The following is a 72089-nucleotide window of genomic DNA, read 5'->3' as shown; positions in this document are numbered from 1 at the left end:
ATTAATGTGGGAGGTCCAGATGGAGGAATACCTAATAACAAAGATGGCAAAGAAAAAGCAGGCTGTGCACAATCTGTCTGCAATAACCTCCCACCAGAGAGCAACAAACAGATTTTAATGAGAAAAACAGCTCCTCTGAGACTGAACCGCCATGACTTGTGTAGGTCAGGAAGGTTTGTGACGAGAAGAAAGAACTGTATTTATCTGCACACGCTAACGCTAACGTTAGCGTGTGCAGGGGAAGTGTTAACACGGATCAGTGACATTGATTTACAGCCAGGAAATACACAAAAACGCAGAAAGATGGACCTGTTTCATTACTTTTTCTTTAAATATTATTTATTATTAGTTATTACTAGTTATAAGTTGTGTTCAACGTCTGTTGAAAGTTTTGACACATCTTTAGGGACAGTTGTTAATCTGCTAATTAGCTTAAATAACATAGGAGCCACTCATCTGGCAGCGACTGAATGAATCATGCAGTAAAACCTGCATCCTGGAGTTTAAATCAAGAATCAAAATTGTGGAGAAAAAGGGATTTAAGTAACTTTTACTGATTTTATTGGAGGTGCAACATAACCTGCGATTCCGTTCACTACACATAATTGCACAAACTGGAACTATGAAAATAAATTAGCTTAATGGAAACACGGCAATTTAAAAAAAACTCACATTTTTTGCTAAGAGGTTTTTCCTCTAGATGGACATGAAGCGAGGTTTCAACGTTTCACATTTCCTGATATTGTTTAACCAGGAGAAAGTATGTGTAAAGATAAAAAGGGACTAAGAACAGAACCTTGAGGAACACCATATTCTGTCACATAATACAAATAACCCCTTAGATATTTTACCCATTATTGCTTTTACAAATAAATTTTGACTAACAAGATTTGGCCTTTTTGATTAAAAGATTAAACACAAGGGGGAAAAAGTGAATTAAATTCCCTGTGGAAGCATAGCCACACCCACAGATAATCATTGAAAATGTTCGTGAAAGTGGGTGGAGCCACGATGCACAGAGGGGTGTGGTCAGGCATGAGTGGGAAGAGTTAAGTGGGGTTCGATCAGGACAAGAGAAATCACTGTTGTCAACTTGTTCAGTTTGTTGCAATTTTTTTAAAAAGTCACTAGAAAAAAAGCTAGCAACTTTTTTTCTGTTACCGGAGACATTTTTATTATTTTTATTTATTTTTTGCTTAATGCTCGCAATTCCAACTCGGGCTGAGTGTCTAAATAAAATGGTTTCATACCCGAACGCAGGACCGTGTGACGTAGCCACCGTTCCACCCAAGGAGAGCAGCACTGAGACGATTTTAGGTCAAATATTACAGAATTTACAAAAATTTACCCAAAAATGTCACAACTTGCACTGAAATATAAAAAATGGCGATTTATACAGTTTAACTGCGTTATGCTTTAAAGTCAAAGTGGAAACTGACATTAAAATAACTTTATAATAATTTTTAGTGATTTCATGTGGATGTAAAACTTATTTATTTTCCCAGATATTCAGCTACATGTGGACTAGCCCTGACACCAGCATGCTAAAGCTAATGCTAACTTTGACAGCTTATTGTTGTTTCAAACAACCAAAAATGTGATAATAAAGAATTAAAAAAAAAATTTCTTACCCAAAATAATTTCTGCAACATTTTCTTCACATTCTGCAACAAAACGTCTCACTTAAAACTTTTGACTCTACTTCCTCTTTGTAGCTATTCTTTCCATTCTTCCTCTGTGTCTATGCTAAGTATCGGTAATTACATTATCATGCGCCCTGTGAAATATAGTTTCGATGACACAGTGTGTGTGTGTGTGTGTGTGTGTGGGGGGGTGGGTGTGTGTGTGTTTGCTGCTGATGATGGAGAGGCTGTCTGCATTTTTAATAAACACAACACCACAACGCCTCACACACTAACTGCCTTAGCATTGAACTCAAACACACACACACACACACACACACACACACACACACACACACACACACACACACACACACACACACGCACACACACACACACACACACACACACACACACACACGCACACACACGCATAACGAAACACACAAGCATCTGCCAAGTCTAGGCTCAAACTTGCAGGGAATTTATGTACAAATAATTACTTTTTAATAGCCAGTAATGTGATTTCCTGCCAAAGAAATATTCAAATGCATCTCAGGCAGTCCAGTATATTATCTGCCTGCAGCTATGGATGCGACTACGGGGAGACGGCGCAGGAAAGACGGATTATTGTTTGTGTGATAATAATTATTTTACCCTTGTCATCTGCTGAGGAAAATGGGAGGTAATGCCTTTGTCTCTCTGTCTTCTTTCTCCACATTCTTCGTCCTTTTCTGAAAATTCATCTAACTGGGTAACTTTTCTTCCCAGTTTAAGACTCACAACTTCTAGGACTTTTTTCAGAAGCTTTTCATAAATGCGTGTCGCTTTAATTTTCCTCCTTTGGACATTGATGTGCTGTGTGACACATTAACGGCCTTTGTCAGGAAACCTTGCACAGACTTTCAGCTGTGAATTCGTCAGTAGGTGGAATTCGCCCTTGTAGGTTTTCACATGTTTTCACTTTGTAAAACTTTATTCCTATAAACCTCTGAGCTCAACACGGCGAAGGTTTTTCTCTCATTTAGAGCTCAATCCAAGGATGTTTTTTCACTGCAGACAGAGCGAACTATGAAAAGGTCGAGTCCATCATTAAAAGACGTTTGAGCTCACGCTGACGTGTGTAAACGTGCTAGATATAAAACTGAATAAGTAAAGCTCTATGAGTACATGAAGACAAGAATCGTCGACATGAATTCAGCTTATAACAGCTCCAGTGAAGATGAAAATGAACATTATTCAGTTTTAGAAGGAGAAGTTGTGTTTTTGTTCCTCCAGAAGTTTCAGATCATTCAGTGTCAATTTTATTTATTTATATTGAACTTAACATCTGGTTTCAGCATCTGCATGTTCCTTACTCTTTGCATAAACTGAATAAAAATATATTTTTTTCTCACTGTCTGAAGTTAAATCAAAAACAAACTTTTTTTGTTTTAGTTCAGGCAGAATTAACAAACTTATTTCTATTTGCTAAATGCCACAAAACCTGGTAAGAACATTTTTAATACTTTTTTTTCGTAACTTTCTTTGAATTCAGAAGTTTGCACTGCAAAAGCATGTTGGTCGAGTTTCTAGTGCGAATATCTTAGCAGACCTGAAATAAGACAAAAGTAACTTAAAAATAACTTTTCAACAAGAAATATGAGCTTGTTTTAAGTCAGTGATTTACTAATATTGGTTTTAAACCAGTACTTATTGGAATGACAGATTATTTCACTTATAATAATAAATTTTAGTGAAATAATCTGCAAGTACAACTAGAACTTTTTCATTAATGTTAAGAAAGGACTGATTTAAAACTAGCTCCAATATCTTGTAAGTTAGTTTTCTCTTATTCCAACTGCACTAAGATATTTTCACTAGAAACTCGACCAAAATCACTTGGCTAGATTTTGTGTTTTTGCAGTGTACGTACATTTAGTCACTATCAGGGATAACTGAGTAAAATCAACTTTTTTGAGTTTTCCATCATGTTATAATGTTATTCTCTCATCAAAACCACACCTGGAGTGTCGCTTTGATTCCTTCATCCATGTTTGAGAAATCATCTAATCTCCATGGCAACCATTCAGCAGAGCAAAACACCTGGTTGGACCTAGCTTCGTCTTCTAGCTACAACAAAATCTCCAAAATGCTTTCTGGCATTTAGAAAACATGAATAATTTTGGTGATTTTAACAAACATAAAACAGGAGAAGTTGGTCGGATTTAACTTCTGATAGTGAGAAAAAAATCTGTTTCTTTTTTCGGTGAATGTAAGAATCTGGTTCCAGTAAAATGTAGTCAAGAAAGTTTTCAAATACTAGAAATTACATCACAAAACATAAATATCAAGAATGGAACGAGGTTATAAATTTTAATTGGAGTCGAAATTGGTCTTTTAAGAATTTATTGAAATGTTAAATTTTCACGGAGTACTTTGCTTTACGTACAAATTCTTCTGTGTTTACTTAGAATAAAAACCGAACAGAAGAAATGCATGAAACAATTTGCAGAAGTGTTGCAGTTTTGATTTTATTGCCTCACTTCCTCTTCTGCGGTTCATCCTGTTGGAGCCTGCAGCCGATGGTGAAGTGTCCTTTCTCCAGCCAAGTCTGATCTCGCCATGGCAACGGAAACATTTCTCAGCCCTGATATTGGGCTGCGACGTGACGCCACGTGAAAAATCAATTTACAACCAAACAGAAAATCTGGGTTTATTCAGGTTTTATAGAACTTCCAGTGTTATTGTTGAGAACAAAAAAACCAAATATGACCCTGGATGGCATCGTGTCTTTTCCTCCTTAGAAACAAAGAACAGTGCTTTAAATCTGCACCTGAATATAATATATTAGGATTTAAACTAAACATTTAAATAACTCTCTGATTAGCAAACCGATGAGTGTTTTGTCTGGAATTAATTTCTCGCGTTAGCAGTTGACACGTCCTTCGCCTGGTTCAAGAGCCTAATGGTGTGGAAGTTTGAGAGTGTTTGTGTGTTTTCAGGTTTTAATCTGTGCTGGAACTGTGTGTGTGTGTGTAAAGTGTGGTTAATGACCTTTGAAAGAATCAGCTAGCTCCAAATGAACCTCAGGGAGTCTAACCGATTGCAGCCGAAGGAGTGTGGGTGTGGCACTAAGCGCTAACTGATGAGCTGTTGTGTCTAATCCGCACCAACAAATCGGAGTGAGGTTTACCACACACACACACACACACACACCCCTACACACCCCTACACACACACATTGATAGGGAGGAAAAGTGAGCGAGTTCAACTCGTTTCGCTCACTTTTTGTTTGTCTGTTGGCTCCTAAATGTGTTGGTGGATCTGTTTGTCCTGTGGCAGATGTGAGCTGGTTTGACAAGGCGGTAATGGGGCCCAGGCCGGGCGACGCCACCAACCTGGAAACAGACCTGCCACTGATGAACACACACACACACACACACACACATACACACCCACACCCCCCCCCCACACACACACACACACACGCACACACACGCACACACACACAAGGTATTATTTCTTATCAAATTGCAGTCTAGCAAAAACAAGTCGGATAGCTTCCGGTCAACAAACATGATGATCTGTCCGCCTCAAACTTGAGTCTCAATGTTTCAATGCATTAAATTCAAGCCAAAAGGGTTCAGACATTTACTTCCTCATTTTGCATTCAATCATTTTCAGGCAATTAAGAGTATTTGTTCCAATGAAGCATGTTTGTCGAATTAAAAGCACCTTTTGTTAGTAAAGACCTTTAAAAGAGACTAATTATGGATGTTTGTATACCTTCATTTTGGTTTCTACTGCTTCTAAAAACAAAACAACAACTAAACACCAAGCTGTTTTTTTGGCAATGAAAGTGAGCCGTTTCAAAAACCTCCAGAATGTTACGTCACATTCCACATTCAGTTCGCCGTTACCTAGCAACCACAGCCAGCCCAGCCCCGTTGCCTAGCAACCCAGCAGTTGGTTTTACCCTTTATCTGCTGTTCAGTGATTTATTTATGATAGTACAACATCTTTCTTACAATATGAAAAAGATGTTTCAATCCACGGATTAATCAAAGACAACAGGGAGACGTCAATAAAAGAGATTTACACACAGATATCGACAGATTAGTAGTCCAGTAGATTTGGTCCGATTGGAGGCCAAAATTGCTAAATTTGTTACATTTTTTGGGTCACTTTCAAACTGCACTGTGTCAAAGCAACCAAACCGTTAGAAAAACCTGTTCCCCTCCTGGCCTGTGGGGGCGCTGCAGCAAGAACCACTGAAGAAAATGACATGGAAAAAGACCAGGAGCCATACCTCCCAGCATGTTTGTTTTGGTTGTATTTACCCAGAATGCTCTGTGCTTTAGTTCACTTCCTGCTTTTGGAGCGGTCTCCGGTCCACTTGGCATTCACATTTTCATTGGAAGAGCACCAGAGTTCACTTCAACCAAACTGTGATGGAGGTTTCTAGGCAGACCAATTTGATCTTTTAGTTCTGTTACTCACCAAACGAACCAGAGCTTCTAAGGAAACGGACTGGAGTTTGATTACAAGGTTTTGTTTGAGGTAAGAAGAACTTTGATCCATGATAATTATTGAATTTTGATTAATAATCGACAGTTTGTGCTTCGGTTTGATTTAAACTGCTCTTATTATTAGTAACTTCTTTGTAGCAATCTGTATTTTCATTTTTGCTTTACTCAGAAGACTTTGAAACTAAATTTCAGTTACTTTTACATCTAAAACTCTGTCCTCATTCTTCTCTTCTTTATCTCATAATTCTTCTTCTTTTTTTCTCTCTTCCTAATGAATCACGCTGAAGCGAGTTTTCATACGCCGCTGATGGAGGCCCTCTGGCATGCACACATATTGCATACATTTATCACTGCTGCAACACATCTTAGACTCTGAAAGACAAATACATAATGACACAGTTATTTGCACACTTGCTCATGCATTCATTTGTTTTTAAAAAATATGTATCTATGGGTAAGAATATATGATGCGCTCCATTTCTTTGTTTTACTGGAGAACAATAGATACTGAGTGGTGGACATATAGAAAAACTAATTATAAACAAATAATAATGGCATCTGGTATTTAAATGGTAATATTTTCTCACATTGTTATTTATTTTAAAGTATTTATTTTTGTCTTCCTCTTTTTTGCATCATATCAAGTGAATTTATGAAACAAGAAAATATTACGCTGAAATACGACCTGCAGGGGTCACTGTTTAGCTCAGCAGTGTCCAAAGGGCGGGCAGCGGGCCATTTGTGGCCCTCAAATGAATTTGGTCGGCCCTTGCTCACAATTCAAGAATAACCTGAACTTTTCACTGATGTTCAAAAAAGAAACAAGACACAAAGTATTCATCCAGGTCTTTAATTTGATTTATTAGTAATAAGGAACAAAAACTTCCAGTGGCTTTTGCTGATTTAATAAACTTAGCAAAATAAAGCTAAATTAATTCATATCTTGTTCTTTCTTCTGAAAAGACGCAGAAAGCTAATCATGAAATAAGTATAATATGGTTTGTTGTTGTTTTAAATTGATACCTTATTAATCATTACGTTATAAACAGCATAATGGATGTTAATCCATGATCATGTTTCATTTTTTGCTTTTCTTAGCATTTTTACTGTTAGCCCTCAAGATTTTTTACTTAAAAATACTGTCAATAATTTGTTTTGTGTTGTTAAATAATATGATTTTAAGTGTTAGGTTACCAATATTTACATTATCTAGTGTTATTGTCAACATATGGACAAAATTTACATGATGTATGCTATTTCAGCCTTAATTATCAGTTGGAAATGTTGCAGAAATTCACCTTTAAAACGTTTTTTAGACACTAATGGCAATAAAACAGCATTTTTACATACAAATTGTTATATTTAAATATCTTTTTACAAGAGGTAATTCAAAATAAACAACAAATAAAACAGCTGGAGTAAACAGTTGAAGAAACACCTGGAGTTACCTGATGATGTGGATTCAAACTAGAAAAAATAAACAAGCCTGGCAATGGAAACACATTGGTGGAAAAAAGCCACACTATTTAGTTTTCATTGAAACTATTCACTTTATACAGATAAATGTTGTGGTTTAAACATTTTCTTATCAAACTAAGAGTAAAAATGATTAAAAAAAGACAGGATGGTGGTAGAAAGTGTGTGTGTGTGTGTGTGTGTGTGTGTGTGTGTGTGTGTGTGTGTGTGTGTGTGTGTGTGTGTGTGTATTTCAGGATTTCGTTAACTAAAACCCAATTTCAACTTCAAATCATTGGCCTGCCAACAGCAGCCGCCTGTGACATCATCACTGAGAGACGGGTCAATACTAATGAAGTCACAGAGAGGAGGTGAAATCCAATTATGATCCTCAGTTCATAAACAATATATTTCTATTAAAATGCAGCTTGTACAGAAGTGTAGGGTGTCGCCACGAAAGGAATAGAGAACACAGGTAAAATAAATGAAAAGGGGGAAAAACAGGTACTAGAGAAAGTTTTGAAGTTTGGTTATTGTGTTTAATATTGAATGAACTGTGTTAAAAAATGACCAATCGGTCTCTTTTAATCAAAATTGTAATAAACCCAAAATGTTTTTCTGACAGATTTGAACATCAGCAAACCAACGGCTCATTTCAAACATGTAGAGGCAATAATCTGATTATAACAGGAATGTTTATGGCAGAAAGAAATCGCTCATGTTTGTGTTTGATGGTGGAAAAAATACCAACAAATATTCATGTTTGTTAGTCTGAGTGCTTTTTATTGCAATGTGAGATTCATTTAGGTAATGGGTCAACGCGGAAACATCAAAGGTTCAATAAAGGATTAAGATAAATGAAAATAAGGTCATCAAAGCTGACTGAGTGTTTGGCGTAAAAGACTATCGCCATGGAAACAGACAGCAAACCTGCAATAGGGAACGAAAACACAACGAACAGATTAAGGAGAAAAGTTTCTAATTATTTCAACACAGAAGACTACCATATGGGCCCAATAAAACGCTATAAACGGGAAAAAACACAGACATATTGGGACAAACCAGGTGTTAATTTTTAAAAACATTTCTTACAAAAATAATTGACCAAAGCTGAAACTATATTAGTGTCAGTGTTACATAAAAATATTGATTTTACCCATTGAAAACAGTGAAATGCTAAGTGCTATGTTGCTTTTTAGCATGGTAGCATGTGTCCACTCATTTGAAAAGCATTTTTTTTATATATTGCATTTTAGTCCACATTTAGCATCTTTACTGTTGTTATAACAGTTTGCAAACAAATTTTAATTCACATTTTTCAGGTTCAAATAAGGCAACAAATTGTCTGAAAACACCTGCAGCATTGGCGTTAGCATGCTAATGCTAGGTCAAAAACTCAGTTAACATCAGCAGCAAACTATACATATCAAACATTTTAGAGTAAACTTGCAGGATTTGGTAAATGTTTTTTTTTTACCAACCTAGTTTCAATTTGGTTAATTTGTAGAAAACTAGATCAAAACCAGAAGATGCTAACGTCTGTCGTAGCAAGCTAACATAAGCAGAATCTGATCAAGCATACTAGCACTAACAGAATAAATACATTTTTGCTAATAGTAGCATTAAACCACTTAAGACGTAAACGTATCTCATGATTTTTTTTGCTTCTGATCAAAGCACAAAAATCAACAAAAAATGTTTTTAGTGCATTATCAACAAATGAATACAAAAAAGACATTCACATAATTTTTTTTGTTTGGTTTGGTTTACTGTGATTCCTTAGTACATGATACAATTAGCATGCTAATGCTAACATTACCGTTATATATTAGTGACAATGAATAATGAGAAGAAAACTTTGTCCATGGAAGAATAATGAAATAATTTCCAATCTAAATTCAATAAATTATGCTTTACTGTACCTTCTAATTTGTAAGTTATATCTGCATGTCAGCAAAACACAAAATACAATTTAGAAAATTTCTTTGCCTGAAAATTAGGTAAGTTAACAAAATTGTGCTTAAAGAAAAGATTGTTCTCTCTGGCAAATATCAAAATGTTCTCTTTTATTTTTAATTAATAAAATGCTTGAAATGTGTCAGTTGTATTTGATTACAGTATTGTGACTTTTAAGATAATGCATATATTTAAATTTTATGTTAACCAACTGAACATCTAGCATTAATTTATTGAAGAAGTTTTAAGTCAAACTCAAATTTTAGCCTTTTTTTTCATTTGTTTATCATAAAAATGACATTCACGTCCGATTTCAACCTCATGTTTCCTCTGTGGACTCAAATAGAAACACCTTCAGGGGACACAAAACACAGACACAGATCTAAACTGACAAAAGAAAAATGAGACCCATAACGCTTTGAGTTGTGGGACACATAAATGTTGTTAGTGACACTAAAAACAGAACCTAGCAACACGTCTGAAAGTCCAGCGCCGTCCCTGGATCTTACGTTCAGCATATGGAGCTGAATTGTGAATCTTGAACACAATCCCAAGTTTGAGTCCAAAACATTGTTTCCCTCGTCTGTTCTTCTGCAGCAGTGCAGACAATCTGCTCCAGAGAAACAAATTAGATTAATCACAGCAGAAGCTGGAAACGAATAAAGACCACTACGCTGTATGCGCACACACACAGCTGAAGAAAAAGAGGAGCGGGAGAAACACACACACCCTTACAGTTAGTAATGCCATGCTCTGAAAGCAGGGCGTTGTGTTTGTGTGTCAGCGCAGCATCAACTGTGGCATCTGTTGCCCACTGAGCCAATCTGCTGGAGCTGGAGTCAATTACAAACACATTAGACTCTGTTTCACATAACACACACTGACAGAAATACCTGGCGCCGACCAGGCCTCTGCTCACAGCGTCATACTGAACCTTTCTGAGAGTTTAGGGTCCTTCGGGGCTCCATGCAGTAGACATGTGTGATTGTGACACTAATGAGACAGTTTACAAAAACAAAGGCAATCTATTATGCTTCCTTGAACTTCCTTGTTTTTTATTGTGCCTGTTTTGTTCAGACATTTATAGAAAATGAGATTTCCTGCCTATTTTGAGCTCCTTTTTGATTGAACTGTGTGAGGATGTAATGACCTGTAGATTCAGTTTGATTTGGGACCAAAACTGCAATATTTGTTACATTTTCAGCCATTTGAAAAATCTGTTACCCTCCTCGCCCGTGGGGGCGCTGTACCAAGAACCACTGAAGGAAATGACACAAAACCTTCTGAAGACACTGAGAGCAACTTCCCTCTTCACAAAATGTAAAGAAAACTGGAGTAGAAGTCAGATTTCAGAGTTTGTAAGATTTATTTTTTGTTGTTGATAAAAGACCATGAGCCATTAGCTAAGTAGCCAGTGCTTTTGTTTCAGTTGTATTTACCCAGAATGCATTGTGCTGTAGTCCCCTACCTGCTTTTGGAGCAGCCTCTGGTCCAGTTGGTGTTCACATATGCATTCAAACCACACCAGAGTTCACTTCAACCAAACCCAAGTTTTTAGGTGGACCAGAGTTTGATTTTTTGGTCCAAATCAAAGTTTGACGTATTCAAACCTCCAAAAACTAACCGGTCTTTCTGGACAAACGGACAGGAGTTCAAGTAAAGTGGACCAATTAGTACTGGTATGAATACATCCTTTAAATTCTTATAAGCTGCTGTTGACCCTGCCTCCCCCAACTCAATGTTTACACTTGCCTTGAAAATGGCTGTAAACACACGAGCAATTATTCAACTGTACATCTTCGAAAAGCAGATGTGGAACCTCCTGCAAAACCAACAAGAATGCAATAAGTGGTTTCTGGATGGTAAGTCAACAACAAAACACTTGTCTTTTCCAGCAGCCATTGTATAGAGCACACAGGGGTAAAACCAGTTGACCAAACATGTTGCAGCTCCGTTTGGTTACTGGGGGAACTCTGCTGGGGTTGCTAGGTAACAACTTAGTGCCCCGTCAGTTGTCACTAAACATTAGCACTAGGATGATACAGTTTTCGAGTCCTTCCCATATCGGCTCAGCAGGGCCAATAGGCCGGAGTCCACCCTGACGACTCTGATGGCTCAAATTAGCATCCCTTCTTCAATTGTAAATGTGGTCGTTGACCGTCAGGCCAGAAGGTAGGAATGTGAATAGTCCATGTTGGGGGTGGGTATCTATGATACCTGCAGGAGATCAGGTCTCCTGTAGGTAGTGCTCTTCAGTTTAGTTTTGAAGCATACATGAAGTGTTTTTGGAGAGATGTGACCTTTTGCAGCTGATCCATGATGTTGTGCTGCATTATCCAGGTCATTTTGCCAAATGTACATAGAGTTTGCAAAACATAGAATCTGTTTCAAAAAATATGCAAAGGTTTTTCTAAAAGAAATTAGTAATGTTTCTCTTTGAAATAAAGCTAAGAGGGTATAACATGACAGTTTAGAAATAAACTAACCAAATTAATTGTGTTGATCCACCTCAAAAAAATCATGCAAAAAGTGTAAGCAAAAGAAATCTGGGAGACTTTGCACATGCAAATTTGCATGCAGCCTTTTGTGCTGTGGAGGATAAATAGGTGACTGCTTCACCTATTTAGTTCACAAGAACTAATGGCATTTATTTCAGTCATAATCTTGCGGGGGGTGACCAAGGTTCCATCACTATGTGACAGCTGGTCAGCAAACCTGGCAAACATGATTGACATGGCAGCACTGAATGCACATGTGCTTTATCAGGCATGCATTGGGGTGCAGGAGAGACGGGTGGACTTCCTGGTTGAGCTTGCAAAAGAGTTCGGTAACTCTCATGTGAGTGAGAAGAAGGCACACAAGGAGAAACTGCTTCGGCAACAACCTTCCACACCCAGCTCAGGCAAAAGGGCGAAGTGTCAGGTCAACCATCGATGCAGGATGCGTGTCCTGAGGCCGAAACATCATCAGTGACCCCTCACACCCCCACCATGGACTGTTCTCCCTGCTGCCCTCTGGAAAGAGGTTCTGCAGCATCCGGTGCAGGCCCACCTGGTTCCGAAACAGCTTTTTCCTACTTGCCATCAGACTTTTATTTTACTCACAACATTGGAACTTCAAACATTATCCTGAGCCGTATGCAACAAAATTTCGTTCTTTATACACCCTGTGCATTGAAAATGACAACAAAGTCAGTCTAAGTCGAAGTCGAAGTCTAAGTCTATTGTGCAACTGTGAGATGCGTTGAGGCCATTACCAGGGTACTGATAACGTAATGGCCCTATTTACTGAACAAAAGCACCTGCTAGATAAAATCCTTCAGGCCAGTTGGACTATCGAAGCCGATATAGGTATACGTCAAAGTGGACTAACTCTAGCCATTCTAGTGTTAGGGAAGTTTTTTGGCCTAAAATATGTAAACAGAGACACATTTTTGTGAGTACATTTTGATTTAAAAGTTGTAGTTTTGTTCTAGTTTATTTAATTTATTCTTGAATTTTGGTCTGCACAGAATCAGTCCAGGTGCCCCGAATGGCCCCACTTTGAACACACTTACTACAAGGTGTAAAAAAAGCCTCGAAAGTTTCTGACTAAACAACAAGAAGCTGTTTAATGTCGGTTGGAGCAATTTTCTGAAATAATCTAATCTGCTGTGATTCTCAGGGGGACCAGCGTCACTTTTCACATCTGATCTCACAAAAGATTGACTTCAAAACCGAGAAAGCAATAAGAGAAACACGTTCAGCTGCGTCTTCTTCTAAAACTCAATTTGTTGAAGAGCCTCTTTGTTAAATGTGGAGCCTGCATCTGAATCCCAGCAGAGGATCGGCGACTCGATGCGTCTCTTATAAACGCGCCTGACAGACAGAATGGAGGAGAACAGCTCTGAGTTTCTTTCATTAGCGCGATCGACAGGCCGTCACCAGAACGGCTCCATCCTCCGACTGCAGGGCTTCATACACACGTTCTGGCTTTTAATGCATTTTGCAGAGTCTACTGCATTCTTCTGTGAATTTTATGTGACGGCTGACAAATAAGCATCAGTTCGGAGTGACTGACAAGGAGGCAGATTATGAAAAACAGAGTTTCTCTCTCTGTCATCTGCAGATTTACGAAGAGACAGTAGTTACATTTTCCGCTGGTTCTCTGTATAGCATACGGAGGACATTGTAGAGAAAGCAGTAAAGTCACAAATCCTGAGATTAGTTAATTATTTTTTTTTTTTTAAATGTGTAAATTTCAGAGTTTGAAAAGTCAAAAATCTGCTGGAAAAAAACTCTAAAATTTTGAGATCAGACTGAAAAGTAAAAAAAAATCCACCAAAACACTTCTTAAATTTTGAGATTGACTTTTTTTTTGTTTGAAATTTTTTTTGTTGAAAAAACTGTAGAACATTCAAAGTTCGAAAAGTCAAAAATCTTAGGAAACAAGAAAAAACACTGAAGAAAGTTTATAAATGCTGATATTTTATCAAACTTTCCAGACAGGAAAACCTTTCCAGATATAGAACTTTGTTTTTTTCCTGAATTATTCCAAATTCTCGTCTGGTTTTGGATTTCACCACCTTCCACTGGGAAGATCCCAGTATAAAGTGGCAGTAATGGAGCTGAACCCACTGGGACGACCGGCCTCGAAGCGCCAAGTGATCAAATATGAGGGTGTGTGTGTGTGTGTGTGTGTGTGTGAGAAGTCACAGAGGAAACCGGCGTAACCTTTATGCCGCTCTTTACTCTGTCAGTTCACGTAAAAACACGACTTCATCACTTAGCGAGGAAGAGGAGGAGGAGAAACAAGCGATGAAGAGCAGGAGAAAACGTGGTTAAACGGAGGGAAAGGAACGTTTGCAGCGAGGAGGGAATGAAGAAAACAATGTGAGGAAAAGATGAAGATGTTTCATATTTTCAAGGTTAAACGCTCCGGCTGTCAGGCAGCCTGCTGGCTGAACAAAGAAAAAGGCAGAAAACCGGAGAGAAAAGAAAACTGAGCTGTTAAAAGTTTACAGAGATGAAATAAAACGTTAAAGCAGCAGCATCACCGGTTTTCTAAGCATTTTCAAGCATAATCAAGTAAATATGTTAGCTTCAGTTGTTAAAAAGCTAGAAATATCAAATATGACTTAAAGGAATTTTGACTTTGTAATTTAAAATTTGGACTCTGTCTCTTTAAGAAGCTCCTGCTCTTTCTGAAGCTCCGCCTTCAGGAAGTCATCACAACATGGCTCCTCTATTAACCCTTTAGCAACTTTTTTACAAGTGTTGTTCTGAGAAGTAGCTCCTATAATCAGCCCCGCAGTTCCACCAGGTGTTTGCTAATTGCTGCTGGCTAGTCTGAAGGAGCTGAGTTGCAAACTGAAGCCCCTTGAAGGCAAAGCTACGTCCAACCAGGTGAATGGTTGCCATGGAGATTAAAGGAATGAATCAAGGCAATACTCCAGGTTTATGTAAAGTTTTTTTAAAGTTGATTTTACATGGCACTGCCCCTTTAAAAATACTTTCATTGCTCCAGGGTCTAGTTAAAACCTGGCTGAATATAGATTTTTAGATTTCCAACGGTGGATTTTACAAAAACACTTGGAAATACTTCATAATTTTCCTTTTTTCTGTAGGAACCAGGAGGTTAACTTAAAGCTAAAGTATGTAACTTTTATAAAGAATAATTTTTTTTCCATGTTTACTAAAACTGTCACCATGTTGTGACAGTTTGTTAGGAGACACATAATCTGTGAAAAGATTGATCTCCTCCACCTCCTCCCTGAAGAAATACATCACTACAGCAGAAAAACAGCCAATCAGAGCCAGGAGGAGGGTCTTAGTGCTGTCAATCAAGCTCATGAATGTGCTGTTTAATGTACTAATGGCGGAGAAACAACGTTTTGTTTGAAAACTGAACTGGTACTTTTTTTAAAATCAGTATTAAGGAAAGACTGACCTAAACCAAGCTCCTTCCTGAAATGTCAATTTTAAATTAGTTATGACTTCTTTCAAGTGCACTAAGATATTTGCAGTAGAAACTAGACAAAAATACTTGTGTTTTAGCAATGAACATTTGGATATACGCTAAATAACATCCTTTTTATTTACAAGAAATAACGAAATAACATAATGAGGTTTTTGAATTTTTCCAACAATAATGTCTTAAGTTCAGTTTTATCTGTGTTTCGTCTTCATTTAACTTTGAGCCCCAAACAACAAATGTTTGACTTAAACGTATCAAAATAAAATCTGTGAATGCGATTTTCCGGCTTGCTTCAGTAGAGAGACTTTATAGTGTATAGACTTTATAGAGTCTCAGCAGTGATTAAGATCCGCACAAATAAATATGACATAAACGTATCTGCTCCTTCGCTTCGCCTTTGGTCTCCAAAAACCAGATAAATTATTCACTTCATCTCAGCAGTAATTATCCGCTGCAGCCTCATAAATCACGACCACCTTAAAAAGGTCAGCCACGTTACCTGGATGTAGACAAACAATTAAAAATCAGATAATGCTGCATAATTTATACAATATATTAGATTTCCCTGAGGTTAGCACCACGCAGCAAACACAACAGACACTGAAGGATATCAGACGGAGATCATTCTTCTTATGATGACAGTTTTAACAAATATGGAACAAATATGAAAAATAGTTTTGTAAAAGTTACAAAACTTTAAAATTCCTGAACCTTCAGAGTCACATAAAGACAGTTACAAAGTCGGCCTTCCATCACCTGAAGAACATTTCCAGGATTGAAGGATTGAACAAGACCTAGAGAAACCCATCCATCCATTCATATTTAGCTGCATTGACTACAGCAACTTCATAAACTCATAAAGTGTCTTTATAAGTTTATTATTTCACAAATATTTACAAAGGTCATAATTTCCTCAAAATGGTGTTTGAACCACCAGAGTAATGGTGCTTAGTGTTGCTCCCAGTGAGGCTGAATCAGAGAAAAGTTGAGCTTTGTTTGGACAGGAGACAGATGCAGGAAGAGAGACTCGCGCTGGAGGGAATATCAGCCATGAAGCTCATTAAAAATGATTATTAAAGCAGCAACGCCACAGAGAAGCATCCAGGCGTGGCTGCAGCATCCCAGGTGTGTTCGCACGTTTAGCCAGATAGATGCTGCTGCAAGTCACCGCCAGAGTGCAACTGGTTAAAACACACGAAATGAGATATTCATCCTCTTTAACTCCACAAGCATTCCTGATTTATGTGAATCTGAAACAGCATCCAGGTGTTAACTAACTCCTCCTGATCCAGGGGTGTACAAACCTTTTCATTGCTGAATGAAATCAGGCCAAGAAAATAATAATAAAAATATAGTCAAGCAAATAAAGTGGTCAGATTTTTTATTTTTTTGATTAGGCAATGGATGTTATTCGTCGTAGATTCAAAATGTAAAAAATGGTATTTTGGCCGATTTTGAATTCTTTTGGGCTCGACTGAACAAATTTATTTTCAGTTATAAGATCTGGATTTGGGTCACTTTCTTTCAAAACGCTTCCTGAGATTTAGCCAAGTTTAATAAAGTAAATAAAAGCTCATTTGGGTGAAATGAAAAAATTCTGGTTCTACTGCCTACAAAACCTTGGTTATGAAAATCTGAATACTTTGAGTTGTAGTTAACATTTTCCATGATAAGAAAATTATGCACTGTAACAAAATCAGACCAAGGGCCACAAATGACTCTGGACACCCGGGTTTAAGGTGTTGTGATCCGTTTGTGATGCCAGAAGTTCTTCCTTCTTTTCAGAGTGTTTCAGATTGGTAGTGAATGTAAAACATGTATAATGGAGCCATTAATCTTTAATATATAATTACTTTAATGGAATATCTCTGTAAGCAGACAGAAGACATCACTCAGAAGCGGTGGCACATTGTCTTTCCTAATGGGCATTTATTGTGGTAAAAGGCTAATTAATCAGTGTAGGAAAACATTAGCAATCATGGCAATCCAGCTGAAAACTGTTTTCTAATGAGAGATACAAATATTAAACCACATTATGGCGGCAGACTGGACACTTTCTCACGATTTGATCCAGACAGAAACGATCAGGAGGAAAAATAAGAGAAAGTAGACGCAAGTTGTGATGCTAGCAATGCAGTTAAAGTTCTTGGCTTTTACGGTAACAAGAGCTACTTTAGTTGTGTAATGGCTGCCAAGCAATGAACTGAGATATAAACTAACCAACAGGCTTGACTTTTTCTTCGCTGCTCAGTTTGTTCTCAAACGAAGGAGAAAAGCTGCAGAGAGAGGAGAGTGTTACACCTTACAGTGCAAGATCAAAGCAAAACGCAGCAGCTGGAAATGTTGCAACTTTGGTTCCCAATCAAGCTAAATCTACCAGACTATGAGGTGTGAAACTGGTTGTTTCTTAGGTTGCATTCACACCAGCCCTGTTTAATCCGCTTTAATGCAACTCCAGTTTGTTCGTCTAGAAAGTCCGATTCATTTGGGGCGATGTGAATGTGCAATTGGACCAAAAACGCCAACTCTGGTCCCCCTACAAACCTCTGTCTCTGTTTGGTTGAAGTGAACTATGGTGTGGGATATATGAATGCCAAGCGGACCGGAGACCGTTCCAAAAGCAGGAAGTGGACTACAGCACAGAGCATTCTGGGTAAATACAACCAACACAAACATGTGAGACTAGTGCTAGCAGCAGAAATGGCTCGTTGTCTTTTACCAAAGACAAAAGAGAAATTCTATATCTGCTAAAATCTGTCGCCAATCAGTGTGCTCAGTTTCTTCTTCAGTGGTTCTTGGTGCAGCGCCCCCAGAGGCGAGGAGGGAAGAGTTTTTTCAGAGGGTTTGGTTTGTTTGACCCAGTGCAGTGTGAAAGAGAACCACATGAGCTGAAAATGTAACAAATGTTGCAGTTTTAGTCCCCAAACGAACCGAGTTTCCCAGACTATCAGGTGGGAAAACATCCTGACTCCCCGCTGGATGAAACTGAGAAAGAAAAACGTGAAAATCTGCAGAATATTAGAAACCAATCTGTATGCTGCTGACCTGAAAACACAAAAAGATGGCAACAAAAGCTTTCACTGGGAGCTGAGCACAATGCGGGGGTCTAAAAAAAATAAAAACAGGATGCAAACTCGTTCGCTTTCATCTCCCAGACCTTCTCATCCATCCATCCTTCTTTTCTTTCCTCTCCTCCATCGCCATCTCTCTCCTCAAAAGGTTAGTAAATGTCAGATGGGAGTTGTCATCGCCTTCAATGGCGTCATATTTCTTCATAGAAACTCTGTCCGTCTCTGCAGCCGTGTGTGAAAGAAAACCGTTTTGGAGGAAACCGAGCTGAAGATCTGCTCCTCTCTCCCTTCATTTGTCACTTTGTATAAAGAAGCAACAAAACTTCAGTGGATCGGCTTCGGCGACTCAGTCATTATATTTCACTACGTCTCGCTGCTGCGTCTTCATCACAGCCTTTATTTGCCCCCGCTGTATATTTTATGACTAATAGAAGGAGCAGGCCTTAGTGGCGATGACAAATCCCCGCACTCAGACAGTTTTACAGCCCCTAAAGAGCCCCTTGACAAACGACGGGGCTGTAAACCCAATATTCTAATGCCGCATGTTATTGTAATGCTGCGTGTGCAAGAGTGGATATTCAGGAGATATTAAGTATCGCTCCTCTCAACCAATTATTAAAGTGCTTTAGCATCCAGAGGAAGACAAACGGTGGTTTATACATTGTTTTTGTTGGGATGAAGTCTTAAATAAAACTGTTTTAAAAGCTGCGTATACGCCCTTCATTCTTACAAACTCAAATATAGATTTGTTTTATTTGGATTTTAGGAAATGCACCAACATAATGTAGTGTATATTATAAAGTGGAAGGATTTCACTGCAAAAACACAACATCTAACCAAGTATTCTTGGTCTAATTTCTAGTGCAAATATCTAAGCACACATAAAATTCTAAAAAACTAACTTTCACGTAACTTTTCACGCAAACAAAGAGGACTTTCTCCCCAGATGTGGGAACATTTCCAAGAAAATAAAATTTAATCCAGAACTTCAAAGAGGTTCTGAGGGTGTAAAGAATAGTGGTGGTTTAATTCACCCAACAATCAAACATTTTGATTTATCCACTTGCAGCTTTGGCTTCCTTAAACCTGAACTTTAAAATTGCTAAGAGAGATAAACATGGTGGATTCATGAAAGTGGCTACATTAGTCTATGTAGCATTTCTGCTAGACTAATGTCTACACTGACTGAAGTTTTGTTGTTTCTTTCTACAAAGTGACAAATGAAGGCTAATGAAGACTAATAGCTATTGCTATTATGCAATACTGTTGCGTAATAGCTCAAAATCGTAATAGGAAATAGAGAAAATGGAACATACTGAAAAATGTCCAGGAGAGACCAAATTAAACTTTTCTGCACTCCAAGAAACTCCAATTACACAACATCGTGTATTTCAGGGGTAAAAAAGTAGATGTTGATTGGATGTTCCCTTTAAAGTCTCATATTTGTCTTTTGAAGGTGATGTGACTGGAGCAGTTCATAATTATTTATTTAAAAATGTAAATCAAAAAGGTCTTTTGAATAGAAATTGTAGCTTATTTTGTTGTTAAATATGGTTTTCCATTAAAATACGAAGATTAAACTGTAAAAATACAAAATCTTGTCAAGTATGTTTTGCCTAATCAATAGTACAAATATCTTTGTAGACTTGAAGATAAACAAGCTTAAGTCAATAATTCCATAACACTGATGAAGATTTCCACCGGCAGATTATTTCACTGATAAAATGGAAAAAAATGTCTTATCATTTCAATTCTCTTATTAAATCTAAATCCTGAAGAAAGTCAAAATAAAAAAAAAAGTCAATTTAAAAAAAATCTAAATTTTGAGAAAAAGTGAAAATTCTGAGATCAAAGTCAGATTTCTTATAAAAAAGATTTTCTTGGCCCTAATTTTCTTCCATACATTTAACAACCTGCTGACTGAAAATTTATTGTGATATAATTTAGATATTTCTAACTGGATTAAGCCAGTTTTGAGATTTTGGCTCGTCAGAACCGGTGTTACAGCACAGTTTGGATCGGTTCTGTCATTTTAAAGCTTGTTAATCACGACTGGACTCATTAAGACCCGTCCAGCATTGATTATGTCCTCTCCTCTTACAGTGGATGTAAACACTTCTCCTCCTCTACTTGTTTTTAATCCCCTAATGTCTGCATGCTCTTATTTCCCCGGAGAGCGGGCGAGCCGCGGCGTGCGGCGGGAACGCATTAAACTCAAGAGTTGTTGACGCACGCTCAACAGAAAGCAATAACCTGTGCAGGGTCATCCCCCCTCCCCCGCCCGTTTCTTGCTTTCATTTTCTGAGGTCGGACAGAATTGCCTTTTAGTGCTACTGTGATTATGTTGCATTTAACATGGGAATTATAAGAATTACACACATAAGTGTGGAGCAGCAAGATTAAAAACATCATCACTGGAAAGACAAAGGGGACGCGGAGCAGCAAGGAAGATCTGCAGCGCTACAGTTTGAATGATATCGAGCCCGAGGCGTTTAAAGACAAGAACAACAAGACAACATTTCATGGCTGCAGAAAATACCTGCTGGCTGTCCGGAGGTTTATTCTCACAACCTGAAGTCCGCATGATGGGAGGAAATATTTCACACCAGATAGACGCCAAACTTTAACAACCACCTGCTTCCACCTGTTAGGCATCCCGAGTCTGGAAAAAAACAGAATAACATAAATTTACTGGGGAAAAAAGAAATTATTCTGAGAAAAAAGAATTTTGAACATTCACCATGTGAGTTTAAAACAAATTCTCACTTTTGGGAAAAATAATCTCAAAATCTGAGAAAAAGTGAGGAAAACAGTATGAATTTAAAGCCAGAATTCTGAAAATGTTGCTAATTTTTTTAAGGACAATAATATCACATATTCACCAAAAGTGAGTAAAATTCCCACTTATGATAAAAAATAAAAAACCTCTGAGAAAAAAGTCAAAGTTGTGAGAAAAAAGACTTTTGAACATTCACCAAAATGAGAGTTTTAAGAAAAATTCTCACTTAAAAAAAAATTCTAGGAAAAAAAAAAATCTAAATATTTGAGATTGGGGTTTTTTTGTGACAAATTTTTGACTTGCATCTCAAATGTTCTTGCTCTTTCTAGAATATTCCTGAGATTAATGGCTACATTTCTGAATTTTCTCCCCACAACTTTTTGACTTTTAGAAAACAGAAATGTTCTTGTTTTTTCTAGAAAATTTCTGAAATTAATAGTAAAATTTCTGATTTTTTTCCCCCACAACTTTTCTACTTTTAGATCTCAGAAATGTCTTTACGTTTTCCAGGACATTCCTGAGATTTTTCTCTCAAAGTCACTCTTATTTTTCCATATGCAGTGGCTCTAATTCGCTGCATGTGTCTGTGTGTGTGAGTGGCTATCATCTCCAATTTTACAGTAAATTACACCCTAAACAAGCTGAAGAGAGGCGAGCCAACAGCCTGGGACCCGGCGCTCGCATGTAAACATGATTATATCGAGGAAGTGGCTTCACATTCTCAAGCACACAGTGACAGCCAATTAGGGCCGGCGTTAGCGCCGATTATTCTTCAAATGCAACACAGTGAGGAGCGACAGGAGGAAGAGCAGGGAGGAGGATGAGGAGCAATTAAAATGAAAAAAGCAGCCGGAGCGCCACAGACTGGGTTGTAATTACAGCGTGTGACTCCATATTAGGGCTGTTTGCTTGGACTAACAGCTGACTGTTATTTTCAATTACACCTGTCATCAGATTATGTGGGGGAATGAGGAAGAGGAGGAAAGAAAAGTGTTTTCCTTCTCCTCCTGACATGAGACGGGAGGATTTGTGACGGAATCAGCCGAGAACAATTACACCAAGTCCCATCCGAGGTGGAAAAGCACCTATAATTACTGACAGGTAGGGTTTCTGCACCGGGGTCAGGAGGCTAGCAGGGTAATAATTATGGAAACTCAATTAGTTTGTCCTCTCTCCTCCTTTTTTCCCTCCATCTTCATAAACAAAAAGTGCATTATGCATCGATCCCCAGGAGTTGCTCGGGTAACAAAGCGGTGACGTGTCCTTAATGAACTGTCTGCTGCCAGCAGCTTGAAAAGGCTCTTCAGATTCTGATAATTAACTTAGTCTAAATCCGATTGAGGGGAGCGAGGTTCTAACAGCCGTTTCCACCATTTTATTCAGCTTCTCCCAGAGGGGAAGAGTTTCCTCTTCTTCACTGAATTGTTACGGTTGTTCCCTGATGAAGCCATGAAATTCGACTATCATGTTACGCAGATGATGCTCTGCTCTTCATCACGATGTCGTCCATCCAAACTGAACAAATCAATCCATCCAAACCCTTCTCCATGGGTTTGGATGGATTGATTTGTTCTCCAGCTGAACAGAAACAAACTGAAGGTATAATATTTGGACCTATCTAGAATCAGCTTCAGTTATTACAGCTAGAAAGTTAAAGTTTATTTATATAACACATTTACAACAACCTCAGCTGATCAAAGTGCATCACAACATCACAGCTAGAGACATGATGAAAAATTAAAGCTTGATAAAAATAATAAGACGATTCCAAAACTGGCAGAAATATTGTCTTTATGTGCCTCTGAACATTCAGAGCCACATAAAGACAGTTACAAATGCAGCCTTCTTTCACCTAAAGAACATTTCCAGGATTAAAGGACAAATATCACAGGAAGATCTAGTGAAACTCAAACATGTGTTGTAGCGATGTAACAATATGAAAAAATGGGCTGATATCGATGTCCGATATTAATATTCATATTGATGTTATGGCTGATAACCAATATTTACCAATACTATATTTATTTTTCTGCCTTTTTCACACATTTGGAAAAAAAAAACGACCAGGAATAGACAACGACAAGATGGAAATAAATGTCAGTTGTTGGTATCAACCCAGTTTTATTGATCGGTCCGATACCGATCAACATCAGTGCTGATATATCATGCATACCTGATGCGTTTATCTTTAGTTGCATTGATTTCTGCGACAGACCTGCCTATGAGAGGAACTCAGCTCTGAACTGTTTAGAGTTTGAACCACAATAAATGGAACAATGATTCATATATTTGACGTGTGTTAATGATTCTGATGTTGGCACTCGACAAAATGTAACGTTTGCTTCTGGTTTCTCAAGTACACTGTAAAAACACAAAGACTAGACCAAGGATTTTTGGTCTAGTTTCTGGTGCAAATATCTTAACACACTTGAGAAAACTAACGAAAGAGTAACGTTTCACCAAGAAATATGAGCTTGATTTAAACCAATAATCAATTCATATTCATTAAAAATTACTAGATTATTTCACTTATAATATGGGAAAAATGTCACATTATAAGTGAAATAATCTGCCAATGAAACAAATAGTTTTTCATCAATATGAAGGAATTATTCATTAAAACAATCACTTCTTGCTGAAAAGTTACCCGTGTCTTATTTGGACTAAGATATTTGCACTAGAAACTGGACCAAAGAAATTAGTAAGATTTTGTGTTTTTGCAGTTGTAGCACTATTTGATGTTTATAATGTAACAGTACTTAATGCACTGAAGGACTAAATAGCTTCTGACATCAGAAAAACTAAATTCGTCTGCTAGAGCTGTCGTCAGAAATCAATAAAACAATACAAGAGAGTAACTGTTTTCAATACTATGTATTTTTAAAGAAGAAAATTAAATAAACAATACAAAACACAAAACATACATGGAAACCAAAATACAATAAATATATACACAATACTGCAGTTGATGTTCTAATGTGCACAGAGTCCTTCACTTTTCCCCGCTTGGTCAACACAGTGTCTGACCGACACACATTTAGAAGTCCATAGTTTGTTTATCCAGAAACTTTAGGGAAAAATGTCCAAGCGCAATTCAGCTCTGATGGAAAGGGTGAATAATGGGTAGTGTGTCTGTGTAATGAGAAGGAGGGGAAAGTTCATGGACCATCAAACTCCTACCAGACCAGTATGGAGTGAAATTCGGTTCTCCTGGCTCCAGCCAGATCTTAGAAGCTCGCCATCCTTTAACCCCAAAAAGGGGAAATCACCTGGCCTGTATTAAAATAAACAGGACCAGTCAATTACCAGCCTGCTAGTTAACTAGACTTGTTTCCGTTGTACACATAAATAAATGCAATTATACATAAATAAATGCAATTATATCTACAATCAATTATTTAAGACAAAGATATTTAACATTTATCACATCATCTTAAACACATATGTTGCATTTAAAAGTTAGATTGTGTGTTTGATGATCACACAATTTGGCTATCACCATCAATATGTCAACCAAACAAAACATTCATGTTCACTACTCACCAATTCCTTTTAAAGATCAGTGCATGGCAGCTTCATGGCTCCAAGCTCACTGGATATTCAGATCTACATGGTTTATATTGTGAGTTTTTTAAACAAAGTGCATACAAACAAAGAAAGAACCAATTGTTTGACAGCACAAACCTGCAGCTCCTTTGTCTCCAGCTCTCCCTCTCACAGCTGATTGGGAAAGCTGGAGCAGGCCTGAAAAACCTACTTCAGGTGCAGTGATTGGCTGATTGCACTGTGTGACTGACTGTCACTCTAACCAATGAAGTAGCAAAGGTGGGACTAAGGCAGTTTTTACCCTGGGTTACACAGTGTGGTGACTGTATGTTGTTTTTAAGGTTTCATGATGTAAATCACTTTGCACTGTTGCTCAAATGAGCAAAATGCTGGACTGATTAAAACGTGTCAAACTCAAGGCTCGGGGGCCAAATCCAGCCCGCCAGAATTTTTTATGAGGCCCTCTACTCTAGAAACACACATAAATACAATATAGCCTACAAGAAAACAATTATGTGAATAAATATTATTTCAGCAATACAATCAAATAAAATTTCATCTGTATTCTGCCAAATTACATTAATGTGAAAAGAAGTTTAATATTGTCAAACTTTAGAAAGTACTCATCAGATGCAGATAAATATTTATTCATATTTTAACAGTTGAATTTGTAGTTTTATAAGTTTATTTTGTCACAACTGGACCTTAATTTGACACCCCTGGATTAAAATATAACTAACCCCATCTGTGAAAAAGTAAAAGTTAATTCAGAGGTTATTTACACAGAGCGATAATAAATGCAGCAGTATACGTTTTTGCAGCTTCTGCAGCATAAATCTGTTGTTTGAAATGTTGACAGACTTTGCCGATTGAAAGCGTCCCTATAGGGAAGCGTGGTGACCAGAGGGCAGCTTTCCTGGGACAACAGTCGCCGTTAATTCCCGTCTCAGCACAGTGAGGGTTCACTCAAGAATCCCATCCGCCGCCGCAGATCTGACATTTTTCTTCTCTAATTGTCTTTTCTTCTTTATCTGCCTTGGATTGCTGGTGTGGTTTTATTTGTTTGTTTCTACTAGTTTGTGTGTTTGGCTGTACCATATTAGAAAATAAGAAACAAAAAGTGCGCATGCACATTCAAAGCACTTATTTATCTCCCTGTGTGTGTTTTTTTTTGCCAATTAGGCACTCAATGACAGGACATGTGGCGAAGCAGCTAGCGGGACTATTCATGGATCAGCAGTTATTGGAGCAAATCTCCAGTCTACACACAGTTACTGTCATTTTATCTGCATACGGATGTAAGGCTGGGGCTTATCCTGCAGCATGATGCGTTCTGTCAACGTATCGCATGTCGCCACTGTTGACATCACTGGTAACCTCCAAAGAAAAGCATGCAGCCATGATCATATTGCAAATAAATGACCTCATATGCAGGAAACTCGGAATGTCACAGAAAGCATCAGGAATAATTTTAGTTTTATTCTGTTCTGGCTTTTTCTCTAATTCAGTTTTTAGAGTGCGTTTGCTAGTTTTTATTAGTTATTATTAGATAAATGTTGTTTAGTTATTGTCGTAGTTTTAGTTTTTTCATACTTTGGTTAATTTTTAGGTTCAGAATTCAAAAAGGTAAAATTATTAACGTCAACCATGTACGATCCCCCCCATCTCCGTCCTGAAGGTCAAAAAGCTGCTAGCCAACAATAACTAGCATTGGTTTCAGATGTCAACATAACTCGCTTAAATGTGTGAGTGATATATAAAAGAAAGAGGGACACATTGCATTGCTACTATTTGTCAACACTACAACAACTAGATGAGGTCAGAATAAAGTTTTCATTTTTAAAAAATAGCGTAGCAGAAGGAATTAGGTCAGTTACGCTAGCTTGACTTTGACAATCTTAACATGTAGAGGTGCTGTGGAATTCTGTGTTTCGCTCAATTAAAAAAACAACAAAAAAACAGGGGAGATACACACAAACTGACAGATCATCAGTGGAGCAGGTGTTTAAATTAGCTAACCAACCAGCACAGTGTTAGCTTCACTGCTTATGCTAAGTAGCTAATAACTTATGAATAACTGCAAAATAAACATCAAGCCTGAAAAGTAAAACTGGAACGACTGAATGTTCTTTGTGTGGGAAATGTTTACGTGTTTTTTGGTGTTGAATCTAGCTGTTGTCAGTGAGTTGCTATGGCAACGATTCTGCGTGTAGCACAGACGACACAGAGCGAGGATTATGTATCAGAATACAAGTGGTTTTGAGTTGTTTTTCAACGGTTTTTCTGCATTATTTTTTTCCTTTTTGTGGCGCACCGAACTGAATAACACCTCCATCTCCAGGTTTCTTTTTAACTGAGTTGTTCTACCTCAGCAGCGCGGCTATGGATGGCAGGTAAAAGAATCACCTTTTTGTTCTCCAACGTTGTGCAAAATGTCCAAATAATAAACATGTAACATAGTGATTATGTATACATCGATTCAGCAATGAATACTAAACGAAGACATTTCAATTATTGTTGAATAACCAACTTACTCTGGCATTTTACGGACCAGCATAAGAGTCACCAGGAGGAGTGTCTAGTGCCGTAATTTTCCCAAAATTTGTGAAATAAATTTGCAAGAAAAAACTCTGAGATGTAGGGATTAAATTTGCAAATGTTCCAGAAAAACCTGGGAAGTCTTGAGATCCAAAAGTCAAAAATCTTTTACTTTTGAAACTCAAATTAAAGATTTTTGACTTTACAGCCTCAAAAAATTTCCAAGATTTCTTGAGAAAATTTTCTGAGACTAATCAAAAAATTTCAGTTTTTTGGCTCAAACTTCCTCCTTTGTTTCTATCTGCAACGGCCCTAAATGGCATCGTAAATCTGGTTAATATAAACTTACTAAATATTGCAACTATTTCAGCCAATTAAGTTCGTTTTTCTGAGCGTTGCAGTGATCCAGGTTTGTTTAAAATCACAGAAACAGATATGAAGCAACTTTTCACTCGACTAGGCGTCTTATTGTGCTTTGTGAAACGCCTCATAGGCTGCATTAAAAAGCCAGACACTCCCCTCTGAGATTGGATGGATGTGCTTCTTTTGAAGCACGTTGTAGGTGCAATGTCACAAGCCGAACCTGACCGTGTTGATTCTGTGTTATGAGCCCAGTTGATGGGGGAGCGAAGGTCCAGAACACGGAGTTACAACCACACAAAACGCGCCAAAGAGGAGAACATGATGAAACCTCTCAGCATATATTCAGCCGCTGTTCAGAGGGGAACATGCGCTGAATGCATTTCATATTCACTGCAAATATATTCTTTGACGGCGTGAGTTGCTTTTAGACATAGTTTCTGTTTCCTTTCTGTAACTTCGAGTTATTTAAAAAGACTAAAGTTGATTCAGGTAGGAAATAGTCTAGAACCTCCAATTAACCCAAGATGAATGTTTTCAGACTGATACTGAAGACTGGCTTTAAATATTGAGAAGCAAAACTCAGCATGAGATTCAGCACTTTGACCTGTTGACCAGATGTCTGCCCTCACAATGACTCATAAGGGGTCATGAGGTTTGGTTGTCCCGTTTACATGCTCAGAAATCTCCAGAAGGAAATGATCGCAGGCCTACAAGCAATAAATCAATTAGTCTCATGAGTTCAAGTTTTTTGGTGTCTGGAAAATGAGCCGTTTCAAAAAGCCTCCTGATTGTCAAGTCATATTCAAGAGGTAACCGTGTCGCTACCTAGCAACCCCAACAGAGTTCCGCCCGTTACCTAGCAACCCAAGTGGATCTCCAGCACGTTTGGTCAGCTGGTTTTACTTCTGTATGTGCTGTACAACGGCTGCTGGAAAAGACAAATGTTTTGTTGTTGACTTACCATTCGGAAACCACTTGCTGCATTTTTTCTGGGTGAGCAGGAGGCTCCACTTCTGCTTTTCAAAAACGCATGGTTGTGTAATTGAGTATCTGTTTGCAGCCATTTTGACATGTGAGTGTAAACGTTGAGAAGCAGCTGCGTATTTAGATTTAAAGTGACAAGACGCCTTCAAACAGCTCATTCTGAAAAGAGCTCAAAATAGGCAGAACTGACCAGACTAAAATCTTATGATCTAAAAATGATTTTGTACAAAAAATGTAAGAAACATGTTTTGTATAGACCACAGACCTGCACTAACCTGGTCAAGGAGTCATAATGGGTCAACTTTAAATAAACCTGAGAGTATCCTGCTGCAGACATAGTGTGGCCTCTTCCTGTGTGCGGTGTGACAGAAGTTACAGTCATGTCGCGCTGCCACAGCCTGACATGTTCCAGTCCTGGACCATATTTTACATCACAGACATGAGGAGAGGAGGCTGTTCTACTGGAGGGAGACGACGTGGGACTTGGTCATTTTTCTGAGCTATGATGGCGCGGAAACATTGGTCTTTAAATGTTTTCTATTGTAAATAATGTTTGAAAACTGATTTGCTTTTGCATGACTGCATGTTTTTTGATGGGTTTTTCTTTTTGTTTTTTTGTCATATGATGTGAAAAGGGTAAAGAATCTACTCCTGTGTGTCCTGAGGAAGGGTTGAAATTGAGTCGAAGTCAAAGGTCATCCGTCAGCCGTATCAAATAAAAACTGCTGATTTGTTCTTCTCCTCGTCAGTCTGAGTCCACCGTCTCTGTTTTCCGTTGTTTACGCCTCTTCACGCCCATCTGGCTGCAGTAAGAGGGCACAGGGGTTAGAAGCATGTGCTGCTGGAAAAAATGAATTTCCATAGAGCAGAAAATATAATGCTGCATCAGGTCCAACTGTCATCTGCCTCCTGACATTGAGAGGAGACGAGGATGAATACAAACACAACACACACATCTGCACCCGGTTTGTTTGGCTCGCCACGACCCTCACCAGACATTTACATCCCCCTCACTCAGACCCAATCAAATTACTGTTGGAGGACGAGGAAATAAGACACACCGACATGAAGACAGCCGCTGGGAAAAGATGCATCCTGCAGCACACATTTCAATACGAGCAAAACAAAAACTTGGCTGTTGTTTTATGGAAACAAACAAAAGAAACTGTAGGTCTTTTGGCAAAAATTTACAGAAACAATTTTGGCAAACAAAACTTTGAAATTTTCTAGAAAAAAACCTGGAAATGTCAAAGCTTGTAAAGTTTTTTCAAGAAAAAATTTTTTCTAGCAAATTTTCAACTTTATAAATTTTCCCACATTTTTCAAGAAAATTTCTGAGATTGTCAAAATTTCTTATTATTCTCTAACAAATTTCCATCTTTTCAAGCTCAGATTTTTTCTATAAAATTTATGAGATTAATCAAAAATTTCTGAGTTTTTTTCTAGAAAATGTTTGAAGTTTCAAACACAAACATGTTTGAGATAAAATTTATGATTTAAGCTTAATAACTTAGTTTATTAACTCACTTTGTGTCATTTAATCAAGACTGCTTTATCTGTGATTCTCAAAAGAAAAACTACAAATGATTCAAATATAACATGCATCTTTAGACTAATCAGTAACATTAAAAACGTTTTCGTTTGGCTACTGTCACTTACTTCACTTGCCTCTGCTGCTGTTTCAGTCAAACTTCTCCATTTCTCCTCCATCAGCTCTGAACGCCACTGTGTCTGAGTTGGCTCCTTCTTTCACTGGCATCCTGTTGGTTCGTTTGAGCATTACTGCCACCTAGTGACTGGAGGCTTGTTTATCATTCTGACTAAAGACACAAAGGAGACTTTTTCAGGGCAATCTGAATAAAAAAAATGTCCACCCCCCAAAAAATCAGAATTTGACATTTTTAGTCGGATCGGACATGTCGCATTTTATCCAACTTTTTCATCATTGACATGAGAGTTGCATAATAATTCTGCACTAGCAAGACGCAGAAAATCCAAACGTAAACAATGGCTGAAGCAAGAAGTTATGGCAATGTCATGATCTGGAATATTTTCTTTTTCCTTCCGCAGACATGCAGAAAAACACATAATCTTAAATGGAAATCAAACCTGGATTAAAATGCAAATAAAGACAGAATTAGCTGACTATGAACATGTTAGCCTGACTTAGCAGGATTCCCTTTTGTGTACCAACACCTGATATCTGAGTCATGAATTTCAGAAGTTTGTTTTATGGGATGGTGAATTTAAAACTACAAATTTCTATCAAAAATACCAAAACAAACTAAAAATATGTTGTACAAGTTTAAGTGATTTTGAGTTTGGTCAGCTTGTTTAAACCAAATTTAGAGAACACATTAAAAATAAGACAAATAGGTCATGTAATAGAGATTTGAAATTCAGTCATAAAAACAAACAAAAAAACCCATTTCTGTCAACAAAAGGGCTTTTTCCAGCCTTATGTTGAATGGAGTGAATCACCAGCTGAATAAAGATGATTCAAGATATTCGAATCATCCTCGTAATTTTATGAATTAATTCCGATTATTTTATTTATTTATTGTTAGTTTGGCCCTAATACTCTTTATAAATAACCATCCTCCACTGTGAAGAGAGATCCGAACAAAATGGCTGTTAATGTAAATTCAATATTTTAAAGCGTGACTAACACAGACTGTACAGCTTTGTTCACTTCCTTCGCTGCCATTGATAAAACTGCAGGAAAACTACAATTCTAAAATAGTACAGAAAATTAATCTCATTGTTCACAACTTCTTCTGTTCGCTGACTAGAAATTCTACAGGAGACAATCCAGCTCTATAGGAGAAATCCCAGATGAGAACCAAGCAGAATTGTGTAGGCTAATAAAGTGCCTTTATGGTGATATTTGTTATGAATTAGCAATACATAAACTGAAACAAGGAAAAAAAAAGAAAGAAAGGCCGGAACGAAAGAAACCAGGACATAAGAAAGGAAAGGAAAAACAAATGAATAGAAGTAGGAAACAGGGACGGAAAGATTGTAGAAATAAAAGAAAAGGATAAGGAATAGTCTGTAAATACAAATTATTTTTGCATACTTATTTAGACCTGAAAAATATTGATATCAGGACAGGAAGTGAAAGAGGTCAGACATCTCAAAGCACAAATACAGAAACGACAAGAAGGCGACGGAAAAACAAGACTGAGGTAAGTAAAATAAAATCCAACCGAAAAAGATGAGACGCATAACCGTAGTGGGAACTAATGTTTGCTTGTTATTCCAGCAATAATTTTCCCCCCGGAGCTCATTAAAGTCTGGAGAGAAACGATCCACAAAACCTTAAAAAACCAACCGAGTGGAGACGGCGAAGGAGGAACACGAAGCAGGTGTGAGATTTCAAACACAGAAAATAAATGAACAGAAGAGGAAGAGCTGAGGAGGGCCAGAGAAAGAAAAAAAGAGGCTGCAGGTACCGCAGAAACTGATGGGTTTTACAGAAATAACGTAAAAATGACACAAAACCAGAAAAGCCTCCATCTGCATGCAGGTTTCCGGGTGTTTAACAAACTACCAGGACAGACGTTTGTTTGGTTTAAGAAAAATAAAAGTACAATTTCATTTTATTGAGTTCTTCAAAGCAAATAAAAAAAACTTCAGAAATTGATTCAATTAATAAATAATAATCGCAAAGTCTAAATATAATATTTTTACAGTCAATAATAATAATAATAGACCTTTTACGCTATCATTATCTATAGAAGTAGTAGTTTTAGCCGTTTAGCCACAATTTGTTCGACACAAAACAAAAACAAGAAGCAGGTTTTTAATCAGCAGAATGGCAGGTTCAGATTTTTCCACACAATCAATATTAGGTTTCTGTTTCTCTTTTATATAACACTCAAGTACAGAAATACAGATAATATAGTCATCAGTCAAATTCATTACCTAGTAGTACCATTATTATCATCATAATACCAGGAGAATAAAAACAGTGGCTTTGATATATTTATATTTGTGTGCGTGTGTATGGATGTGTGTGTAAATATATATATATATATATATATTTATGTGTGTATATATATATTGTTAAAGTTCCATGGTAGCAGGGTTCAAAGTTCACAGTCCAACACGAAGAGAAGCGAAGGACAGTCCGTGCTTCGAAGCGAACAAACACCGGGCGGTCCAGGGCGGAGGGACAAAATGGTGGCCAGTTGGGGAATGTGGTGAAAAATAAACCAAAGGAGGATGAAATAAAAATCTGTACTTCATGGAAAGCAGCATAGAGTAAAAGAGAGGAGGGTCCAAAAGATGAGGAAGTTTGTTTCTGAAGAACAGCAGCAGGAATGAGGCGAATTAAATAAATAAAACTCCACTTGACCTCAACAGGAATTAGAAATTCAGATGACAAAAGATTGATTCAACCTTTCATTTTTATACACTGTTTACACTGTACATATGTAGCTAACGTGCAAAACCAGAATTAAATCAATTTAATTGTATTATTTTTAATTGTCATCTTGGAGTTAAATTACTTTTACGTTTACTGAAATATTTAATTTTACTTTCCAAACATTTTGGTGATTTAAAAACACCCAATTATGTTTTTCATCAAAGTTCTGGATAGTTTGTTTGGTTTGTTTCTTCAGTAAAACAAAATACTTGTCACGTTTGGTCCTCCTTACAACTTGGAGTTAAAATACTTTCACGTTTACTGACTCATTCCTCGGCTTCTGAATTTCAGCGGAAAGCAGTAAATGTATAAACGTTTTCACTCACTGAGCATTAATACAGTAAAAAAATGTTTAGAAAACATCTGACTTATATTTAGCGTTAAACTGGGCGGAGCTTATGTTAGGCTTAGAGAAACATCAAATAGCTACGTTTAGTCTCATCCACAGAATGAAGGTTTAACAAAGTGATTTATGTTTACTTATTCAATGTTTATTTTTTAAAATATCTTAAATATGGCTAAACTTTCCATACCATATTTTAAATTATATTTACGTTTGTCTTGTCGTGTTTGTTAATTTTTTGCTCGTTCTGTCAGAATGTTTTGCTTCGTTACGGCAAGTTAGTTTTGGTTAAAGCGTGTTTGTTGCGTGTTCACAAAGTTTACAGTGGAAATGTTGTTCGCCTATCATATCCCACGACTAGTTCATAAGAAATCTTAACAGTGATTTGAATTCATTAAGGTCTTAAATTTCAATAATAATCTGGGAAGGAATTTAAATATTAAAAGGTAATATCTGTGATATAGAGGAAAGTATGCACCACTGACTTAAGAAATAAATTACAAAAGAGAAAATGTGGGATAATTCACTACGTTTTAACAGTAACATTAAAGTCAATCATATTGAAAAAATTAAACCAGCATCCCCAGGCTGCAATCACATAATTGGGTTTGTTACATGTTTAAATTAATTTTTTTTAAATGAAACCAAGAACAAATCTTGCTCTAAATGACAAAAATAAAAAATAACAGAAACGAAAAGAGTTTTTCTCTTGAGAACATTCTTCAGAGTTGATGTTTAAGGAGACTGATGGATGAAGGGATGTGATAAACGGATGGCTGGATGAAGGAGTGAGGAGGAAAGAGGGGATTCTTACACTTCAGGACACGATAAGATGATCAGCTGCGTTTTTCAGCAGAGAGTAAAAAAAGTTTTGGCTGTCCAAAGCTGCAGTTAAGCCACAAAGAAAATGGAGAGAGGAAAAGGATGGATGAAGGGATGGATGAAAGGAGGAAGTGGAGAAGGTGGCCATTTTCTCTCATGTACCAGCTTTTCTTAATTCCTTTAATCAAACTTCATCTTAAATCATCGTCCGTTGTCACGCCCTCTCTTTTCTTCTTCTTCTCTTCCTCCAGCTCATTTGTGTCCTTTTTTTCCCGCTTCTGAACTTTCCGTCTTCCTCCTTTGTTTCCATCCCCAGCTCCTTCTTCCTCTCTACAACGGGAACACCAGGAACCCGGAGAAAGTGGAGAATTTCCATCCGCCCATCAGGTGTCCTTTTTCCAGTTTGAGGTAGGCCCGGTCACCCTTCTCCATCTGGATCAGAACGCCGTTGCTGGCAGCTTCGCGTGTCACATCATGGTCGTCGGCGAATGCAGAGATCACCGGCCAGCCGTTGTGCATCAGGCTCACCTGGACGAGGAAAAACACAAACCGGGTTAGTCTACAGAAATAAATTTGCCCTTTAAAAATGTGTTAAAGGAGCATTTCTCAATTTTAAAGATTTGTCAGCATAAATATTTATCTTTGATATTATAATATTAGGCCTGTCACAATAAATTGTCCCAGAAGTTATTGCAATAAACAATAATAGTGAAGATCACCTTCAAGTAATATTGTGGTAATGGCATAATAATCCCCAAACACATTCTAAAGATTTTTAATTTCTAGTATGAAAAACCCTGAAATTAAACAAACTCTTTTTCTACGTGACTGTAAACAATGGAAAGAGGCTGTAAAAACAGGTTAGCACTCAGCCAGCCACAGCAAGCAATAAATCAATTGATCTCATGATAAATTACAACAAGCTCAATAATTTCCATTTGGGAGATTTATCGTCTTTCTCTTTTCTCTCTTTTTACCAAAAACTGGATAAAAGTCTTCAGCCTGGAGCCTTGGTCTTGTCTTGGACTTTATAATTAATTTTATTTAATGTTTCTGTTTTGTCTATTTCAGAATATTTAAAAAGTGTTCCAGTTCAGTTCCAGTATGAAATGTTCATTAGAATTTAAAGTTTATTGATCTTTGAGAACGTGTTTTTGCGTTATGCCTTAATAATAATATTATTAGAAAATGGTCTCCAAACAACAATATTATTGTTTATTGCGATAATTTCTGGGACAATTTATCTTCCAGCAAAACTTTTACTGTGACAGGCTTATTTAGTACAAATGGATTTTTAGCAATACTGGTCCACATGTAGACCAGGGATTATTATAAACAGTGATATTAGGATCAAATAAATTAGCTCTTCATTTATGCAACACATCCAATAAATATGTGGTTATTTTGGAACAGCATATTTATCTGTAGTTTTATACAGTCAGCACATTATTAATAGATTTGCCAAGATGGAGGGTCTCTTTCTTCCTCCCGAATTCAACAAAACCCCCACAGAGCCAATGACGGAGAAAAAGAAAAAGACATAGAGTGTGTCTGACTCAACAAATATTTCAATAGGGAATAACATCTTGGTACAGAAAGAAGTGTCTGTCAGAAACGTTTCCCCCTCTTCTTTAAACAGGCAGCAGCTTTCATCACTTCTCTTTGGAGCTACAACAGAAACACAGGCTCTCCTGGGATTTGATTCCCCTTCTTATGCTTCACTTTAAATAACAACATTGTTTTGTGCCGGCTCTGGTAACAGCGCAGTAGTAAAACAAACTGAAACGAATGCTGGGGAAACGTCTTGTTTTTATGCAGAAATACATTTTATAAGCCGAGTGGGATTACAGGCCATCCTGCGAGAAGATGCTGAGCCTCCTGATGGGAAAAGGGAAACAACACGGTTTCTCTTGTATTTAATTTCTACAGCCGCTTGTACAATCATGTTTCTGCAAGAATATACAGAAGTAGAGGAAGCCACTATATTTTTTTTTTGTTCTCTAGCTCAGATTTTGGAGAACTGGGGCAAAGCTTCGTTTCCAGCACAAAGAATCAGAATCATTTTGCACATGAAATAGGCATGAAAGAAATAAATCAATACATCAGTGTTAATGCAGAGAATTTACTCGATAATTTCAGTTACAGAAAAAAAACAAGTTATTTGTCGTTTTCTGTTTTGATCATTTCTTTCCTTTTTATATCCTGCTCTTATATTTTATTCCTTGTGTTTAGTTATTCTCATTGTTTGAGTTTCGATTTGATTTGTTAGATTAGTCTTTATTTGTGTTTCTGATTTTCTTTTTTTTCATTTTCTGTTTCTGTAGTTTCATAATATAACCCTCCTCATTCCGGCTGCTAATCATTGTCTCATCATTTGCCCCCGTTTCTGCCCCAGCTGCATCCAATCACCTGTCACACTATCTGCGTTTCCATAACCCATGTGCACAAAACTTTGTCAATATTCTGCTAGTTATGACAAAATGTAATTTCGCAATTGCTGCGTTTCCAATAAATAAGCTAAACAATTGAAATCACATGTGAACAAGTGTGTTCACACTTTAAGTCATTGAAAAACATGCAGCGCCATCATCCTATAACTACTTCCTGTCTTCTACTTTGTGGTTTGCGCCACTGGCAGCATCCAGTTGTTGATCATGGGACTCATGAATTAGGCGTTTCCATCTACTGGTGTGGTGCGAGTCAACCAGACTAAGGAAAGCGTAATTTTGTCAGATGTTGGCGGTTGACAGAGGGCAGTAATAAACCAGGTGTGGAGGTGGCAAACTAGCCACCTCCACACCTGGTGGAGGCATGGACTAGCATGGACAACACATCTCAAGCCGAAAAGCCCTCCTCTCAGAGCCACCGGTTGGCACTTCAAGTTTTTTCTGAGGTTCTTGCCTCTGCTAAGGCACAGATGGATGGGATCCTTCCACCACTCCCATCACATTCAGCAAAAGTGTTTCCATTTTATTTTAACAGATTAACTCTTTTTGGGAAAAGCCTAAAACCACCTCAAGGATGCGTCAACTTTTTTGAGTAAGTCATTTCAAATTTTGCTGTTCCTGTCAACCTTTCCTAATGCGATACTTCAAAATGTACATCAACATCCATTGATGGAAACACTGCTATTGAATCCAGTTCAGTTTAATTATATGGAGCAGATTCATATCAAATGTCATATCAAACAGCAGCAACTAAAAACAACTTCTGAACTCTTCTGTACATCAAAGTATCATAGAGTAAAAATGGAGACCATCTGTCTTGATGGCTGAGGTTTGCTCCAAACTGGGTCAACAGAACAATGATCCCAAGCACTGAGACAAAACTACAGCAGAATGGCTGAAATAAAACAAACAAGGGTACTGCAACGGTCTAAGTCAAAATCCAGATCTCTGATGAAAATGCAAAAAAAAAAGGTTTGAATCCATTTTAATTTGATATAGTTGCATTTCCCTCACTATAAAAGGAAATGTACAAGCATATCCCCGTACAGCTATAAAGCTGTAAACTGTTTTGTGAGCATTTGACAAACTGCTTCAATGCTTTTTTTGGTCTCAGATATTTATTGGAAAAAGTTTGTATAATAATTTATTAGGTCTTTATGTTTGGATAACAGTTGAGTGGGTTTAGTTTACAGGCAGCTCAGACAACTTTGTAACAGCAGTCATGATAAAAACATTTTATTTGTATACATTTATTGAAAAGCACTCAATAAGCTGCCCTCTTTTAAGTCCACTTATATATTCAAGGATAAAAACATTGAATTTGAAGTTCTTTGCTGAAGAATGACGTTTGAGAATGTACAGTTTTCCTAGCTTCTTTACATCAATGAAAACATGAAGCTTTTAACAGCAGAAGAATCAATTTCCCTCAAAAGTTCTCACCTGAGCGCTAAGTTAGTGAAAATATTTCCTTTCACCCCACAAAAATATGTAATTGTAAAACTGTCACTAACTGATGGAGCGAAGTCATAAACATCCCATAATTATACACTTAACCAGCTCATTTGGCCTGATGGTCAGGACGGAGTGCGTGTGTGTGTGTGCGTGTGTGTGTGTGTGTGTGTGTGTGTGTGTGTGTGTGTGTGTGTGTGGGCAGGAGATGGAGAGCCTGTCAGAGTCAAGAGCTCTCTTGGCCTGGCACTCCTCTTAATAGAAAACTGAACTTGGCGACTCACTCAGGCTGGATGAGTGTTGGGGTGTGTGTGTGTGTGTGTGTGTGTGTGTGTGTGTGTGTGTGTGTGTGTGTGTGTGTGTGTGTGTGTGTGTGTGTGTGTGTGTGTGTGTGTGCGTCGCTTTGTACAGCTCATGTATGAATCTGATAAAAACACTCAGCCTACACTTAAATTATTTTTTTCAATTGACAGAACAGAAAAAGAGAAAAGGTCAGGGCCAAAAAAAGAACACTTCAAAATCTTGAAAACGTATTCATTTAAGTCTGAAGAATATATTAGAGGATATAAATTTCCCAAAAGAAAACTTTGCCTTTCAATTACAAAGTATTGTATATGTTGCCTGTAAACGTAATGTTACGTATACGTCCACGAACAAATCATTTTAGATTGTGTAGAGAATATTTCTGAACCTGCTGTCAAATAGTTTCACTTTTTTCCCTCCATTTATGTTACTATACTCACCAAAAAAATTTATTTGGATCTAAACATGGATTTTTGTGCTCATCTTCTGAATTGGATCGCATGTTTTGTGACCGGGCGGGTTACCTTTGCTGAGGCCTCTCTAGCCTCCTGCCTCAGCAGCATTTCCGTTACAAATGTACAATTTTTTTTTGATATTCTGTGAATGGTTAACACAATTTTGCAATTGCGGTGTTTCCCTTAAATAGGAAATCCAATTAAAATCACACAAATAAGCTTATTCACAACAGTAATTTAAGTCTGAAAAATATCAAAATTTACAAAAAAAAGCATTGATTTTCAATTATAAAGTGTGTGCTGCCTTTAAAGTTGCAATAACTTCCACGTAATGTCATGTAGATGTTCACATCCACTAACGACCATTTTACATTGTGCAGAGAATATTTTTGAAGCTACTGTCAGACAGTTTCACTTTTTTTCCATTTATGTTGCCATGCTCCAAAAATATATATTTTTGGATCTCAATGTGGATTTTAGCTTGTATCATTTTTTAATAAGTCATCAAAAAAAACATGGCTGCAGCGACGACGTAAACACTTGAATAAGATTCAGATTTCAGCCACATTGCAAAGCAACTTTATTTACATTATTTAAAGTGTTAGTATATAAAGATAAAAACACAATGTTATACAAAACAACCCAATATGATAATAGTTTAAGAATAATAATATTAATAATGGGCGCAGTAAAAATTAAGCTTCCTGCAGATTATTGGTGTATAGTAACTAAAAGCTCCAAACTCTTGAAATAGATATTAGTAGGTACTTGGCACTCATCATCCACCATCAGAAGACACTTTGTCGTCTTAGTTGGGATTCGGCCAGGCTCATCTCACGATGCAAGACGAAGGCATTTGCTGTGGCAATGTCCAGAAAAGTGCAGCAACGAGGTTCGGTGCAAGTGATTTGCTTTTCAGGTTAAGCTGGTCTGAAAGGTTTTCCCATATTTGTATTGCAGGTCACACCTGGATGTGAACAGTCCATTTCCATCCTTCACCCTTCTAGTTACTGTTTCCAGAGAAAGCAGGATGGATGGTGGCACACAGAGACCTTGTGTGTGTCCATGAACATTTTGGGACTAGAGTAAAAATTGTCCATGTAAAAATGGTGCCAAGAGAGGATGTGTGAATGAGGTTCATGACTTCATCATAAGAGTTTTGCCAGTGTACATACTAAATCTGATGGTGCAGCCAGGACTATTGTTTAAAATCTTAACGTCAGAATTGAGATTTTGGAAACAATCAGTTTATTGTTGTCCCAATAAATCTGAATTCTTATTATTCTAACTTTTATTCCACAATAAGGCTAAATAAATGGTACTATAAATAGCCATCCATAACAATTCTTTTGTTTTTGTCACAACTTGTGACGAAAACAAAAATAAAATTAAAATTTTCGTTGTCAGACAAATATAACTACAGCTACTGAAAAAGAATGAATATGTGACATATTAAAGAAGATACAAAACACAAATCCAGTAAATAAACAATGTGCAAACCTGACCTTAAGGTTGTTTCACCAATTAATTTAAACTTTATAAACACATTTATGGTCTAGCTTCCTGTAAATCAGGGCAAAGCATATCAGAGAATAACATAAGTCCAAGTGTAGTGATGGATTCAGACCTGAACTTTCAGAGCCACATAAAGACAGTTAAAAATTCAGCCTTTTATTACCTGAAGAACAATTGCAGGACTGAAAGACTAATGTGCCACCAAGAGACAGAGAAAGTGTTTTACTCCACCTTCATGCAACACTAAACTGATTTGTACATGTTTGTAATCACAGACATTTTAGAGTTGAAAAATGGCAATTATGCTGTGAGATTTATCATTAATTCAAAAATAGCATTTTTTTTCCCCCAAAAGAAAAGGCTTTGGTTTGTATGACAGGAACAGATGATACTGAGGCAGATAAAAAAAGAAAGCAGAGGTAAAAAAAACAAATAAAAGTGGCGCAGTGGAAAGAACAGGCTCAGGGAGATTGGGACATGGTTTCTGTCCAAAGTGCAAAAACTGATTCCAAACAGAGATGGCAGACAACAGCATCCCACAATGCTCAGACACACCTGCTTCCAGGTCACTGAGGTGGAAATCAAACCTCAAACACCAGCTCTCTGAGGTGTGGGTTAGAAACACTGTTCAGGCGCTAAATGTTTAAAACTGTTATCCTAAATTAATGGCTTTCTGGCTTTAACAAAGTGTGTAAAATCAGCGCTGCATACGCTGATGTCAAACATTTACATACGAACCCAGAAGGCTGTTTTAAATCTAAATAAGGATCTGATGTCTCAAGCAAAACAAAAGTTTATTATCAAAATGTCCAAATTTTCAGATTCCTGATTTTAGTTTTTGTAAAATTTAGGCTCTTTCTGCAAGTTTTTGTCTTTGTAATACCTGCAAATCAACAGACTTGTTCGGTACCACTTGATAATTGCTTTTCACTTTTTGACCACTAATATTAGTCCGTTGGGAAAAAAAAGTAGGAGGAAACATTTTCTTCTTGCTTACTTGGAAATTAGGAGAAGTTTAAAATTATCATAAAATAATTGATATGAGAAAAAATGTGGAAATGGTGAGAATAAAAAGAGGAAAAAAAAGTTGAAATGACTGGACAAGTTGGAATTACAAGTTGAAAATGAGAAAAAAGTGTAAATGAGTCAAAATAATGAGAAGATAGTTGAAATTACAAGAAAAAAGGCTGAAAAACTAACAAAGTTGAATGTTTGCAAAAATACTCAGTAAGATGTCATAAAAGTGAAATGACAGTAACTCAACAATAAAGTCAAAATGACAAGAAAAAATTTGACATGACTAGAAAATCAAAATTATGAAAAAAGTTCAAATGACCAAAAAAAGTCAAAGTAAAAGTATAGGTATATTAACAATTAAGTCGGATGGATGAGTAAATACTCAAAATGACTGTCAAGCAAATTGTCTTCTGGGGAATAAATGTTTAAAGTTAAAAACAGATACAAAATCAAAGTTTATACTCATTATTATTAAATCACTGTCAAATCAAAGTAATATATTTTTTTTATCAACCACGCTAACATATATGTAATAATTATTTTTTAATAATTGTTTTGTCCAAGAAACAAAAAAAGGCTAAGCATGTATGTTGTTCCATATTTGTGAAAACAACATTTAACCCTTTCATGCATGAATTATGATCCTTTGTGTCAGAATTTTTTTTTCCATTTTTAAAAGAATTTTTCTTAAGGCATAAAAAAAAGGTAGGAAAATTTTTTTGTAAAAAAAAAAAAAAAAAAAAAATATATATATATATATATATATATATATATATATATATATATATTTTTTTTTTTTTTTATGTGATCAATTGTAATTTTGTCCAAATACAAAGTTGTTATTTGAAAAATACATCAGTAGTATTTTTCCTTAGGGGTTATCTAATGTCACAATATTTTTTTTACTTGCAAGAGTCGTCTACAGTAGAAGGAGGGACCGGGTCGGTTCTCATGCTTTTTTGTCTGTCGGCCATATTGTGTTTCACAAAAATAATTTCTTGCATTTGTAGCTGATGGCCAGTAGTTGATGGTATATTTTATGATGCATTAGTGTCCACTTCAGTGGTCTGTGTGCATTTATAACATAAAAATCCACAGGAAGCACAAGAAAATGGCTTTTAGATAGCTGTCCACTGTAGTGACCACTATGCATGAAAGGGATAAGCATCTTTTAAAATCAATCTAAAGTATGTATTTTAAAACAAAGGCAGAAAGGGACTAATTAGTTTGTTAGATGGTCGTGAAACCACAGGGATCATTTTAATTTAACATTTTAAACAACTTTTAAGATCTGGAAACCAAAGAAACATACCGTCTTCACACAGTCCAAACATTTAGTCCATTCTCTCTGGTTGACGAGTCGTTGCTGGGTCGATAACGCCAACATAACTTCACATGGAAACACAGAGGTTTTTCAGCACCAAACACAACAATGATCCGGTTTGAAATTGCAGGCTGCTATTATCCACTAACATGTTTCCCGTTGACATTTCCAGTTTGAGACGATTCAAATTGCAAAGGTTAGCTGTAACAGGCGGTGTAAAATCTCCATGATCCAAACCATAACCTACTCCACAATGTTCTGATTCACCCGTGTTTTCTCAACACACACACACACAGCTGCTTGGGGTAAGTGTGTGAGGTTATGGCAGTGATGTATAGCAGCAATAAAACCATGAAACTGTGGTCATCGCCTGTATGAATCAACCCCACATTGTGATTCTTTACCTCCTCTCCAACATGCAGAAGCACAGATAGTCTATAATTACCACCATAAAAATAAAAAAAAGGATGAACGTGAGGCAGTGCACAACATCAGACTGCAATTGATCTGCATTCATTATTGGAAAAGGCACAGCAACAGGAAAAAAAAGAGAAAGAAGAGGATTGGGATATAAGGAGAGTGACAAAAGGGGGTTCAAAGGCAGAAGGATGTGGAGAAAAAGAAAAATTCAAAATGTACTAAAGAGAAAAATCTGACATCTCAGTGCAGCACTTAATGCTTAATGACATCCTGTTGCATCACGACTTCCTGTCCAGATTTTGACATGACAATAATGCTTTTCTGGTTTTGCATTTCACAACCTGTCTTCTTGCCCTCATTTCCAAATCATCTCTTTTCAGATCCACATCTTTCTCCTTTAGATTCTCTACTTTCCTTTCTGAGCCGTTTTTCTTAAAACTTTTTTGTTTCCATACAACCAGGACTAAAGACAATGGACTCCTTCAAAGGGAGACGTTCTTTACCTCTGATGAAGGAATATAAAAAAAGTACAGAGAAAGTGACCAAAGAGTAAACATGAAAAAATAGATACATTTAAAAAATAAGAGCAAAACCTTCTGGGGAAAACAAATACTGATGTGAAGAAACTATAGAAACGGTGCAGGAAAATACCAGGGACGTTTATGTGGAAAGAACAATTTAAAGACAAATCCTGCTGCTTTTCTGGCCGATGACTGATATTTAAAGATATCAGACATTACCTGATGTTTAGACGCCATTAAAAAACAACCACACCGCAGACATGGCCTCTCAGCTTCAGTTAAAACCCCCACAATCTCAACCTCTCATCAATCTCTCAGTCACATGAAAAATAGCACAGGACCAACTCCCAAACGGCAACAAAGTGGACATCAACACCGGTTGTTGACATCAGTCTGGTTCTACTTATGACCGATACCAGCATAGTAAAAAAAACAAAAAACAAATAACAGCATCGTCCAAAACCGATGTTAATAGCGACATATTGTCCATTCCGAAGACAAGCAAAGCATAAAATAACAATAATCTTTTTTGTATAAAAAACATAGAAATAAATAAAAGAAATTCAGGAGGAAATTCTCCCACATCCACAAACGGATGAGTCAAGACTGTGGTCAAGAGCTTTGCATAGATATATAACAGAGTACTTTTTTGAAATACCCTCCAGTCTTAGCCAGGAGGAGCATGTAGACATTTAAAAGTGGTCCAAAAATGGAGCCTTGAGGAGCCCCACATATGATCTTTGTTAGATTACATTTACGATTACGATGGTCAACAGGTCCAAATACATGAATAATGCAAAATCCAAAAGAAACTCAAAAAACAAAAGCAACAGAAAAATGGTGCAACCACAGAAAACAAAAGGGAAAATGCTGCAAACAACAAAAGCAGCAACTATGAAACTCCAAACTCGCTCCACAAAATGGGAGTCCTCCAGACCACTAGGGGGAGTCGACCACCAACAACCTGACACTTAATAAAGACAGGGTCAACTGTCTTTATTTACGTACCAGCTAATTAATTTTTTTTTTAATCACAAAACCAGAGACTAAATATATCAATACCTTGCATGTTGTATTTATCATACAAACAATCCGTCAACGCCACCCATCGATCCCACCACTCATTTCTCTCTCTGTCCATACATCTCTTAAAGTTAGGTTTTTGCGGATTTTATAACTAAAGTCTAACTTGTATCTGCAGAAATATCTGCAGTGAATTAATTAAATTCAAAGTCAACTTCTGCATTTACACTTTGAAAATGGGTTGAGAATTTTGGGAATTTTATTCTGGATTTGTGAAAGGAGAACACGGTGAGGACAGTCTCTGCCAAATCACAGCTGATCCAATCAAAACACTTTCTCCAGTTTTAGACTGTCCTCCATAAGACGGAGGCTGTTGCTGTTAATAACGATGTCCCTCTGCAGTAATGTTCTCTGCTCTCCTTAGGAGGCGAAAAAGTCATTCTTATTTCTTATTGGTCTGATGGAACAACCTCTTGGATCCAAGCGAACAGTTTGTCTCAGGTTCTGCTTCCAAATAAAAAATATCAAAAGTTTCCTTCATTTAAACAGGAAAACATGACATGTAGTCTTCTTCAACTGAAAAATATCTACTTTTAATATTCAACACATAAACCATCATTTGGTTCTACAATTAGAGATGCACCCATCCACTATTTTTATTTCCGATGCGATGTAAATATCAGATATTGAGATATTTCACTTTTTGCAAATACAAAGTGCAAAACAAAATCCTCACAACAGATTTTGCCTCAGTGCAAAATCATGACTTCAATCATGAAGTCATGATGACTTCATGATTCAATGCACCACACTTACAGAAAACACTTTTAAACAAAATATGTCTACCAGAACGATTGCCGTTGAGTCAAAGAAATGCGCACATCTTCAAAGTGAATGGTAAAATAATAAATATTTCTAAATTGCTAAATTAAAAGACTACTTGGCTGAAATATTTGGTTGGTTTTTGTATTTCAGATGTTAGACATTGATGTTTTGAATATCAAATTTATTAGTCCAGTTGGATGAACTCTTATTGAAATACAGACCACAATGATAAAAGCTACATTTTGTCATCGTAATGGATGCCATCATCCCAGTTTAAAACAGTAGTAACAAACAGACCTCCCTCCTTTTTAAAAAACTAAAAACATTGAGAAGTGATGGTTTGAATAAAATATACTGCTGACAAACCGTTTTGATTTACTAATGCTGTAGGGCTGTACAGTACATCTGCATTAATGTTGGAAAGTAAGACTGAGCCAAGAAGCAACATTACCGGTGTGGTTGTCGAAAGTCTAGGGAAATGTACATAATATCAAAAATATTGGTTATGGAGACCATGATGTTTAAAGACTTTATTTAATAGACAATTTATTTGGACGACCAGCCCCTCAACTTTTATTGGACAGTTGGACAGATAGAAATACTTCAAGACTTAATTTTAATTATTTACAGACATTTAATAAATTATTAAACAAATTATTTAAAAGTAGTTAAAGTTATGACACATTTATTTAATGATCTGTTTAATTTTGTCTCATTTGGCCCTCCATAGTCAGCCATAAAAATATTAACATCGGAGATCAATATTGGTGCATCCCTAAAAAACATAATTGATTGGTTCTTAATCACAAATAATCAGTACTTTTAATCAGTCACCAGATTCTGCAGAAAGCTGCCCATCAGCCAGGTTGTTAAATCTTACATTTAAACTCAGTCGGTTGGATTAATGCTGAGCAATAACAACAAATAGCGAGTCTGCTGAGTCACCGGTTTCTCTGAGTTGCCACGGTGACGCCCAAGTTAAAGCTTGTTGTGGCCAGAAATCAAAAATTATCTCCTGTGTTTAATTTGGGTTGTGTGACCCAAATTAAAGACACAACCCAGAAGAAATGCTTCACTTTCATTTCAAATGAAGTTGAATTTTGATGCCTTAAACGCATGTTTAATTATGGAAAACTAATCTATTGTTGGTAAATACAGAAATAATTGAAAATAACTCATTATTGCACTTTGAGGACTAAAATAAGTGTAAAAATGTTCTCTCATGTCTTGAATATTTTGTTAAAACAGCCTATTTATGCAAATAACTAAATGAGTAATGTCCTTCAGAAACTGCTGGCAATGAAATTCTAAACTAGAAATAATAAATAATAAAATAGAAATTTTATTACAAAAAATTTTATTATAAATAATAGGATGATTAAAATTATCGTAATTTGAGGGGGTGGGCATGTATAGTTTATCATTTATAGTGATAAATCTGACAAGAACTTTCATTTATCGTCACGATAAATTGCAAGTAATGATATTTGAAACCCTCAAAAACTGTTCCTATTGTCGGGATTGTTGATTTTACCATCAGTTGATCATTTATTTGTTTTTTCTTCTAGGTATCATAAATACTGTCAAGCTTGTGTGAATCAAAGTTCAGTGAATATTCTATCGGGTGATTATATATTGATTTTGATCACTTGTCTATTGCAATATAGATCATTATTGATTCATTGTCCATCTATTCCAAAAAATAAATTCGATTCCTACTAAAATACCACATAATGTTGTCCAATTGACGAGCGTTGGACAGAGGAACTGGTCTAATAATGCTTTGAAAATGAAGAGAAAATTCAAACTCCATGCAGAAAGTTACCAGCTGCACCTCCCTCCCGCCTGAAAATAATACCTAACAGGATTAAACACATTAAATATAAAAAAAGAAACATTCCCACATCATCATCATCATCATCTAATCTTTTTCACATATGAGCAAAAATCTACCTTCTGTAATGTTCTGCCAAACTGAACACACATCTATTGGATAAAAACCAACCATGCATCTGGCTTGAACGCTTTTTATTTGTGTGTCTACGTTACTCATAATTCACATAAATCTGTTCATGCAGACACCTTGTGGGAACTAACGTCTCTTTTGGCAGCAAAAATAAAGTCCCAGCAAGGAAAATAAATCAATTCTGAGAAGAGATTCTGGTTTAAAGTTCGACCGAGGATACATTTAGATAAGCAGCAGTTAGTTAGCTGCACAGTTTGTCTCCAGTAATGAGAGGAAAGCAAATTAAAGAGAGTCTTCTCTGTTATCGCTCATCCCAAACTGTGCAGAGAAACGTTTTTTATAAGATAATTATCATAGTTATTTGTCTCTAATTGCTACACATAATTTAAAAGGATGCCCTTCTTTTGCACTGATATATTTTGAGCCTTTATCTCCCGACAAAAGAATTTCACTCAACTCAGCCACCATGTTTTACTTACAAATAGATTTATTAAAATAAAAAAGAAGAACCTAATGAACATGACTGAAAGGTGAGATTTTATATTTGACCTTTTGGGATAATTTCCAAAGCGTTGTTCTGCACTCCTGGATTCTTATTAGTGTTGCCATCAATGAATATCAATTTACATGTTATGTATGATCACCATGACCTTTTCTGCAAAGATCAGGAAGTATGGCTCCACATTATTATGTTTGGCAGGTAAAAGGTAACATCTTAGATCTATAAGTCCATCCACGAAGAAACGCAAAATGATCTCAGTAAGGTAGAAACATGAATCTTATCGGATCTCTTAAGAGAAACATTACTAGACATAAAATAAAGGTACTAAATATTAGATAAACTGTATTTTATCCCAACATTAGGATCAACAAAAATTGTTATTGACCTTTTATTCCATCACTTCCCCTACAAAGGGCAGAACTAAAGTCAAACAGGATTAAAAGAAGATTTTGTTTTTTCATCAATGTGTGTTAAAATTGTAAAAAATCGTGGATAAACATGAAAACATGGCAACCTTCTAGCATGTGAGACTGACCCAAAGGCTGTGTGTTACACGATGACGCTCTCGCTTACACTAAGAAATAGAACATGAGTCTGGTAGAATATTCAATAATTTCACTGAACTCCGATCCAGAACCGCACAGCATTCTGGGAGATGTAGGCAGATGAAAGGCTTTTAGCTGCTCAACTTCTCACGGCTAACGACACTAGATTGGTGGAAACAAAACATTCACTCACTGGTTACCTAACAACTCACTCACTCACTCCTTGGTTGCCTAGCAACAACTGGCTGAGTAACATGTGCAGCAGCAGGTTAAAGTTTTGCTATAACGTAGTGGGGTGAAAACTGGATAAAATCAGGAAAAGTCACACCAGTAGTTTGTCAGTAATTCAGATATTTAAAACAAAACTATTCAATAACTATTGACACTGACTTCCACAAAATGCTTATACTGTGTTACTTTTCCAGCCATATCATCCAGTCTTAATGATAACTATTTTTAACTATGAAGGGGGACAAAAAAATACCAAAAAGAAATGGAGAGTAAACGACAAAAATGGTCAAAAGGATGGGAACATTTTAACAACTTCTTCTTAACAGCCATACTCCAATCTTTACACCCCACAAAAATCTGATTTGTGCCACTTAACTTATCAACTTGACTTTGCTATCTTTACTGACTTTTCAGTTAAAAAAAATGGTCTTGACCAAACTCTTAGTAGGGAGTTTAGCCTGTTTAATAATCAGTGATCACCTAGAAAGCAGCAAATCGCTGAACTTCTAGAAGAAACCAGATACAGTAAATCAGGACATAAACAATGGCTGAAGCAAGCAGTGTCGACAGTTAGCTTTCTCTTTATTAGCTTCCTTTGTTTTATGTTCTGCACTGTTAATTTTATTATAATCTTTTGACGATATTGTCAGCTCCCATTGCTCAACAACTTTAAAATCGATCTGTAGACGGCGGTATCCGTTACTACGTCCGTGAACAGAGCGCTGCTGTGTGACGTCAGCGTTCTTCTTCTGCAGGTCGCTTCAGTCATAAACTATTCACACAAAAGTCTGACTGGGGTCACGTTTAATTAGTAGCATGAATGACCATGCAAAAAAACTGATTTCAGAAAAAAATAAATAGAAATTGGAATCAAGGATCAATTTTCCTGGACGATAAATTGTCCCAGAAGTTTATTGTGATCAACGACAATATTGTTTAGAGATCATTTTTCAGTAATATAATGGTAATGGCATAGTAATACAAGAACACATTCTGAACTTTAAATTCTAATAAACATTTAACCATAAAACTGGAAGACATTTTAAATATCCAAAATAAATAGAAACAACGAATAAAATGAATTATCAAGTGTCTGTAAACAAAATAGTCCTTGAAAAAGCCTCGTTGAGACCAAAGCACCAGACTGAAGACTTTAATCATCCACTTTTTGGTAGAAAGAGAGGAGAGAAAATCTAATAATTATGCAAATGGAAATTAAGTTTGTTTTAATTTCTAGACTGTTTTAACAACAGAAAACACATGAATACAACTTAATGTTTCCAACATTTTAGAGAAAGCAAGCTTTGTTTGGCCCACTCAGAAACCACATCAGAATAAAGTAGCATGTGCAATTATAGAGGGAATAATAGAAACCACAATCATTTTGGAGGTTTTTGGGAGAGATGTAGAGTTTCATCGTTTATATGTAATGATATTATAGTCCCAATAGAATGACCTTCTGTAAATGCTGTTATTATGAGGGCGGTGTATGAAGAAGCAGTTCCTTAAGATCCATAATGCGCCCAGCATGGGAGGCATTTTAGTTTCCTCCTGAAACTCCCAATTAAAACTCAGACGCAGCATTAACACCAGGCCTTTACGAACGCGAGCTGAGTGCGCCGGCATTTACGATACATCTGCAAAAATATTCCCAATTCACCACTAAACCTTCTGCTGCTCAACTTTGAGGACAAAAAAAAAGTAAATGTTGAGTCAGTTTTATCTAATTTCAGAAGAAATCCTTTAATCTCCAAACCATCAGGGTGATTGGTGGACACTGCTGGTTGCTGTTTAGTTAGTTTTGTCAAATCTCTGTGGTAAGTTACAAACAAGTTTTCAGCTTGGCCAGCTTGAATAGAGCATCCAAAAAGTGCTTTCTTGTTCCCTTGGTAAGAGAATATACCAAAGGCCATTTTTTGCAGTGCTTTCAACTAGATGTGCACCAATAAATCAAGTCCAATTTTCTTAATTTTTGGAGATGTGCAAGTGGTCAATGAGAAACCAATCTCATCTACCTCTGGTCTGAAAATCAGACACTCTCCTTTCGCTCTACCATGACAAAACTATAGTCACCCCATTGTTAACTTAGATGCTATATGTAGCGACTTTTCAGCCAAAAAATAAATAAATTGATATTGGCCAAAAAATCAGCGTTTTAATGATTCCTTCGGTTATCAGCAAAACAAAAAACCTGCAATCAGGGTACCACTACTTCCACCAGCATATACTGTTGTCAACGAGACTCAGTTAAACTTAAATCTATCAGATAAAGTGTTTAAAAGTCACAGGAAGCTGGTTTGTGGATTGACCAACATAAATCGCCTGATAGTCCAGCAGATTTGGTTCGATTCGGACCAAAATATCAACATTTGTTAATTTTCAGCTGCTGCGGTTCGCTTTCTCACTGCACTGTCAAATGAACCAAACCATTGGAAAACCCTGTTCCCCTCCTTTCCTGTAGGGGCGCTGCAACAACAACCACTGAATGAATACGACATGAAAACCTCTGAAGACACTGAGCGCAACTTCCTGCTTCACAAAATCTAAACAGAAATGGAGTAGGGACAGATTTTAGTATTAGGAGGATTTCTCTTTGGTAAAAATCCATGAGTCATTTTTTCTGCTACCGTGAGACTAGAGCGTTTGTTTTGGTTGTATTCACCCAGAATGCCGTGCACTATAGTCTATAGTCTATAACTTTATGCTTTTAAAGTGGTTCAAGAGCATTATTTGTGTTTGTGGAGCAATTATTGCTGTACCATGCAGTCATTTACAAAAGTAAACTTTTTATTGTCATTTTTATCATTATCACAATAGTACCGCAAAATATTATGATACAACTTTAAGTCCAAGCCTAATCTCAAAACCTGATGCTCCAGTTTTGATTAAAAACTTTATCATAAATGTTTTACTTGGAAAAGATTTTTATTTTAAAGAGAGGTAAGAAGATGAGGCCCGTCACGACAAATTTAGGTGGACAATAAATTGTCCCAGAAGTTATGGCAATAAACAATAACATTGTTGTTTTGAGACCATTTTCAAGTAATGTTATAGTAATGGCATAATAATGCAAGAGCACATTCGCGAAGATCAATAAGCTTTAAATTCTATTGAACACTCAACACTGGAACTGGAAGACATTTTAAATATAAAAATAAACAAATAAGACAACAGAAACAACAAATAAAATGAATTATGAAGTCTTGAAAGAAAACCATCCTTCAAAAAAGAGCTAGTTAAGATCAAAGCACCAAACTGCAGACCAGTTTTGGCAGAAAGGGAGAAAAGAGAAAAACAGTAAATCGTGGAAATTGAGCTTGTTTCAATTTGTCAGGCGATTAATTGATGTATTGTTTATTATGACAACTCTATAGAAGATCAACTCTAAAGTCAGTGAATTTATTTATTCCAGTCTGTTAAGGCTGGAGATGAAAACAGTTGCATCTGAAGGAAGATGTGCAGAAGTAGAGTAAATACGAGCTGAAGGGTCACATCGCAGGCAGATGAGATACCTTTCATTTGCAACATTTTTGTTTTAATTGGTAGAAAAATTGCTTGCTTTTATCACCTTTCACATTTTCATCCAGAAATCCAGGTAGAAAACTGTTTATTCTTCCCTCCACATCCAAAACCTGCTAATCAATGGTTCCTCCAGATGTGTGGCCTTCTTCAAACCTCGCTGAACCTCTTCCTTCTCCTTCCATCTTCTCCAATTATTTGCTCAACCAATATCTTGGTTCCTGTAGCTCCCCCCCGTTTGCTCTTCATTCTTCCTCGTCTCTTCTTCTCTTCCTCCCGCTGCCTCTCATCTCCTGAACGCTCCACGGTGGCCGTCTCTCAGGCAATTAAGCGGTGGGAGTTTTCAGCGTAGCAGATGTGCAGGACGGATGACGGGCGGCGCGTTGGACAGATATGATGTCAGTTTATGTAGAGAACTGAAGTATTTCTGCTCACTTAAATATTCAAAAAATGAAGTGAAAGATGCCGTCCAAGCAGGAGATTGAATAAAAGTTAAACTGAATTGCTGTTTTAATCACATTAAATAAATGTAAGCAGCAGATTTAGACAAAAATCATTTTCTGCACAATCCATACAGTCTTAATTACCTCAAGCAGTCATGACTGGTGGACTTACAGTTTATTATCACCCGTTCATTCATTTAGTTCCCCAATAATAAAAGTAAAACCACTTTATATTGCATCTCTTGCAACATAATTTGCGAGAGATGCATTGTAATTTCTGCTGGGTGGCTCCTAGCGCAGCATGTCAAAGGCTAAAAATGAATTTTAGTGCTTTGACGCATCCAAAGAATCAAGAGAGCATCTATGGAGATGCGAAACACAAATACTTTGACATTAGGTTTTATGTTTGTGTCTGATTAAACTAAAAACTACTAAAATAATTATGAAAAACAGCATTTCCATTCGTGTCCATCACGGCTCTCTTGACAGATTCCAACCAGATTCTCATAAAAACTTTTATGAGAAAATAAACGGACGCACGGCACATTTAACACACACACACACAGTTAGACTTATTAAACAGCTACCTGTATGGCTTGGCTGTTGTAGACTTTGACTACATAGAAGCTAAAACTGTAAATCCCTTTCCGCGGCGCGATGAAGTTACTTCGTTCCTCGTCAAAATTCCTCCCAATGTTTACTAAAACCTGGAAGAAAAGAAAAAACATATTATAAAATTGTTTCTGTGAAAACAAAAGTAGTTTTTTGAGAACATGATGACATTTTAAGTAAAAAAAAACACTTAAAATAGAAGAAAAAAGTTACTTTTTTCAACCCAACTGAAGAAAAACTCACATTAAATCTCAAATTGTAGATAATCACAAGTATGTTTCTAAATCAAAACAGTTTCCTGAGGCTATAACCTCAAGTTTTATGTTCTTTCATAAACTTTAAGGAAGATTCAAAACGAAAAATCATAGATCATTATTTTCTGTAGCTGTCCGTATACTTTTATGTATAATGACTGAGATGCTGGTTAAGGGAAAAATTAATAGTTTTTCCATCTTTTATGACACAGTAAGCAAGACTGGGAAGAATTTAAAGAATAATATCCAAAAGGAAAGGCTGCAAAACTGAAATAATAAGGATACAGTTTTCTAACAACAAAAAGGAGAATACTTTGTATCAGTTTACATTCCCTTGATTTAGCAAATTCCATCATTAATTCGCCATATTTAAGATACACAGGTGAAAAGAACTGGTCTGATTTATTTTAATTTTAACAGAATTTGACTTTTTTATAGTTAAATACATGAAATCTGCAAAAATGTTTTATTCATTTAAAACACTGAGGTGGACGAAAAAATGTGCATCGCCATCATTTCTGCAAAGTTAAAAAATTTATTTAGAGTTTTAAGAGAAAAGACAAATCGGAACAGCTTCACGGATCAACGTAAGTCAGAAAAAAAACAAATAATGATCATAAATATTTAGTTATTTGAGCCAAACTTAACATATTTTCTCTGTAAACTGACCCAAAACCAACTGACACCAACCGCCCGGACCGTTAAATAATTTTTAAAAAACATAATATGAGATGTTTTTAGACCCACCTGGTCAAAGTAGATGACCATGGTTCGGTTGCTCATCTCGGACGGCTCGTGGTTGGTGTTCCGGACCGCGGAGAAAGCCACCTTCGCGCTGCCGGAGCGCACCGAGATGCCGAGCGCCGTGCCCGTCGGGTCCGAGGTCGGGTTGGAGTCGCACACCACCAGGCACTTCCCCTCCAACACGATGGGTTCGGTCTCATTCTGAGCCCGAACCGGGCCAGCAGCGAGCCAGGCGGCACTCAGCAGGCACAGCACCAACATTCCGGACCAGAAAGTAAAAAAAAAAAAAAAAAAAAGCCCCAACAATAGCAGAAGTTTAAACCTGCGCGAGCCGCTCCGTTCTGCTGCGGTTAACGGTTAAACTCCGACCCGGATGGACTCGCTGGTGTTCGCTCCGGTCCAGTCCCGGTCGCTCAGCCGGTCTCCTCCTCCTGTCGCACCTGTCAGCGGCTCCTGTTCCGGAACAAACAGAGGGAGAGTCGCGCGCCGAGCGGGCGGACAGCAGCACTCATAGCAGCAGCGCGGGAGGGGAAGCTCCGTCTGCTCTCTGGCGCGCGCCTCAATTATTGATAGGCAAGATGTGAGAGTTCTAAACACAAAAGGCTCGCGAGGAGGAGACCCCTCCCTCCGTTCCCGCGGTAAACGACAACTCATCAGGATTGGCGCGTGCGCGTATGTGAGATTTTCCAATCAGCGCGTGCCGACCGCCCCTTTTTCCCGCCCTTCGCCTCCTCCTTTAACTTAATCCCAGTTCTCTTTATCTCTCCATCTATAAAAAACTATCTGCATCCTGGAGTTGTTGTTTTTCCTTTCTTTTTTTGTTTCACATATTTTACACAGTCAAGAGATCACTTTCTAGAAAAATCTTTAAAATTTTGAGATTAATCTAAGAATTTTTCTAGAAAAAAGTAGGAAAATTCTGAGTTTCTAAAGCCGACAATATTCTGCAGAATATTAAATTTTCAACATTTCTACATAATCTTTCACTGAGTTTCAAAACTTGATAATCTTTCAACTTTTTCAACTCTTGTCCTTTTTCTGAGTTTCAAAAGCAAAAAATTTAAATTTTTGAAACTCAGTCAGTACCTGTTGATTTTTAAAGCTTAGAAATTTTGAAGATTTTTCTAGAAATTTTCTGGGATTCATTTTCCAGCAAATTAAAGTTTCAAAAGTCAAACATTTTTTACTTTTGAAACTCAGTCAAAAATGTTGTAGAAATTTAGAAAATTTCTAATTTTCTATAAATGTTTGAAATTTCCATGTTTTATTGTCAGAGATTTCTTAGGTTAATCTGAAAATATCTTTTTTTCTGGAAAATTTTTGACTTTTCAAACCCAGGAATTTTCTTGTTTATTGTTTTTTCAATAAATATTCTGAGATTAATATAAAAATGTATGAGTCTCCATCAACTTTTTCTAACACGGTGCTTCAAATTGTGCAGAAAATCAATGTTGATGGAAACACGGTTATTGAAATCTATCAGTCTTGAAACTGTTACAAAGCCTTTTCTAAGTCTATGGGGCTCCATAAATGGAAAAATGAGAAACAGTGGCGAACATTCCCTAAAAAAGTCAGAACTGCCAAAGTTACTTCAAAAGTACACCAGCCACTCATTCAAGAAGTCACAAAAGGACCATAAATAAAGTGCTAAAGGGATTAACTTATTAGAGAGAAGATGGGCAAAAATGGCATCCATAGAGAGAGTTATATTGTGGAAACCACTGCTAACCAAAAAGGACACAAAGGTTTGTCGAACACTTCCCAAAAAATCTTGATGAACCTCTAGACCTTTGAGAAAATATTCTGCAGCTCAGCAAGGAAAAGTGGAACTTGTCCCGTAACGTCTGGCACAAAATAAACAGTATCGATCTCCATACTGTTGATACTGATAGTGGTAGGTAGAGTGTATACTCAAATGACTGAATAACTTCATTAACCAAAAAGGTGATGGGCCTTTCCAGGCATTTCTATGTTTGGGGGTCGTCTGGATATCGACTTTTCAAAAATGTGTGTTTTGATCAAATACTGCTTCGGAAAGTTATCATTTTTGTATCCTGGTAAGTTGTTTTAGTAACTGTACATTTGTTGAAAAGGAAATGCTTCTTTGACCACTCACCATGTCAAGGAATTTATATTTATCTCACGCGTTTTATTTTTCTACCCAGTTATTCCATTATTTCTTGGGTTTTATCATTTTTCCATGCCCTTCCAGTCTCTGTCATACTTTCTACCTCCCTGGTTTCCCTCCAATCCTGCAGTTTTCATCCCTGTCTCTATCCCAGTGGGTTTTCCCTCGGCGTCTAATATGAGCTGACGGTGAGTGACAGGCCAGAAAGACTTCTGTGTGACGCCTGGCGCTGGGGACGAGCCACATCTACTCTCCGTCTGTCCACCTTTTCTCCTCCAGACAAACACAGATCCTCATTTTCTTCTTCTTTCCCGGGATCACACTGCTCTGTTGGAACTGAGGCTTCATTGAGTCTTAGGCTGTTTTCACACCTGACTCGATTCGATTGGGGACTAAAGTTGCAACACTTGTTAAATTTTCAGCTGCTGTGGTTCACTTTCACACTGCACTGTCAAACCAACCAAACCCTTTGAAAAACCTGTTCCCCTCCTCGCCTGTGGGGGCATTGCACCAAGAACCACTGAAACAAATGACACAAAAACCTCAGAAGAAGACACTGAACTGAAGGAAAACGGAGTCGCGTCAGATTCTGGTAGTTATAGGATTTCTATTTTGCTTTTGGTAAAAGACCACAAAACATAGCACCCGCTAACGCTAGATTCGCACGTTTGTTTTGGTTGTATTACCCAGAATGCCCTGTGTTTTAGTCGACTTGCTGCTTTCTTAAGCAGTCTCCTGTCTACTTAGCATTCACATATACATTCAACCTGCATCAGAATTAACTTTAATGGCGGGCCAGAGTTTGGTTTTTTGGTCTGTATGAGAGTTTGATTACATGTTCACGCCTCCCAAATAAATCGGGCTTTGTAGACAAACGAACTGGAGTTCGATTAAAGTGGACTAAACAGGACCGAATGCAGCCTTTGTCTCAATGAAAATAATTTTAAATTAAAACCTGGCAGTGGTGTGAATATTTTGGAATTTAAAAGTAAGATATTGGGTCATTTTGGAGCAGGAACAGTGAAATCAGGCTTGTCACAAGAAGCATCGTTGTGTTTAAAATAACAAAAATCTGTTCAGAGAAGTGAGTTAAGCTCTAAATCCGTATAAAAACTTGTTTCTGTACCATTCAAAGGCATTGGAAACAGTGAATAAAATCACAACAATTTGTTGTAACTTGATAGAAAGTGAGGGGATTTAGACTCCCTTAAGAGTCTAATTCTTTTAAGATATTAGACTCTTAAAAGAAGCAACATCAACATTTGTCAATACAAATTCCAAATTCTTACTGTGCAAACTGTAAAAATACACAAAGATGTAAGTTTCTTGTGACCCACTGAGCAAATATTTAGTTGTATACAACTAAAACATCAACATGCTAACCCTTTTTAATTAAAAACATCAAATATCAGAAGTGGTTTCCTCATTTTCTTCCACAGGACTATAATATTCTGACCATTTAAGAGGAGAAACCCACATTTCTGCTGCAGAACAACACAGATGCACTGAGCATGCTCAGATCGACTGGAGCGCAGTGAGGCAGGTAAACACAGAGCGAGAAGGTTCGACCAGAAATCAGCAGGTAAAGCTGTCTGTTGATTGGAGGTTTGCCTCCTGGGATCATGTGAGCGTGTTTACACTGGACTCTCATCTAGTCTAAATAAATGGGGCAGAATAATAAAGCCACACATCTGCTTTCTGTCTGCAGTGTTTTATCCATTACTGTGCTCTGATTTTTATATTACAGTCACAAGTTGCAAAACTGGAAGAAAAAAAGTTCTCTCTGGATCTTTACAATAAATTTAGCACTCTGGGTGTTTCCTATATTTATTTAAAAGAAAAAAAAACATGAATAATGATTCTTATTTACAGTTGCAGTTTTGAAAATGGATTCAAGAACAGTAAAGCACTCCAACAACATTAAATCTTACCAAGTATTTTTGTCTATTTTTTTGTGCAAATACGTTATTACACTTTAAATAAGACAAAACTACCAAGTACCTTTTCAGCAACATATAGAAGCTTGTTTAGGCCAATAATTCCTTAATATTGTATTTTTTTAAAGTACAAGTTCCACTGGCAGATTATTGTACTTATACAATGGAAAAAAAGGTATTAAGTGAAATAATCAAATATTAAAGACTGATTTACTTAGAACAAATTCAAAACACACTTCCAGAAAATGTAAAACTAGAGGCAGATTTTAGCGCTGTCAATCAGTGCGGCTGTGCTGCTAGCTATGTTGCAGCTAGCAACCTGTTGTGAATGCTAAGGCTAGTTAGAATAGCCACCGATGATGGCGGATAAATGGTTTTCCTGTAACTTCAAGTTGTTTCTCCAACATGTAGCAGCGCAGACATGAGGTTGATTGACAGCACTGAGACCGGCCTCCTGGCTCTGATTGGTTGTTTTGGTTGACAGCAAAGCGTTTCTTCAATAGTAGCTCAGTGAAGAGTTCAGTCTTTTCACAAATTACCTTTCTCATAAACTGTCACGACATGGTGGCAGTTTTGTCGAATATGTTAAAAACACATTTTATAAAAGTTACATACTGCAGCTTTATATCAAGGTTTAAAACCCATCTGTTTATTTCATGAAATATAACAATGCCACTAATGTATCAGGATTCAACACCAAAAAACAAGCAAACATTTTCCATACAAAAACAGAACATTCAGTCCATTACGGTTTTAAAGTTTGATGTTTATTTGGCGATTATTAATAAGTGATTGATCACAGCGGAGATTAATTAGCTAATATCAACACCTGCTCTACTGATTTTCTGTGAGCGTGTTAATATGTGAGTTTACTTATTTTCCCTTTTATTATTTTTTTAAACTGAACTGAAACACACTGAATTCTGCAGCACATCCACATGTCAAAGTGTCAAAGTCAAGCTAGCATAGCTGACTTACTTTCCTCTCCCTTGCTATTTTTTTTAATTAAAACTTTTTCCTGACTTTATTGTCTAGTTGTTTTAGAGTTGACATTTAGCAGCAAAGAACTGTGTCCCTTTTTCTTTTATATATCACGGACACGTTTACGGTCTAGCTCTTTATGTTGACAACTTGAAAGCTAAAACCAATGCAAGTCATTGTCAGTGAGCAGGTTTCTGGATTTTTTGTGTGTGTATAAGGACTGCACAAAATAAATATCCACAATTCTTTGGAATATTTCAGCATCTGGTGTTTATGTTTCTGTATTATAAAGGAGTTTCTGATCGCAGGTTGTTGACCTTTTTGTCACACCGTGCAGCAGCAGCAGCTTTATTTTTCCTGCTCCTCATCATTTTGCGATGCATGAGGCAAGGCGGCTCAAATCTAATAGGTTCGCTTAAAACACACTTTTCCTGGCTTGAGATTAATTACCATATCCTACTGCTACTACGGGTGTATTTTTGAAGTGTGGCTGCCATTAAGTGAATTATCGCCTGTCTCCGGATCAAGTGCTCTGATGAAATAATCAAATTAGAAATGTGAAGCACGGCCTGTAATCTGATTTTTCAGGAGATGATTGCATTTTGTTGACAAGACGTTGGTAGATGTGACGGTCGCTGGCTCGAGACTGCCAAGTGCACGGCAAGGTTGTCACGTCCCGTTTGAAACAGTCATCCAGCCGACTGCAGCGAAGACAGAGACGTCTGAAAAAAACACAAAACAGCTGCTTCTGTGTTTTATCTTGAAGCTGCAAACACATTTGTTAAAGCTTAAACTTTGAAATTTCAGCACAATTTAACGTCATTAAATGATAATGAAGACCCACAAAGGCAGCCGAAGTCTGACTGAGAAGCTCCTCACACAGAGGAATACCTTCTTAGTTACAACAAATTTTTGGATGAAGATGTCCAAATTCCCTTCACAGAAAAATTAACCAACTTTCTACAGTGGCCCTGACACTCTGTTGTAAGAACCAGCGGTTAGGATGTTGGGTTACAGTATGTCTCCACTTGAGACCAGGTGTCAAACTCAAGGCCTGGGAGCCCAAACCGGCCTGCCATAGCTTTTTATGTAGACCTATAGACTCCAGATGCCAAATTACATCAATCAGTCCCTTCCAATTGCGGAAAAATCAAGAGATCCCTGCATTTTTAGACGTTTTCCACTGTATTGATACATGCTAAGCTATATTTAGTGTTTGGACTATTAAAATAGGCAGCTATAAGTATTTTCAATTGTCTACTTCTCTGTAGACTATTGGGTGTCCAGCACTATACCTCAAGGATTGGTGACCTGCCAGTTTTTGATAAGTTTCTCCTCCAACAAAGCTGATTCAAAAGGTCCAAATACCTTCTCAGCTTGTCTGAAAGTTCTGCACAAGCCTGCTAATGACTCACCATTTGATGCAGGTGTTGAACGAGAGTTTAGTCCTTTAGGACGGATTTTAACTCACTTTTATGAACAACTATGAAGCTACTACAAAAAAACCCTTATAAATGCGGGTTGAGTCTTACAGAACCACTTTGTCCTGTTGTCTCTAATTTGCATCGATCCCCTGCCAAATGCAACACAGGTCTGTTTAGTTTAAAAGGTCCGTTAAGCTGAATTTGTATTGGCACCTTGCTTTATCAGGACCTATTTTAAGCTCTGGAACACGTCCTTAAGTGACCCCGGATGAACTTTGTGTTCTGATTCACAAAAATGTTCATTTCTTGTCGGGCGGTGTACAGAACGTGTTTATTTTAGGTATGCTGCTTTTTGGTTAGGAGGAAGCACTCAGAGAAAACAAGCAAGCAAATCTCAGGGAAATCTGCTGTAAATATTGCATGACCTCCATCCACTATCGGCAGCAAAGTAAACCCACTCAGGAACAGACATACGCCATGCCTGAAACCAGACCATTAGTTCATATCTATGTTTGAAGCTTAGATGTTAAATGAAAAACCAGACCGAAGTTGTTTAAATCTGTATGAAGGATCAGCTACAACATGAACGATGAAGACATTTCTGTTGCATTCTTCTCTCTCGTTTGAGCTTTTAGATATTGTCTCGGTTTTTATTCATAGGAGCATGTATGCTTTTTTATGTTGCTGTTATTAGATGAGAGGATTTATGAACATGTTTCATCACTTTCTGTGACTCCTGTGCGCCAAGACGCTGCTCAGCATCACACCAGTTATTATATCCGTGACAAACAGAGGAAAAAATAAGCAAAGCCTAGTCAAGAGGGGAGAAGGAATGGATTTATTGCAGTTTAGATACACTACAAAGGATGATGAGAAAATCTGTTATTGTGGATTATTCATTTGTTGGGTGACTACTGTGGCTTTGCAGAGAAATTGTTGTTGTTTCTAGAAATAGATTTCGCTGAATCAGAACCCAAGAGGCATGAAACACCCTGAACAGTCCATTGGAAGATAAGACTCTTTTCACACCTGACTCAAACTGCAACATTTGTTACATTTTCAGCTTCTCTTCCACACCAAACTATTTGCTAAACCTGTTCCCCTCCTCACCTGTGGGGGCGCTGCACCAAGAACCACTGCAGGAAACGGCAGGCAAACCTCAGACGACACTGTGCACAATTTCCTTCTTCATGCAATGTAAATAATGAAGTGCCATCAGATTTTAGCGCTAGTAGGGTTTCTCTTTAGTGGAGCCGCGTCTTTGCCACTTCGGTGCAAGTAAAGTGAAAAACTTTAAGAGAAACAAACACCAGATGCAGAACAACGCTCAGATAATCCAGTTTTCCACCAGCATTTAAATGCATCATTTACACATAAATCTATGAGCGTCTTGGTAGCATGAAGAGTCTCACTGGCAACATGGCCTGTGTCCGTGTGGTTTTGTTCATGTGTATGAAGCGATTCATGCACATTGCATTCATTGGAGCCATTTTGAATTTTATCACGTTTGTGAGGTTGGAGGTAAAAAACAAACCCTGTATTGAATTGCATTCTTTGTGTAATTTGTAATTGTGTGTATGTGTAGATGTACTGTGTACTTATAATTTCTTGATATTGGTGTGTGCTTTTAAAAACACATTTGAAAGTTACCGAAATCAAGCTCAAAATGTTTCTTGTGGTTCACAAATAGCAAGAAACACAAGAAACAATACTTGAGTAAGTATTGCTTTACACTTATACTTACTCAAAGTTACATGCAAACAGGCTTAGACAGTTTATAAACCCAGTACTGCATACGCACAGATGTTTTGAGCCTATTTTCTCTCCATACCTTAGACTCAGAAGTTTAATTTGGTTGTATTTACCAGAATTATGTAGTAATTAGTTACATTTACTCAATTATATTTACTTGAGTAACTTTTTTGAAAAGAAAAATTACTTTTAGGAGTATTACATTTGCTGTACATTTTACTTTGAGTAATTTCATTATGAAGTATCACTACTCTTACCTTCTGGATTTTCTACCCACTGAATGAAAAACAAACATGTTTGAGCCAAAAAATTCACCAGACACAGACACACACTTGCAGCTTTTGTTAAAGTTTCTTAAATCTTTTTGTTGAAAGAAACTGACTTGAAAAAATTTTCTTTTACTTGATTTTATTTTTTTGTTACTTATATAAATTATTGTCATTTACTTAAGATACTCAAATTAACTTTATAATTTGTTCTACCTGCTTATGTAATTTTTAAATATTAAAAGATTCATAATTTGATCAGGTGCTCTGTAGGCCCTGAGTAGACTTTTTATAAAATACTTTTTCACTCTTAAGTTACTTTTTACTTGAATAAAAATATGTTGAAGCAGCAGGAACAGAACCCATTAAAGGTAAAGGAAGATTAAACTGGCCTTGCATGTAAGAAAAAAAAAATTATGCTCGTTTTGCTCACATCAAACGAAATAAAACATTTTTTTAGATCTGGTTCATTGTGGGATGTTTCTACAAATGTAGATCATAAAGAAATCTGTCATAATTGGCTGATATTTTAATGTATTTGTGCAATCAGCCATGATTTGTATCCACAGATTGTTCGTATCCACTCTTTTGTTTGTTGGGGAGATTTTTAAACTCGAATTTTTTAATAAAAGAAATTGTGTAAACAAAAGCAATATACATTTCAGCAAGGCCACAATCTCAATGCACAAGAATAGTAAAATGATTTTCAGTGAGCAAATTCAAAATGCAAAAAGCAGATTTTATTTAACTTCTGCAGAAATATAATATTTCCTCTCCCACATTACTATCATTCTCAGAAAGAAAACGCTTAATTCCCAGTAGATTACTTTTTTTTTTAAGTGTTTGGCTTAATTTTATAAAAGAATTTGCAGAAATTGAGGGTTAAAAGGTTTCATCACACCTGAATTACTGTTTTCCAAAATCGCTTCCCCAAAAATGTGAAGAACAGATTCAACAGAGCACTGAACTCTCCTCTTGTTGCACTTTAAATATTTTTCAGCATCTCTCAAAGGACATAATCTTGAGCCAAGGACAAATGGTTTATGGTTCTGGTTTTATAGAAATGATTCAGATCCAAACTTTAAGGAATTACTTCATTTAATAAATAACCTTGAAGATCTTTTATAATCCTGCTGAAAAACACTATGCAGAAAAACAAAATTAAGAGAGAAAACTTTAACTCAAAGGCTTTTTCTTATTTAGTCACGAGATACAGAGACATAAATGCAGAACACAAACTTTTTTAAATTAATAAACCCACTTTTAGTCCTGATAGGGCTGGACAGCAAATCAATAACAATCACAAAATATATACATATATATATACATAACAACAGACACACAATAATACAGCTGATAGAATATTCAGCCAGAACCGCACAGCATTCTGGGTAATAGAGGCAGAAGAAAGACTTCAGCTGCTCAATTTCTTATGGCTAGCTAAGCTAGGTTGGAAGCAACAACTAACTTACTCACTCTTTGGTTACCTAGCAACGACCAGCTGGGTAAGAAGCAATTTCAAGTTCCCCCATCTTTGGTTACCTAGCAACGACCTGTTGAGTAACTTGCGCAGCAGCAGTTTAAAGTTTTTCCACTGTTCTTCATAACTGCTTAAAATAAAAAAAGAACAACGGCGAGAAGTGAAAACTGTGGATACAACAGGAAGGGTCACCCCACCAGTTTGGTAGTATTTCAAATATTTTAAACAATAAATGCATCAATAATTATCAGTATCGACTGATATGAAACACTTTTTTTGTGATAAGTTTTTCAACGATATAAACAAGATTTAATCAAAAGAGGAATGGAAACCCGACGAGTGCAAAAGATAAAAAAAATATAAAATAATTCCAATTTCCAAAACTTTCTAAATTTCCAAACTTTAATCTTCAAAAACCAAAAATTTGATTAATTGATAAGCTAATACAACGGGAGCCATGAAGGAGGATTGGATAGAACCTGCGGAATCACTGGTTGCCATGGTGATTCCCGCCTTTTCTGAAAGGAAACTGGAAGTGAATAATGTTGGGTGTTGTTTGATTTCCACAAAGTTGTTAACAGAAGAATGAGCCTGAATCCTTTACGGAAACTTAAATCATTAAATATCAGTCTGAGAAACATGAGTAACAAGCAGAAGCTTTTACATGATCTCAGCTGGAGCTGAATTCGTTTCCGTCTGCTGACAAATCGCTGAGCTGAATCTGAGACGAAGTGAAGTACAGCAGAGACTGCAGAGGAGCGTCTCCGGAGGGAAGCTGATTTTGACCTTTACCTTTTCCTCTCATTTCCACTCCAAAGCGCAGCGCGCGCGCAGAAGCTAAATTTCCCAGCGCTCCCAGGGTGCGACTCCTCTGTTGTTGCATTAATAGATTGAAATAACCCAACAGGATCGAATCGTATTAAGAGGAACTTTCACCTTGACCCTCCTGCTTCACACCTACCTGATTAGCTGCCATCGCCTCGTCTTCACCTTCGTCTGAATCGCCGTCTCTTCAAATCTTTCCAAGTTGTCACGGTTCTCTTTCCGGGTCCCACCGCCTCCCTGAGGAGCTGAAACACTGTGAGGTTTAATGGAGGTTGCAGGCGGATAAAGAGATGAATAAAAATCATTTAGAAAGCTGATGGTTCTTTGCTGTGTGGCTTTTATTTTTATGGCTCTGCAGCTTCATGCTGTTGAGCAGAAATAAGAATAAGAATCAAACCGTCAGCTGATCGGAATCCCAGAGGCTTCCAGGATGTAAAGGGATTTACGTTTTACACAGAAAACAGTCCGTTTAAAAAAGATCTATCATCCTCACAACCACAAATATTAACATGTTCTTCATAAAAACATTTAGGGCCACTAAAAGGATAAAAAAAATAATAATAAAATGGCAGAATTCTAAAAAAAAAAAAGTCCTATTTCTGAGAAGTCTAAGAAATATTATGTGAAAGAATTAAAAAATTTTAAATTCAGAAAAAATGGATTAGGGTTAGAATGCAACATATAATTCTGAAAAATGTCAGAATTACATTATTTGGCATTATTAAACGCGGTGAGAAACAGCTAAAGCCTTGCCTCTGCCTACATCCCCCAGCATGCTGTGCAATTTAGGATCGGAGTTCAGCAAATATTTTACAAATTTAATATTTTTTTTCTGAGAAAAAGGTTAGAATTATCAGAATTTTGAGAAATACATCAAATATCTGAGAAAAATGTCAGAAATTTGAGAAAAAAGTCAAAATTATAAAAATTCACAGAAATATTTTCAATTCTGAGAATCTCTCAGATTTTTTTGTCAGTGACCTTCATCCTCTTCTGTAGCCATCATCTTGTCAAAGAGCAAACAGTAACATCTCTGGTTATGTGATAATTTACTATAAACATGATGCTCCACAAGTTTCACCCAAACACTGTATTATTTCTATAATTATTGGACACCAAGTGGAAATACCATATCTTGGGGTCATAAAAACAAAAATACATTTTGTTCTCCCTAACAAACCTCTGAGGCCTTCAGGGAACAGCTGGATTAATAGAGATAAATTCAAAATATCTGTGAACTACTTTGAGTTCTGTCACCAGAAACTTTGCAGTTAAAACAAGAAAAAATGTAAAACGGTTCAGAGAGTGAAGCTGTTCCAGGGCGCCGCACACCTGCATACATTCCTATGTCTTAAAGAATCATATTGATGCTTTGTATTCATGCGGCGCGTTATTATTTTCCGCAGCCTCCCTCCTGGTCCCGGTGTGTCCGTGTTTGTGTACTAAAGGTTTTCATTTGGTTACGCGGCGTCAGAAGGGCCTTCCAGGGAAACCTGAGATTGGATCTGCCGCGCGTTCGAGGAGGGCGGGAAACAACATCAGTGTTCAGGAGGGAAAAGGTGAAAAATAACCTGTCATCACTTCTCTTCCTCTCTCATCCCGTCCTCCTTCTCAGCTCTGCAGCTTCGCCCGCCTCCCTTGTGCTCCAGCGTAAAACTCACCGGATCATTGCTGACTTTTAACCCCGAACAGGTGGAGTCGCTCATGTAGTCAGAGTAAATATTTATGACCATCAGCAGAGCAAACCTCCACCCAGCCATCCGTCTCCGTCCATTTACTCCAACGGTACCGGTCCAAAAAGACAAACCCAGTTCATTCTGAAGGGATATCGACCATTTGTTTACGTCTGGAAACTTCGCGCATGCGCACAAAGCTGGAGGGGAAAAAAGATGATGCTATTATTTACCGTATATAGCTGCGCTGCCAAACAAAGGAACAATCGATATATATATATATATATATATATATATATATATATATATATATATATATATATATATATATATATATAGATGATTGATTAAGTCTGGTGCGCCACCGCAAACGGAAATATAACGCAGAAAAAACGTTGAAAAACAGCGAAAAACCATTTGTTTTCTTCCTGCAAGTGTTTACAGTTAGAAGCAAAACGATGCAACTGCGTCCCTTTTTCTTTTCCATATCATGCATACATTTAATATTTAGTTCACCAGTTGACAGCATAAACTAATGGTACTCATCCATATCAGTCGATACTGATAATCAAGGTTTTTATTAGTATTGAAAAAATAACTCTGTGAACGCCAAGCTGACTGGAGACCGCTGGAAAAGAAGGAAGTGGAGTACAGTGCCGCATTCTGGGTAAATGCAATCAAAACAAACATGCTAGCTTAGCGCTGGCGAGATAATTGGCTTATTGTCTTTAGCCAAGAAAGAAATCCTACAACTGCTAAAATCTGACGCCACTCCAGTTTTGTTTGCATTTCATGAAGGAGGAAGTTGCATTTAGTTTTTTCCTCAGAAGTTTTTCTTCAGTAGTTCTTGGTGCAGCGCCCCCACAGGCGAGGAGGGAAACAGGTTTTTCCAAGGGTTTTGGATTGTATTGGCTGAATTTTTTTTTTTCTCTCGAAAATTTTTTATTGTTACTGTAAACATTTAAAAACATTACATTGTTGCAATTATTCAGAAATTTCTAAAAACTTACAAATTCATCAATTTAGGCTAAAAGAAGCTAAGAACAAGAATTATAAAATACAAAATCTCTGTGTGTTAAAAGTTGAGCAGGACCGGGGTGACTCCCTCCCAAGTCCGGAGCCGTCCCGTCCTTCCAGACAGCGCTTGGTGCTCAGAGGGGATCCCGCCCTAAAGCTCCTTCCCTCCTGCCTCACCCGGAGAGCCAGGCCGCCGCTGCTTGGACCTCTGCTCGTGGAGCGCCGGCTCCTTCGTCCACGGAGGCGCAGGCGATTCTTCTTGGTGGCTGTGTCCTTGGCGCGCCACCTGCAGCCCTTGAGGTTCCTCTTTTGCTGCTGCCATCCGGAGCACAGCCACGGGGGGCATCTGCCTGCGCCTGCTCACCAGCAAGTTTCTGGAGGTCCAAGTGGCGTCTTTGATGGTGGCTGGGGTGAGCCACATCTCAGCGAAGTTTTTTTTAGTCATTTTCTGCTGGCTCACCCCGTACAGCACTAGCTGTGCATGGAGGACCTCCCTTGCTGGCAAGTGTGGGAATTGCAAGGAGCCGGCCTTCGCCCACAGGTCCACAGCAGCGCTGCACTCCCACAGCAGGGGCCTCACCGACTCCGGCGCGCCACAACCGGGTCGGGGGCAGATGGACGTTGCAGACATGCCGCGGGAGTGCATAACGGCTCTGACCGGCAGGATCCCATGAGCCACCATCCATGACAGGTCCTGGAGTCTGTTTGGAAGGACGGGATGGCTCACATTGCGCCAAACGGTGGAGGCGTCTCCATACAGGAGGCCGCGCACTGGAGTCACTGGTTCCCGGTCCTGCACAACAGGGACAATAAAACGATTAGTTAAAATCTTGTTCTCCTCTCCTTCCAGTCTAAAATGTTCTAAAAATTTCCGAATAAAAGCATATAAAAGAGAAAGGTTAAAACCTACTGGGGTTCTAAAATCTCTTATTTTTAATTTTCTGTTTCTTTTTCTGTCTAAAAAGTCATACCTGTCTTGTTTGTCATTAAAGCCATAAATATTTAAGAGGTTAAAATCCTGTCCGTTAAAAGTCAGATTTGCTAAAAGTGCTCGTCCCTCTCTCACCACGGTGCTCCCCTCCACCAAGATGTGCGGGTTGTTTATTAAAATGGCCACGCCGTCATTTTTATTTTCGTTGGAGCCGCTCCATATAGACGGCCGTGGCCACAAGTCCTGCCACCGGGTGTAAGTCTTTAAAAACGGGAGTGAACATTCTTGTAGTAAAAACACATCTGACTGTACGGAGGTTAAAAAGGATAAAACACTCTGGGCTCTAACTCGCGACTTCACACTTCTAACATTGATGGTTGAGAAGGTGAGAGTCATGAGTATGATGGCTAAAATCACGTACGACATTTTAAAGGATTAAAACAAGACTAAGTTCAAACCACGTTAAAAAACGGGCGGTCATTAAAACAAGGCGGGTTCAGAGACTGTCCTGTGAACAGAGCTCTTCCTTCCCACATGGTGGTGCAGGTCGGGTTGGAGCTCCATTCCCCCTTCGGACTCTCGGTGTCGGCCGTCTTTCTAAAGCCGTTACCTTGTTTGGGTCCTTCGGGGTTGATTGGTGAGCAAAGTCTAGGAACGAGACCTCATTGGATGAGCCAGCGAGGAAGGCTCTGGATTCCTCTCCGAAAGAACCGAAGAGTTCCTCCAGCCTTCCTCTCTTCCCTACCTTGGGGGTAAGGTCGGGAGGTGACTCAGATGCCGGCCTCTTAGCCAGCTGGGCGTCGGGGAGGGGGGCATCATCGCTGCTGTCCGTCTATTCTTCCTCAGAGTCCGAGCTAGCTCCGCCTTCGGTTAGCATCTCCCCCCCTCACTGGATGTTTCGGTCTGGGGGGGGCTTCCTTCCCCTCCCCGCTTCCCGCCCTCTCCTCCTCTCCTCCAATCAGAGGACCTGGCGGGAGATTTGAAATTTCCGACCCAGCTGCTTCCACTTGCTCATTAGCCGTTTCCGTTAGCGTCTCTTTTCCTTTTTTCAGTTTATTTGCAAACGACTTTGGACAGTCTCTGAACAAATGATCCTGTCCACCACACAAATTACATTTCCGCCCGTTCATACATTCATCAAAAGTGTGTCCCACTTCTCGACATTTACCACAGAAAACTTTCTCACAAGTTTCGGCCAGATGACCATGCTCGCCGCACTTCCGACACAGTTTGGGTTGGCCTTGATAGTGAATGTAGCCTCTGTTCTCCCCCAGGACTATCATTGAGGGGAGATGCTTCAGGCCCTGGAAGCCTTGGGGGTCTTCCCATTGTTTAATGGGGACCCGCCAAGCACAGTTCCAGATGCCGTCCACATCCCGCACCTTCATAGCCTGGCCTCTCAGTGCAGTATCTACCCAGCCACATACAGATGTCTTCAGCACTGACAGTCTCATTGAACATCCTGACAATCACCGTTTTCAGGGAGTTGTCAGTCAGTTTCTCGACGTCAAAAGCTGAAAACTGGGTCTTAGCATTTTCAAACCGTGTCCAAAACTCCTTAAGAAGTGCGGCAGAGCAAAAACTTACGTCATATCCTTTGTTGAAAGGCAGGGTAAGGATACAATTCAGGTCATCTGGCCGAAACTTCAGCACCTGTTGGATTAGTTTTCTGGAAAAGTCCAATCTTGTTACTCTATTTTCTTCTTCTTTTTCCTTAAATAAAAATCGAACACTGTGGTGCCTCCGCATGCCGGCATGGCTAGCCGCCATGGTGGAGGCACCACCAGTTAAAGGTTTAAAACCTTTACTAAAACCAATAAATAGTTTAAAAACACCAATAAATACAAATAAAAGGTAAAAGATATTTTCCACTACTTAGTGGTCAATATCTCACCCGGGGACTAAATTTACTGAACCTCTAAATCAGTGGCAACAGCCAAGTCACAAAGACTACCGCTATCACCACCCAAAGGAGGGGACCGCTGTCTTAGCCAAAAGGCCGAGAAGCGTATTGGCTGAAAATGTAACAAATGTTGCAAATTTGGTCCCAGATTTAAATAAGTCTACCCCCTTTCTGCTTCCACTCAAGTATAATTAGCTCTTCTGGTTTTCCACTGGTTCCTTCTGTTGTTCTCTATCAATTCTCCATGTTTGTTTGTTGCTTTTCCTGGTTGCCTTTAATCAAGACGTTTCATTATGAAAATCCTCAGAGCCTAACCTGCTCAGATTACAAGCAGAACTAAATCTGACAATGAATCGTTACGTTTTATTGGTAGGGTTTGGATTTGTAGTGGTTTGCTTTGTTCAAGAGAGCAGGAAACACTGAGGACGGATGGAAGGTGACGATTAAAGGTGAGAGTATCGTGGGAAGCCAGAGGAAAACCAGGCAGATATTTAAAAAGCTGAACGAAATTTTCTATGTCTGGAGCTCAGAAAGATTTTATCCAACAACAACACGAGAGAGGATTTTATTCCTCATGTTTTTCCTGATACGTAGTAAGTGTGAAATGACATGAAGACCTTTAACTTCTACACTTCCTCCGATTGGGTTAACAATCCTCCGCTCGCCCCGATGAGGTTCGAAGTGGGCCAGAAACAAGAAGAGATGGCGTGAAACAGAAATAGCCGGACCTCCTGCGCCACAAGCTGCTGAAAAGGCAAGCGGCGGTTTAAATAGACCTGAATGGGAGGTGTAAAGTGGGCAGACAGTGAGAATCGCTGTAGTGCTCACCGGAGGAAGCCAGACATGTTGGAGAACATTTGGTACGCAGCACACCCGCAGAGAAACACGCAGACATGACAAAGGATGCTCACTTCTACTCTGAGACGAGATTTTCTGCTCCGAAGACAGCAGGCGAGGTTCTTCATCTCTAACAAGGTGAAGAGGACAAATGTATGACAGCATAGATAGAAAAAAGGAGAATATTTCTGCCAAAAGATCTCAGAAATTTTCTAGGAAGAACAAGAAAATTTTTGAGTTTGAAGAGTCAAAAATTTGCTAGAAGAAAAACAAATATTTTGAGACTAATCTCAGAAATTGCTTAGTAAAAATAAGTAAATAATTGATCTTAACATGTCACAGATTTACTAAAAAAAAAAGACTAATCTAAGACATTTTCAAGAAAAAACTTGGAAATTTCAGTTTTAAGAGTTGAAAACTTTCAACTTTTCAAACTCAGAAAT

The 72089-nt window shown here is 37.6% G+C and overlaps 2 protein-coding genes and 1 long non-coding RNA gene across 3 annotated transcripts; all 3 read right to left on the bottom strand.

Moving 5' to 3' along the window:
• Window positions 1-24270: 24270 nt before the first annotated feature.
• LOC111605856 lies at window positions 24271-25338 on the bottom strand. Its single transcript, XR_002751863.1, has 3 exons — window positions 25034-25338; window positions 24893-24955; window positions 24271-24623 (listed from the first exon to the last, which is right to left on the bottom strand). It is a non-coding gene; the product is annotated as an uncharacterized LOC111605856 (long non-coding RNA).
• A 7085-nt stretch (window positions 25339-32423) lies between these two features.
• cbln1 (cerebellin 1 precursor) lies at window positions 32424-55077 on the bottom strand. Its single transcript, XM_023344096.1, has 3 exons — window positions 54496-55077; window positions 53470-53589; window positions 32424-34905 (listed from the first exon to the last, which is right to left on the bottom strand). Exons 1-3 carry the CDS (start codon window positions 54751-54753, stop codon window positions 34708-34710), a joined length of 576 nt encoding a protein of 191 aa, XP_023199864.1. The 5' UTR covers window positions 54754-55077; the 3' UTR covers window positions 32424-34707.
• A 12836-nt stretch (window positions 55078-67913) lies between these two features.
• On the bottom strand, window positions 67914-70294 carry LOC111611719. The gene is made up of 3 exons (XM_023349576.1): window positions 69797-70294; window positions 69517-69738; window positions 67914-68768 (listed from the first exon to the last, which is right to left on the bottom strand). The coding sequence occupies exons 1-3, from the start codon at window positions 70292-70294 to the stop codon at window positions 68127-68129; spliced, it is 1362 nt and encodes a 453-aa protein (XP_023205344.1). The 3' UTR covers window positions 67914-68126.
• Between the last annotated feature and the right edge of the window lie 1795 nt (window positions 70295-72089).

The sequence above is a fragment of the Xiphophorus maculatus genome, chromosome 2 (assembly GCF_002775205.1).
Source record: "Xiphophorus maculatus strain JP 163 A chromosome 2, X_maculatus-5.0-male, whole genome shotgun sequence".
In the NCBI taxonomy this organism is placed as follows: Eukaryota; Metazoa; Chordata; class Actinopteri; order Cyprinodontiformes; family Poeciliidae; genus Xiphophorus; species Xiphophorus maculatus.
The sequence above is the reverse complement of the archived record's forward strand: the minus strand, read 5'-3'. Positions and strand labels throughout refer to the sequence as shown.

Excerpts from the sequence above, each read along its gene's own strand:
- cbln1 (XM_023344096.1), bottom strand. The coding sequence starts at position 54,753 with ATGTTGGTGCTGTGCCTGCTGAGTGCCGCCTGGCTCGCTGCTGGCCCG. Across the intron at positions 53,590-54,495 it reads TGGTCATCTACTTTGACCAG|GTTTTAGTAAACATTGGGAG; the intron begins GTGGGTCTAAAA and ends CTTTTCTTCCAG. Across the intron at positions 34,906-53,469 it reads ACAACAGCCAAGCCATACAG|GTGAGCCTGATGCACAACGG; the intron begins GTAGCTGTTTAA and ends TTCCTCGTCCAG.
- LOC111611719 (XM_023349576.1), bottom strand. The coding sequence starts at position 70,294 with ATGAAGGTGCGGGATGTGGACGGCATCTGGAACTGTGCTTGGCGGGTC. Across the intron at positions 69,739-69,796 it reads CCCCCAGACCGAAACATCCA|ACGGACAGCAGCGATGATGC; the intron begins GTGAGGGGGGGA and ends GAGGAAGAATAG. Across the intron at positions 68,769-69,516 it reads CCCCGAAGGACCCAAACAAG|GACCGGGAACCAGTGACTCC; the intron begins GTAACGGCTTTA and ends CCTGTTGTGCAG.